The sequence below is a fragment of the Vanellus vanellus genome, assembly GCF_965231255.1.
Source record: "Vanellus vanellus genome assembly, chromosome: 4".
Lineage (NCBI taxonomy): Eukaryota > Metazoa > Chordata > Aves > Charadriiformes > Charadriidae > Vanellus > Vanellus vanellus.
This window is the reverse complement of record NC_138909.1, coordinates 53,926,819-53,984,201: the sequence shown is the minus strand read 5'-3', so window position 1 is coordinate 53,984,201 and position 57,383 is coordinate 53,926,819. Positions and strand designations below refer to the sequence as shown.

The following is a 57,383-nucleotide window of genomic DNA, read 5'->3' as shown; positions in this document are numbered from 1 at the left end:
AAGGATGACTGACTGAAATAACTGGAGGACTACAGCTACATAAAATTTCAATAAATTTGGTCACAGCAAGTGAGAACTAATCTGAAAATAATTACTCCTCTGAGCTGATCCACAGGCTTATTCATAACTCAGTCACATTGTAACATACTTAAAGCATACAAGGTTCTTGAAAGCAAGTATCATGTATATGTGGGCAAAACGTGGGCAACATTTTAGATAAATTAGTGGACTCCAACTCACTACTGGCATGGGAGAAAAATGACCAAGAAGTCCTTCTGACATTGCTCTCAGCTACAGAAATAACAAAAAACCCACACTCAAAATGTGATGCAACGCACAGCACACTACTTTCACAGTATTTCTGCCTGGGCCATGACTTCAAAAGTTCCACCAAAGAAAACACCAAACCAAGCCAAGCCAAACTAAACCAACCAAACAAAAAAGCCTAAAATACAATTTAAGATCAAAGTCTTAACTACTTAACTACATATGAGTTGTTTGATTACCCAATTTAAAACAACACCACTGTTCCTTGAAGATTCTGCTAAATACTCAGCTACAGGATGTGATGCCCTTAGGACCCTTCCAAATCCTAAATAGGACAGCCTTCAAGATACTACAGAAGACATTCACTTGTCACTTGACTTCACTTTGGGGTCTTAGCTTGGGTTTTGGTTTGTTTTTTTTTTTTGAACAAAGGGACATCAGGTTTTTATGTCTTCATGGTGCAGCTGTAACTGTTCAATATAGTATGGTTTTTGCAAATTGTTTTAATATAGCAATTATCTAGCTTCAATAACAACAGTTCCCCTATAATTTGAGAAAATAACTTAGCTTTAAGAAGTAATGAAACTTCACACTTAACCTCTGAATGGAAATCATAACATAAGAAATGTTTTGCAAACATTTAACCAAACAGACACATTGCTGTAAAAGACCCCTGTCAACCTGCATCCAGTCTTGTGCCTTAAACATATATTGACCTTTTCATGATGAGGCTAAAATTGTGAACCAAGAGATCACTGTGCATTCAGCTATCTCTAATTAGGTCTGGTACTTTCTGAGAATAATCATTAAACATTTCAAAATATAGGTCTTCAACTAAAAAAAAAAAAGAACCAACAAATGCCCAACAGTAAATAAAAACTTGGTATCTAGGAGCGTGAATAGATGCATGTTTCAATTTGCCTTACAGTGAATTCTGGAGAATAGCCTGATGTGTCCCTTGGGTACCCTCCAAAAGTGTGCTGCTAACCTGGTCAATGCAAAGCACTGTAGTATCTGGCACCTAAAAGCGTGTTACTGGCTTGCAAGAGGAAAGGAAACAATTAACAGAGTATTAGATTATAAATGATCTGATCAAAAAAATATAATAAAAAGCAGTAGTTACAAAAAAAAAAGATTTAATATTTTAATGGTAAAGTGGCTGATAAGAAAAAAACAGATTTTTCCAACTATCTAATTTATAAAAAAATACCTATATGCAACTATAAAAATCACACAATGAAAGTGGTTTAGCTGCTCTCGGAAAGAAGCAAACCCCAGTACTGTCTTACCTCATGATTCCACATTTGTTACAAAAAGATTCCTTTTAACTCTATTCACAAGTCAATTTATCTATCCGCCTTCCTAACCTACGCCCCTTACACACCAAACAGTTATTCCAGATGATAACCACTGATAAGGGAACGTCATTCCAAAACCTGACCATTATAAAAATAAAACAGTAGGCTGCTAATAACATTACTTTTCTCTAATGATGAAGTTCCAGAGGTGTGAAGACTTCCAGCTATTAATTTATTTGTATAATTTTGTGAGTGTAAAGTTAGCAAGTAATTCAATGTTAAAGGGCTTTTTGCTGTTAATGTATATATACACTAAAAAAAAAAAAAAAAAGAAAAAGAAAAAACTGTTACATCACTGGAAAAGCCATCTCATCTCCCCCTCAGCGGCTGAATATTATTGTGCATTTTTTGTGCCAATTACACCCATGACAAATAACAGCTCACTAAATTTATTGAGGAAACTTCAAGACAAAGGACAAACGTAGCTCTTCTGCAAGAACCATCACCATTCAATATGTTTTACTGCGGCAACACGACAGGCAAATGGAAAAATTACAAAAACAGTGTTTCTCATAACCAGTGAGATTACAACAGAGATTAGTTGAGTTACAAACTGTTAACAAACTAGTTCAAAACTAAATTATCAAATTATCTAATTGCCTAAGTTTTCTTTTAATTTCTTGCAAATTTGAAATCTGGAGCTAAAGAGATATGGCACAAAAGTGGCACAAATGTCCACAGTTTCAAAGTAATCATATGTCCGAATATCCTTTCCTTGTAATGCATTACAAAATGTGTAGTGTATCCAGTGAAACAAAGACATCATTTTAGTTGTACTGATACAAAGCTTCGCAGGTGTCTGCATGTTTACTAAAACATGAAATTGTTAGTGAACTATATAACCTGTGGTAATTGTCATGAGTAACCAAAGATAAAATTATTTGAGCTGTTGATTTTCAATACAAATTAAATACTGAATCTTACTGAGCCTACCAGTAATATGCTACTGTAATTACTTCTAATAATTATAGCACTGAATTTGATAGCATAGCAACATTCAGTCATATACAGTAGGTCAGAAAAAGTTACACCACAATACTACACATGGACAAGCTTACTTTGACTTTCTGCTATCACTAAGTATGATGAAGTCAGTCTTAAAGAAAAAAGTCTGTACAATAAAAAAAAAATTAGAGAGTATTAGTTAAATGATCTATGCATTTTATAGGAGAAAACAGGCTTATAAAAGCAGAATAATTTGTAATACATGGCAACTAAATCTTAAGCAAATAATTCAGTTTTGTGAAGTTTCAATATATTTATTAAAAACACTGAAAATATAGAATTCCTACTACCATGAGAAAAACACTGCAAATATAAAATTACTACTGTGATTTCAGTAAGTTCATCAAAATTTTTACCAATACAGCTTAGTAATATGACACAAAACAAATACAGTTTAATAACTACAAAATGTTTCAAAGGACATTTCAGACAGAAACACTAACATACACAAATTAAGAGTTGTCCAACTATGCCAAACAACATAATTTGCCCATATACATCAGCTTTGTCACAGAACTGAAAAACAAAAAGAAATATTTGAGTTTTCTTACAGCATACATTCTGGTCTACCATTTCAATCAATTATTTTGGGGGTATAAAACACCAAAAATACCAGTTATGGTTGAATTGTACTTTATCCCACAAATACTGCATTTCTTTACGCAATGTTTTTACATATCCATGTGAGCTTTACATGTCATTTCCAAACACTCTACTACAGAGAAAATAATACTTATTTGCTTACTTTCAAGGGAGAGAGGTGGTTTGTTTCCTGCTTCTGCTTTTGTTAACTCATAGCAACAAAAAGAGCAAACAGAAACAGGAGGTGTACTCCTGTTATAGGCTATGCTAGACTACAACCTCAACAGTTACACAGGGCAGTGAGTGAGCATGTGAAGTTTAAGACTACATTGCTGACCTCCAGTTCATTTTGAAAAGCCTTTAGCAATAAGCTGAAACTCAGCACTACAGTATCCATGTTGGTGTGCTGCTTTTTTTTTTTTTTTTGTAAAGCAGAGAACTGTTTGGCTTAATTTGGTTTTTCAATAGTGAGACTGTAAGAGGATAAAGCATGCAAAGTAGAAGCACATAGAGGAGACAGACTGTTCACTCATCCCTCACACACATCTCTGCAAAATGCTCTTCAGCATGGGTGCCGTTCATTAAGGCAGAACTAACTTTCACAAATGATGCCACTACAAAGATCAAATGAAGTTATAAAATTTGAATTCCACTCACTATTCAAATGTGGTACATGCTTATAGACAAGTTACACAAGAAATATAACAGCACAACTTGTAGAAGACAGCTACCAGCTGTTTGAGAACTTGGGCGGGACAATATTTTAATAAAAAAAATCTTATCAGCATTTCACAATTGGCAAAACATACCATTATGTTTCCTGTATAAGCAGCAACTGCTTTGCCAGAAAACAATTAGGTGTACCTAGTGTGATTGTTCAAAAAAACACTGACTTTAATTAGTAACAGCAGGCTAAAAAACTGTTGCTAATACAAACCCTTCTCACACTGGAGCCAGTGCATAAAGTGCAAAGAACACAATTAGGACGTTTGCCGTTTTGTCTGACAAGACTCATGCAACTAAAGACAAAGTTTTCTAAAGCTATTGTATAAACAGTCATGTGTTTACAATTCGGATTGTTTGCTGCATTTAAGAACGTGAAGAGGTTTGGCTGGTAGTTAGGCAATCCCCCCCCCCCCCCCCTTTACTTGCAAATACCTTACAAAACTGTCGGGACGCCTCGAATAAAGGGGCAGCGTTTCAGACCGCAGCAGTGACACGGAAGATCCGCTCGGGAATAAAAGCGGCGGGGAAAAGGCTTTGGGACGGTTCGAGCTCACGGCGCTTCCAGCCACGGGCGGCTGCCGGGGTGGGGGGTGGGGGGAGTCCGCCTCCCCCCGCAGCGCTGCCCGCCGCCGCTCCCAAAGTTACGCTGCCGCCTCCTCCGGCTGCACAAGGGACACAGCTGCAGCCCACCTCCCCGGCGGGGCTCCGGCACCCGGGGGCTGCCTTCGGCGGGGTCGGGGAGCATCCCGCGGGCGCTGGGCGCGGAGGGGGAGCCGGCAGGCCGCGGAAAGGAGCGGAGCGAGGGAGGGAGAGAGAGAGGGGCGGACGGCGGGTCCGCGCCGCCGCTCCCCGCCTCCGGCAACGGTCCGCGGGATTACACATTAACCGCCCCGCGGGGCAGCAGCTGCCCGGGAGGGTGGAGCTGCGGGGAGGAGAGAAGCGGCACCTGAGCCCGCAGGGACGGTTTGAAAAATCAAGCGGTAAAACGAACGGGAGGGCAAAGAGCGCCCGCGACCCCCCGCCATGGGCGGGCGGGCGGGCGGACGGACGGATCCCCTCCCCTCCCCTCCCCTCCCCTCCCCTCAGCGCTGCCCGCCGGGGGTCACCGGCAGCGCCGCGGCCCGAGGGGCTTGCGAGGGGGGGGGCGGGGTGGGGGCGTCGCGGGCGCTGCCCTCCGCCGCGCTCCCCTCCCCCCGCCCCGGCTCCCCTCACGCCGCCCATCTGCTGCTGCCCCGGTCCGGGCGGCGGGGGTGGGCGCTGCCCTGCTCAGACCGACTCACCTCCGTTCCCCCCGGATTCCGGCTACTCCACTGAGGCACCAACTCCCCCGGTCACCGAGGAGACGGGCGCCGGGCTCTGCCACTACGGCGCTGCGGCCACTGGCTGCAAGGAGCTGTCAGTCACCGCACTCACCCGGCAGGGGTGGCGGTCGGGTTCCCGGACAGAGAAAGGGGAGAGACAATACCCAGCCCCGAAGAACTACAACTCCCGGCGTGCCCTGCGAGCGGCCCGCTGACTGCGGCCGTGGGCAGCGGGCGGCGCGGGGCATGCCGGACCGCGTAGTTCGTTCGTTTTTCCCCCAGCCGCCTCGCCGGGGCGCGGTGGGCAGCGGGCGCCCCGCCCCTCGCCGCCAGCGGGGCGGGGAGTGCGCAGGCGCGGGCGGCCGGCGCTCTTTCCAACGGGGCTTCGCCGGCGTCCGCTGAGGGGGCGCGAGGCTGAGGTGGGAGGGGGAAACGGCCAGTGTCGCACGGTAGCGGCAACTTCTTCGGTCCTCTGGGAGTCGGGAAGAAGAAAGTGGAGCCGGTGCTCGTCTAAACAGCCCGGCGACGTTAGCTGGCGGGGGAGAAGACTCGTTAGAATGACCTGCGGCTCTGAAGTGGCGCTGAGGAGAAGGGGCAGGTTGGTCAGGGAGGACAGGCCGGGAGGCGTTCGGAGATGCATCAAACAGGTATGCTGTGCCTTTGAAGGCCAGGAAGAAAGCGAGACAGACCTTACAAGGTAAAGGTAAAAGTGGGAGGGAGCGGGGTGGCACTAGGATCAACCATTAAGGCATCTGATGAGGGCGAGGAGGTAGGTGAGGCATTTTGTAGTAATTAAGCATCCAGAGGACAAGAGTAGAGTACATGCAAAGGGGATGTTTTGCCACCAGATGGAGCAGGGCATCAGGAACAAGTTCTCAAGATACACTGGGGACAGTTCTTTACTTCAAAAGGGCAATACTAGAAAACCTTATTTTAAGTAGGAGAAATAGGAAGAGGGGAAGATGGTACAGTTTTGTTATCTCTCTCACCAGGTTTTATGGAAAAAGTTTCTGAAGGGGAAAATAACTGAAAAAAATACACGTTATTTATTTTCCACATCTTCACAGAAGATGCCTTGGCAGATCAGTGTAAAATTACAAGATGATAGACCTCCTAACTTCTCCAGACATGCTGTGTCCTATAAAAGTAATTATCGATCCTTTAGGGAGGCTAAAAATTCAAAGTGTAAAGAAGAAGATCGACTGATTGATTTTAAACCTCACATGATTGATTCTTCCAGGTGTGGTACAATAATAAAAAAAAAAAAAAAAAACAACCTTACAGATCTAAATTTGCCCAAAGAAGAGAGAGTTCTTTATCCCTTTGACTGGGGAAATGTCACAGGGACGAGAATTGCGCTCCTCAAACAAAAGGTGTTGGTTTGGGTTGCCATTCCTTGATAGCCCAATTATTTCCAGCTTCCATATGAGGTTGTCAATACTATATGTCTTTTGCCACTATTTCTGTAGCTCGTGCTACACCTCAACAGAGCTAGCATTGACTTGTTCTACTTTCTTGCCTACAGAAGGAAAGATTGATCAACTATGTATTTCAAACAGTCTGACCTTGTAAACAGCTGTAACAGAAGAAAATCTCTTTGAAAGTGACAAGTGAAAGGGAATTGTAACTGTTCCACAGAGGTATCTGCAGGTCTCCCTTTATGAAGTTAATACAAAGAAATTATAATTTATTTTGTTTCAAAGAGGAGTGATGCTGGGAAGTGGCATCATCATCTGCTAACTATAAAATAATTACAGTGGCAGTGTCAGATTACCTTTTCCACAGATACTGAACCTGTCCTATTTGTGACAGCCAACAGAATTGATTGGACTTTAGTAATAGCACAGGAGTATGTAATTAGTCTGACTTCACAGAAGGTTCATCTGTAGTAGAACAGAATTTCCTACGTGAGTATTGCTCAGCAAGGAAGGAGTGAACACCCAGATTGACGGAAACAGGTGTGCTCACACAGCCTACTTGCATTCAGAAACATCCCAACTCATTGTGAATGAATTTAGGGCTTTTCTTCAGCATTTTTGGAAATGGTGATTAAGACTTTATGTTAGAATCTGGAACAAGGTGATTAATGGCCCCTCAAAAACCCACACAAGATCTCAGCTGTAGCTTTTCTTACTGTTTTCACCACTGTTGGAGACAATAAAGGAAGAAAGGGTGTGAAACAAAGTGATAAGGATTTGTGGCTTTGGGGCTGTAAAAGCGTTGGCTTCTAAGCCTAAGTAGCTTAATGTTGGGTGTACAGACATCTCAATCACACCGAGGGTGGCTGTCACAAAATAGCATGTCGGGTTTGATCTGGAGAGGTTTACAATGCATCCTGTAATGAAGTGTGATTATTGCTGTCACAAACACCAGATGAGAAGTCTGAAAATAAAATTTAGTCCAGCATCTGATGCAAAGTCTATGGTTTTAATTACCATTGTTTAATTACCTTGGTTAAAGGAATGAAAGTGTTGGTTGCTCCAAAAAGCTTTTATTTTAGACATACAGAAATATCCTCGCATAAATGACAATTTTCTCGTTTAGTGTTTTCAACATGTTCAAAATAATAAAATTGTATATACTTGTCAGCATTAAATGCTTCTTCAGTATACAAAGCTCATTTGAAGTTTCCTGAGTAAATTTTCTTCTGACCATCAAGAAAGATTATTTATCATATACATTATACTTAGCTTGTGTTGGCCAGTTAATGTGTAGTTGGGAGCAAAATCTTCATCAGAGAACCTATTTCTTAAATTCCAAAAGCTTGTCCTCCTTCAGTTAGCCATCGGAATCCAATGCAAAAGATCAGTGAAGATTGTTTTCCACACTGAGGACTGCAAGATGAACACATAGCCATCAATATCTGCCTTGGTTTACTGGTTAATCTAATCTTTAGAAATATCTTTTCCTTTATTTTAAACGTAGTCTTCTCTCTAGTGGGAGACACTCTTGGCAGTGGGAAAAAGAAAAAAATATTTTTATATAAACACATTTTGGTTTGGATGATGGTGTTTCCCACCCTAGCATACGTATGCAAAAAAAAAAAAAAATCTTTACAAGGAGCTGTGAAGCAGTAGAACTAAACAGGGATCCTGATCTTGTTAAATCTTGACAAGCCAATAGAGGACATATCCTCTCCAATCCTATTTAGACATAAAAGGATTGAACTATATACCTTGTGCACCTACTTGGCTTTGTAATTGTGTCCTTACCTTCTATGTTATTTAATTAAACATTAAAATATAGTTACATAGGTTTTGTGTTGAAAGATTTTTGTGTGCACCCACTCTTAAATATGTGCATGGTACCATTATTTGCAAAATTGAAGGTTTGCAAGGTAAACAGTCTGGAACATCTTCCTCTGTATGAAAACAGACACAGCTAGGCCATGGTCCTGACTGCTTCTTTGGATAGCAGTGCAGTATAAATAAAATTATTCATTATCTTAAGAAAATTTATTTCCCTACAATATTTATGTATTTATTTTCCCAAATTCACTAACATAAATCAAAATAAGCATTTTGTTGTATACAAAAATTGAAAACACAAATTATTGCTCATTGATCTCCATTTTTCTTCTGTTACCCATGACTACATGTGATTAAAGTTGTTGTCATGTTAAACCTCCAATCCTGATAAGTGGCCCTAATATTTATAACCAAAACATCTACTTCAAGTAGACAAGCATACCTAATATACTTCTGCCAAGAACTGGAAACCCAAGAATTCAGTTTGGCCTTCCTGGTGTCAGTAGAAGTACAGAACCGTCTATCCCACCATTTCTTGTGGGCAAATAGTGTATACCTTAAATTGCTTGAGTTCCTGAGGAATGCCTTGCTGACCCAGAACAATTTTAAACTCTTAATTTCATATTGTTTCATGGACACCTTCTAATATTATTAAAACACATACACAAAAATGGAAAAAAAATCATTTTCTGGTATATTTAATTCTATTTTTTGCTCTGAAGGAATATCTCTGAGACAGTGCTGAGGGGTTTGTTTGTGGGTTGGGTTGGGTTTTTTTTTTAAGCCCTGGAGCTTTAATAATTCAAAATTGCCTGACTAATTAACCTGCCATGGCCTTGATGTTCCATTTAAGCTGTGTCTTCTGTCCCATTGGGCTCATTAAGGCAGCATGTGTTCAGTCCCATTGGGCTTAAAAATATGTATTGTGTAGCAGGGAATTTACATGTTCTGAAGAAGCACTGTGTATGTTTGGTGCTGTAAGGAAAATGGGTATCTCGGGGAGGTATTCCTTGTGGCTCTAAGTGCCTTGCCAAAGAAGTCATTGTCATAGGATTCTGTGATAGCTTCTCACTGTGAGCAAGCTCTAGCCTTGCATCTAAAGAGCAATGACATCTCCCAGTGCTCAACTCCTGTCTCCCTTGTTTTCCCTCTCTGAAGCTGTTTTCAGTGCAGTTCTTGGGTTCATACATCATACAATGGTGAGATAGCAGGACTCTGCTGGCTAAGTTTATTGCTAAGCACATTTCCTAAGTGATGAGGCACAAACATCAGTACAAACGTGTCATTACTATCCCTAAACCTCAGGAAAAACATGCTAAGAGTTCTCCAAGTTCATACATGATACCATGGAAAGAAACTGAGTGAAAATGAGAGCCTGAGGCACTGAAGAGGTGACATCAGTAATAGACAGAGAAAGTGACTTTGCATATTCCTGTTTAACATAATTCCCCTCATAAAAGACCCTGGCTCCAGGACAAACCATGCAGCATCAAAGTGGGAGGGATCCTCTACTCCCAGTTGTTAAGCCTGGAATCAGAGAACACATTTTACCTCCTCTCTACTTGGGATGTGACAAAGTCAAGTCCAAGCATTTTCCCATTTCCTCATCCAGAGAAGGAAAGCTCTTCAATGTATATTGTACTTTCCTTAACCACCTTCCTACTCTGTTTTCCTGAGAGTCTGTAGAAATTCCTGGGATTCCAAGAGTTAAGAAGCATAAATTAGAGTAGGCACAAATTTTCTATGTAAATCAACACATGAAGGGCGCTGCATGCTTTTTTTATAGGCATTACTGAGAGAAATAATTTCCTGATCTCTAGAGCATATGTAGTGTGACCATATGTACACATCTTTAAAGATTCCAGCAATCTTCCTGCTATATCATTTTTAATGACGGCATCTGAATTAAGGTCATGGCTTATTCACATGAGAAAGCATAAACCAATTCACAAGAAGATCTTGCCAGCAAGAAGATGTGAAACAAGTGCATTATTTCTGATGTAATCTGTTTTATGCCATTTCAACTGTGGTGAAATTCATAGTTTCCTAGTTTGAGATAAAACAGAACCAATTTTCTGTTCAGTAATTTTAGTTTGCAGCTAAGCCTCTTCTAACTACTGAAATTAACAGTATATTGTGAAGAAACTGTTTGCTGTCAGAGTGCTAAGACCTATGCTTATAGTTGATGCCAAGTTGATGCCAAGGTATGCAGAGAGGCTCTTGTTTGTACTTATTGCTACAACAACAAAGGCCAGCTAACTTTGTTATGCACCACCCTGGAGGATTGGCAGCGGAAAAGTATACAGGGGTCCCACCTGCGGGGAGGTGCAGACAGTACAGGTGACCCAAAACTGACCAACAGAGTATTCCATCCCATCTGCATCATGCTCAGTCAAAGAGGTCAGCCCTCTTTCTTCAATGGTTGGCATCTGAGGAGGAGCCTGTCTGTTTGTCTGCCTTTGATCCCAATCCATGTGTTCCTGAATCCAGATCTGGAATCCAGTTCCTGTCCATCACTGAGTCCAGTCTGTGCCTGCCAGTGACATGGTTGTCATCCTGGGAGCTTGATCTGGTTTTGTATTTATTTCATTATTTCCTTTTTATTATTTTATTATTAATATTTTCATTAAAGTAGTTTTGTTCCTTCTAAACTCGTAAGTCTCTTTCTTTCTCTCCCTCCTCTCCTTGAAGAGACAGGTTGGGGGAGAGCATCTGTTGTTCACCTCAAAGGCCAGTCTGGCCCAAACCACAACATACGTTTTTACTGAATGTTAACCAATGTGAACAGCTCTAAATAGGCTTAAATCCTTGAATGCAGTTGAGATGTAGATTTAAACCCTATGTGGACAATTTTATTTTTGTGAAGATTTAACATTGGTGTATTTCCTCTTCATCTAGTGAAGTTCAAAGTTATGCTAACTGAAAAAGAAGTATATAAAATCTTAGTCATATCAGTTTAAAGAAAGTATACCGTTATAGTTAATACTGCACAAGTTCACGTGGGCAAGGTTTTATGCATCCATAAAGGAGACCGCATTTGATCTAATTGTATTTAATTAAATATAAATTATAGTTAAACCTGTGGGGGGAAGAATGAGGATCATGGAGAGTTTTTAAAGTAGTTTTAATTAATTTTCTAAATGTGTTTACTTTGCAGTTCGTAGAAAATTGATATTCCTATAGCTTCTCTCAGTGAAAGAAGCCTTCCTCAAGCTGTGATAAGTACTTCTCAACATTTAAGTATGCAGCAAATTTTATACCTTTAATAGTATGCACCAATTCACTTTTTTTCTTGCAGTGCATAGCAATACAGAACTTACCCCTAAAACAACAACATACAGTCAGGAACTCAGACTTTCATTTAAAATATTACACATTTAAAAATCCAAATTCAGATACATATTTTTTAAAATCTTAAATGTTTTGTTATTTGCCAAATTTTTAGAACCTGATGGAAGAAGCACAGTTTTAAGAAAATTATAAAAGGATTCATTTTCAGATGACTGAAGGCAGCTACTTTGAAAGATATTTTTGATATGAGCTACTTTCTTTAAAAAAATATTTTAGTACTGAATAATAGATTTGGAATACAAGCAACACTCTTCACTGCATTGCAAATATTTTACAAAGATGTAACTTTCAACCAGAATCAAACTGAGATCTTATCTGTAGTAATTAGTTAGCTCTAGATAACTGGATGTCATTCAGTACAGATGACTGATTTGTTTTTCAAAGACCATACCTGAAATTATTCATCCTTATTAGAAATGTGTTTCAATAAAACACCTTAAAATAAGCTGTAGGAGAATGAAAAATTTCCAACCAGAAAAATTATGCATGGAAGCAAAATTGCACTCCAAAAATAGTGAAGTAATTTAAATGTTTCTGTTAAAACACTAAAAAAAGATCAATACAAAAGTTTAATGATGTAGTCTCAAGCTTGCATACACAGGAAGTATGCTACCCATAAAATCAGGGGAAATAGATTAGCAATCTAGAGACCAGATGGTTGGTATTTACTTGCTGACATAACACCACCAAATGTTCCTAAATTTCTTTTTCAAATTTGCCTTTCACATTACATTATCAGCGTAGGAACTGATCCTGCAAACATACATACAGAGTTCAATAAATGTACTAAAGTCAATGGGACTACTCAGATGAATACAAGAGAGTATTCACAGAACCAGGCTGTCAACTCAGTTTAAGTCTACAGACTTGTAAACTCTTTTTGCCTACAGTGAATTGGGCAGACTAAGTCTGGAAAAATAATAAATAAATTCTGTATGTGTCTTTTTTTTCTGGTTTTGTACTTTGCAAAAGAGATACCTATTTATGGAGAAAATGATAAAAGACATTCCACGACCATAAATATATTGCCTGTTTTTGTGAATCACTGTTAAACATGGCAAGGCCTGAAACAAACTGAAATCTTAAAATGCTTTTGCAATTTGAAGTCAATGAGAAAAAAAAAAATAGTTACAAATTATTTTAACCAGCAAATTGTTACTACCAACATGGGAAAAAGCTGTTTAATTATAATGGGATCTTCTTACAAATTACTCAACCTCTGTAGTCTGTGAAAAATATTTTTGCTTACAAATAGTTGCCCAGAGACTTATTTTACTCTGGTGGGAAAAAAATGTCACTACTTGCTGTACTTTATTTATAACTTGTCTAAGTTATCTGTAGGAGCTGTCTGTTCAAAATACACAGAATTTCACTAGTGCTAGCTTTTCATTCCATAACTTTTCTCCTTCGACATTGTGTTTTTTCTTCCATTTTCACTTTCCTGTCTTTTAAAATGTTGTGTTCCTTCTCATCCCTGTCATTACTAGCTTTGTTTGGAGGCATGTACTTTGCCCAACATATTTTTTTCCTATCTTTCTTTTTATCACAATCTACTTCTCAACTGCTTGCGTGTTTCTCAGTGTCTTGTTTTCTCATCTGCCACCTACGGTTCCTTTTCATTCTATTTTTACATTACTTTCAAAGTCACCTGCCTCCAAGCAATGTATTTCTTCCCCTATTTATTTTTTTTCCATTTGCACCATCTGTGTGTGTATGTAATACAGGCACTTCATTTAGTGAAAGTGATATCATACTGTGTTGACCCCGTTACTGCCCTGAAAATAAGAAATTTGTTTTCCTGTGCTACAGTTTATTTGTTGATCACACTTCTAGAAGCCATGAGGGAGTTCCTTAAATGTCATCCTTACAATGATAAACTTGAGTAACCTGTGATGTGCTCTCCTTGAATACTTATTACACTCTAAACTCCCTACTCATATAGACACAGCAGCAGTGTCTCAGCAAAACCAGGAATTCTACCAAGCATTTTAATTCTAGGCAGGTCTTTCAAGTTCTAATTAGTCTGAGTATCTCAAACATTCAAATATCTTTACCTGCAGCTAACTGTCCCATATAGTTGAGAAATCTGGGCCTACCAAAAAAAAAAAAAAAAAAAACCAAACAAAAAAAACCAACAAAACCCACAACCAGAAAAATCACTCAACCTATTTTTTTCAAGTAAATGTTCAGTCTTTACTAAAACAAATGAAACAGCAGCAAAAAGAAACTATCAATAGGTAGGAATTTTTCAACCTGTTGTCAAAAAGAGCATTAGAAAAAATCTGTCCTACATTAAACTAGTTATATTTGTCTACAGCAGTGCTGTGTTCACTCTAGACAACAACAGGGCTAGAATACATATAATCTGGAAGGATGAGAATAAAGCCTTTTGCTAAAATTGAACTTCTAAATTTAACTACTTTTAAAAAAAAAGTCATGTTTTATATAGAAATAAAATCTCACAACCTCAAGAAAACACCACTTCCTTTAATGCAGTTATGTAAGACAATGTTCAGAGTCTCATCCAGAATGCTATATATCATTCTGGTCATTCATTTTAAAAAAGATGAACTCAAAGAGCAAAATGAGCAAAACAGTCATCAGAATAATCTCTACCTTATAAAAAAGTGTTATTCTTCTGAAGAAGGGCTGCGTGGGACATGACCTGGCTCTCAAGAGCAAATGCTACAGAAAGCGACAAAATCACAGTGTTGATACAAGATGAAATTGGTGTAAATTGATGAGGGATATTCATAGAATAGAATCATAGAATGGTTTAGGTTGGAAGGGACACTCAAGTTCATCTACTTCCAACCCCCCTGCTCTGGGCTGGGACACCTACCACTAGACCAGGTTGATCAAAGCCCCATTCAACCTGGTCTTGAACACTTCCAAGGATGGGGCTTCTCTGTTCCAGTGTCTCACCACCCTACTCATAAAGAATGTCTTCCTAATATCTAATCTAAATATACCTTCTTTCAGTTTAAAACCATTACCCCTTGTCCTACCACTACACTCCCTGCTAAAGAGCCCCTCCCCATCTTTCCTGTAGGTCCCCTTTAGGCACTAGAAGGCTGCTAGAAGGTCTACCCAAAGCCTTCTCTTCTACAGGGTGAACCACCCCCACTCTCTCAGCCTGTCTTCATAGAAGTGCTCCAGCCCTCTGATCATCTTCATGGCCCTCCTCTGGACTTGCTCAAGGAGGTCCATGTCCTTCTTATGTTAGGGGCCCCAGAACTGAAGCAATCCTAGAAGCAATCCCATCTGTAATGCAGCTTTTCATATAATTCTGTGGACAGAACACCTAAAGCATTTTAAGATACAGGTCCACATGTATACAAAAGAGATTATGTGACATGGTTGCTTGTGGCAGCAGGCAAGGACTCAGTGGATAACCTCCATTCCTGTGTTCCTACAAGTCTGGAGTTGTAATTCTCATAGCATGCAAAGAGAGGAGCTACTTACTCTACAGTACGAAGTTCAAATATGCTGCCATTGTTATTGCTCATTAATTGGATTTAATTGCTATAAGGTTCAAGTAGATAATATCAGTAAATATTATTAATTCTCATGGCATCAGGGGAGAGTTTCTTTCCATCATACTGTAAACAAGTTAAAGTGTCAGGAAGCACTACAACATGGATACATCAGCCTACCTGAATCTGTGACAGACCTACATTTGCAATATGCAAAATCATGACAAAGCACACAACATATATTCCTTCTCTTTTATATGCCTGTATGACAATGCTCTTGCAAGTATTCTGACCACCAATATGACATTAGGAACAGTCCTGCTTTTAACAGTAGTTCTGCAGGCAGAGATATAGTAAGGTTTCATGATCCTCTTTCAGACATGACTAATTCAATTTGCATACATAGAAGTATTTGGAATTTCACTTTTGCTAAATGTCAGCTATCACCCTATCTTTGCAGAATCAGACCAGAAACTTGCCCTTTTTCCACTCATCCAATCACTGTAGTAAGGGTAGAGTGAAGGAAATTTATTTCATTTCTACTTCAGCAGCCACCATTTTCTGCAGGTTCAGTCTTCTACTATATTTGCATTATCCTGTTATCATGAATTAAACTCTGTAGGAATGACCCACATTTACATACTTAATCATTCTTAATCTTCATACCTGAAGGATCTTCTAAGAAATATTTCCATATATTAATTTGCTTGGTGAGTATAACCTTTATCCTGTTCACCAAGCATAATTACAGATTAATGGTTGGGTCTGGGTTTTAAAATAGTTTAGCTAACATTAGCTTAGGCAACAATATGTTAAATTATATAGGAAAATGCAAACACCTTCAAAAACAAAGTTTCAAGAGAGGACATTATTTAACAGTGGGAATGGAAAATGACCTGAGTTCCTGGTGCTAACATTAATTATATACTTTCTATACTTCTACATCTGAACCTACCTTCAGTCTTGCAAATACAGTGAAAGCAGCAGAAATATGTTTTTCAAGAAGAACACAAAGAGAATGATATATAGAAAATTCAGCTAACGAATTTTTGAATTTATGTTAAAGGTTATTTCAATGTCATACTTCACTGAAGAACCAGACACTTGCTGGTACTTCATCTTAACGGACTTAAATACAATCCTTTATGCCTCCAGCTCCCTCTTGTGGTGCATCAATGTTGATCTGCCTTAGAGACCACACCTTCAAACATCTAATTGCGTACCGAAGTTGTGCAACGAACAAATACTCCTGTAGAGGCGTTGAACGTTCTTCATGACTTCCATCTCTACCTTTTGGGCGTCACTATAGGGGATCTTTACACTGCAATTAAGAATTTAAAAAGTTTGACCATAGTTATCTCTCCCGGTGTTTTTCACTGTCCCAAAGGATACTATCTGCCCAGCAATAATAAATAAGTTTCTTCTTTTTCTTTATTTCATTTGATAGATTATATATATATGTATATACACACAGTACAATATTCTTCTTTTGTGATAGAGAATAAATGAGAGATTTCATTGCTGGTTGTTCATAAAGTCAACAGATTCCAGTTAATAATGAAAAAAATTAAACATTTAATATCAAAAGCAACTTCAAGTATCTTCTGTACGTTTTAGTATTCAGTATATAGTAAGGTGGTTTGGGGTGGTTCTCTTTATATCAAAAGTGTATTTGAATAGACTATTTTTACCCTAATACTTTAGAGTACTATTCATATCAGGCATGGAGTTTAAAATTATGTATCTCATAGTCCCAACTAGCTCTTCACAAGAACCATAGGTCACTTGTACAATCACAGCGTATGTTTCAAAACAGGGTTTAATAATCAGCAACATCAGGATGCAATTATCACGTTTAGAAATGCACTATTTTGTTATCCTACAACAGGTCAGTCTGTAGTCCTTCATGTGAGGCAACATACAACACCACTGTTTGTAAAACAATACCTGACCTAGGCATAAATAGTATTGAAGTTCCCAGAGCCATTCATCCCTTAACCTTTCCATATAAAAATAATTCAACTTAGGCATATATTGCACTAATTTTATCATACTGGATAGCTCTCACCCTGCATTATCTCTTCTCTTTGCTTAACTAATACTACACTAAGGTTTTAATTTCCATGGAAAACCTGGGAATAGGGTAACAGACACACATACAGTGTGCAATAAAGGGTTATCTATAATATCAAGAGTAATCTCAGAGGCATTCACAAAGGAAACTACACATTAGATTTGGAGATCATTTTCTCCAGTAGATTCATCATTCTCTCCTGTAACTGTAAGCTTTGAACTTGAATGATGTTTTGCTGATCCAGAATCCTGCGCACTTCTCTACAGGTTTCTTCCATAGCTCTACTCAACTTCTTTTGTTCTTCCAACATGGCCTCCATTAATTTTAGCTTCTTCTTTTGGAAGCTGCAGCTTTGCATTTTTCTTTTCTTAACCGGTCTTTCTTCAGCTCTGAAATGTGAATATTTGTTAACAATTAAACTCGTATTTATAAAAAAAAACAGTTTAGAACCTAAAATTCTATACTACATTCTTGGCCAAGCTACAACTTAGTCTTATTTTTAAACCCCTCTGTGTTCTCCAATAAATTCCCTCTCAAGTTCATTGCAAAACTTAAGTATTTGCTGTATTATTGCATAATATTACAGACTGTAAAAAAAAAATAAATTTAAACTAATTGGTTTTAATAAGAATTTTCCCTGCAGAATACTAGGCTTTTTTTTTTTTAATCTTGACATTTCTTACACGTTGAATTTATAAACACTATTGGGAGATACATTTTGCTTATCTGGCCATTATTAAAGCTGCAATAACCATCCCATCCAGAGAAAGCACTGCACTGTTATGTGTGGTGATGAGTTACAGCTTGTTTTTTAATGCATTGCATCAGGAAGGCTGGTACCTCTACAGCGTAGTAGTCTCAGAATTTGCCCTTGCGCTGAGACACAACAGTTGCACTGACCACTCATTTATATGTTCCATCACAAAACATTAAAAACAACATAAAAGTTTAGCAGGGTACAGCTTACAAGATTCCCTCTTTTCTTATAGGTCACAGATTGATACCATTTCATATTTGCTTTCAGAGGCATTTGCCAGTTGCACTTTAAGATATTTTTTTTAATTAGATGTATTTTTCACAAACAGGATACTATGGCTACCTTCTCATGTTTACATTAATGACAAGTTTTACAAGTAGGACAGCTAACGAAATAAACCATACTTTCCTTCAAAGTCCTAACATTTTAACGGGCCTTTCAAGTACGCTATAAACCTTTGGCCTATAGTTTTGTTTTCACCATAATATAAAGGCAAGACTCTGTATAGAATAAAGTAATTAATTGCTATTTGGATTAAAAAAATGTTCTTCTGAAATTCAAAAAGAGTATTTGTAGCCCTTGAAGAACACCAGATTGCCAAATCCAAGGGTAAGTATCCAGTCATGTTGATGTTCCCCTAGCAGAACGTCTCCAAGTTCTCTCAGGGTATAAAAATTAGGCAAACATGTATCAAACTGTAAATCTTCATCTGAATCTGTAGAACTGCCATGTGCAATTTGGGTAATATTTGAAGAATTTTCTCTATGCTGCATCATGCTTAGTTTCTGTTTTGGAAGAAAGTGATAAACCTAGCAATAAAGACAGTGCTCTCAAGATGTATAATTCACATGGCCATCCTAATGGCGTGACAGTGCAACACATGAATTCAAAACCAGCCTACAAGGCATACAGGTCAGAACACACACACATAGATCTGTTTCTCTTAACCTGTAATCTAAGAAAGAAGCATGCTGAATTGTGAAGGTAGAAGAAAGGCAAGGAGTGAATGTGCAAGTGAATTACACATCGTAAAAACCTTCAGTTACAGCTGGATAACTTATTTTCTAACTTGAAGTGACAGTCCACGTGTTCATTCACACTTTTTGTAACTCCAGACTGGAGTCCCCAACATCAAAGTTATCTGATGATAGGTCCTGAAGTCCTTCCACACAAACAGCAATCTCAGTTTGTTCAGCCAAACACAAGTAAGGACCAGAATGATTTGAAATGTGGTTCTCAAAGAGGTCAAGCAAGTGGTAAAGGTCTACAGCAGTCCAAGGACAACACTGAATCTGTTATTCCAAGGTTCCCATCTTTGCATTCACATTCACAAAGAATGCATGCTTTCTGGTAGGCAGAGCAAGAAACTTTCTGAAAATATGCTATTATTTTAGCCAAATTCACCTTTTGAATTGAAACTTGTCTTCACAGAGGATGTAAATATTGAAAACTCGATGGACCTCTATCCTTTTCCCTATACAGTGCTAGAAAATAGCTATGGTAAGACCTCTTGTCTGAAACAGGTGGGAACTGGCTCCGATAACCACAAGAGGGCTTGCGTCTTGTCAAAGTAAATCCTGGTGAGAATGGTCCTTAACAAGCAATGAGAGATAAAATCTGGGGCACGTCAGTGGTACTGAGTTGCACTGAGTATTGCATTACTTTCTTGGCAATTGTGGCTGCCATTTGGTTTTTAATTTCAATTGAGGCCAAAAAAAAAAAAAAAACCAAAAAAAACATGAAAAAAGGAGATGGAATGGCTTGGACTGAAAGATCTAAATATGCCTTATTTTTAAAAGAAGAAGAAAAAAAACAAACCACATTTGAAGTGTTGTCCTAGAGTCTGTACAGGATTTTATCTGTTTTTCAGTTAAACAAATGTGGTCCATCAAAAACCTGTAAGACATATAACCATACATCCAAGACAATAACTGCTGCACAGCTCCAGAGAGGAAAGAGAGGCAAAACATCTGGTGGTGATGGCAGCTACCTAGGGAACTATATCAGCAGTATCTGCGGTCTGCTAATGACTGAGAAGGTACTCGCTGACAAGTGCTTGCTCAAAATTGTGTTTCAGTACAGAGAAGTCCCCCCAAAAGCCAGGGCACAAGGATTCTTCAAGGTCTCCTAAGTACTCTCTATGTTTCTTTACAATTAACAAACAAGACTTGGTAATTAGACAGCTTTAATTGAAAATAAATACTTATTTCAGACAACCCTAGCTTTGATGGTGTTCCCAATCTCCTTTTCTCTCCAGCCAGAGTGACTATCAATGAGAGGGTTTTATGATCACTCACAAGTCCATAGTAAAGACTTGGAATTTAAAATCCTCTCTTCTTGCAGAATAGCTCTCGAAAGAGAGCTCTTGAGAAGGGGTCTACAAAAGAAGGATCTAAAGAATCTAATTTACAAGTAAAGAACCCTCAGTAACATGAAACAATGTAAAATGTCCAGCAATGCCTGAAGGAGTTATTTGAATACTGAAGTGTTTCCTCAGATACTAAGCCATCTTTCTTGAGAAGTTCTAGGTCTCCTAGGTAGCGTGCCAGAGAGACCTCTCCAGTGTCAATAACTTTTTATAACAGAAAGCCAAGAGGGATGCAGGGATAGGAATATGGGTTCAGCAGTGAGTAACACACCAGCATCAGTATCCTCAGGTAGTTTCAGCTAGGAGTACGTCCAGTCTGGCAATCTATAGGCATGAGCATAAGAAATGATCAATGTTTGCTGTAGCAAACACCAATTGGTTCCTGTTGCTGATTCTCCACATTGCTTTCCTGTGCAGCCAATACCTCTGTGACAATAGGGTGCAATAGATCCTGACAGCCTCCACAGAAGGTAGATGCCAAAGAAGCATCTCCACTCTTTGCCAAGCCTAGTCTCTGAAGGTAGATTTTGAGATCTGAAGGAAAGAGGGATCTAGGAAATTCAGATCCTCAAACACAATCTGCTCATACTCTTGGGCCTCCAGTGCCTAGGGCAAGGAGCCTCTAAAAGATTTGGCACTGGTATTTGCCTGCTCACACAAAGTGTGGAAGAGCTCTGGCGCTGGGACCAAGTTCCAAGCAGGAGCTCACAAAGCTATTTCCACATTATGCTCCAAAACAGACAGGTAGGGTTCAAATGAAGCAAACCAAGGGAAAGAAAATGTTCCTTCTCATCTAGGATTCTGAGCAGAAATGACAGTGTGCATTGGGCACCAGGAGGAAACAAAGCAAAACCTCCAAATATAATTAGGCAAGATATTAGGCAAGTCTCAAATGTATTTGCTGTCTACCTATCTAAGATCAATTTCTCAATCACTGTTCAATTAAAACTTCCTCAATTGATTGCCTGCACAAAGTAAGGCTCAGTTCAGGGATGCGTGTGGATAATTAATGAAACAGGCATTGAATAGAAAGAGGAATCTGTCTGCCAAAATTTGTTACCTACAGAAAACCTTAAAAACAACTCTCCCTTCCTGACTACTTCATAAGAAATGGGTCTTGAGTACCATTGGTTTCTGGAATTTATGGCTTTCAACTACTAACCATTGTTTCTGGCTTGGTTGTGCTTTTTTAGCTATGTACATATCTGAGTAGATCTCCATAGCATATATCTTTATGGAAAATAATGAACAATGATCTGAAAATAAATAATGTTAATACTAGAGATGGCACAAAGATCTTTAGAATTTGAGGACTGAGAATTGGGCAACCTGGATCTTCTGGTAAACCAGGCTCATTCAAATACAGCCAAATGCATTCAGGAATTAATGAGGCTCATCCTTGACGTAAAGTGTAGAAAAGAACCACAAAAATGGCTTGGAGCCTGGGCAAAGCATCTTGCTCTGATAACAAGTCTGCGTAATGAGTTAAGATGCACTACATAATGTGCATAGCCTAAAGCTCAAGCTTCTTTGTAGATGCTGCCCATTCAGATTTTAAATAGCCATGGCATAATTTCAGAAAGATTAAAGGCTTTGCCAAAACTCTTATTTCCTGAATTAGCATCCTCAACAAGTTTTAATCCACTTCTATTAGACAATTCATATCTTGGTTAATTCATGTTACCAATTCTTACTCTTTCTCCGTGTATAAACCTTCTGTACCAAATTATTTAATCTATACTTAAAAATTAAAGAATACCAAAGATGGTATGATCATGGTACAAAACTACCTTGAGGCAAAAAGCAAAAAAATACTGAAAGGGTCTCCAATATAGTGAAAAGAAAGATAAATAGAAGTAACAACTGGAAGTTTAATTCACTATATTCACATTAGAAACAAGACACTGGTTTAAGCAAGGTATTAATCACTGGAACAAATCCCTGCAGGGAAGAATGAATTCTCCATCTTCTGAATATATCAGATCTAGACTGGATATCCAGTAAAAAATTTCCAAGAGTCAAACAAATTATAGAAACAAAGAAGTGGAGGACAACAGATACACAGGGCGCCTGAGTGCAGTAGTCCTCTGCTGAAGGGAAGCATGTCACAGAACCTTCTCCATAATGTTCCTGGACTCCACACCAGAATAACTGAATTCAAATACATGAATGATATTTCAGAAGAAGTCAGACTAGATGATGTGGTGGTTTTATTATGGTCTATTAATCTATGAAAGTAACTCTTTCACCCCTATTTTCAGTACAATAGAAATGGCAGAACAGATGAAGTCTGAACCACATTCACAGTCTGGATAATTATGTTCTGTCATTACTTTAACAATGAAAATAAAGACTATAAATTAGTCCACAGGGTGAAAAAACACTGTTTTCAATTAGATAAAGAGTCATTTATAGTGGTGTCAGGAATTTTTATTTTAAAAGTTTAAGCTGCAGAACAAGACTCCACCATGTTGCATTATATTATCTGGCCATAATAGAACAATTCTATTACTGTCAGATGTTTTATGGACATTGCAGTGTAATACAAGCTTTGTTGAAGCCCAAAAGCAGTGTTAGAACAATGCTAAATAAATAGCAGGCACCCCATTAAAGGGAAATAGGGATTCCAAATGTTTTTCTCATCTGCAAATTGCAATAAAAATAAAAATTAATTTCATCCCACGTTAATTGTATTATCACTAACTAGCAAAATGTGGGGTTTGTAAGAAGGTCCCACACTCAAAGAATTTAAAATAAAATTCAAAGAAATCCAGTTACAACTATTTTTAGCTTGAGAGTATATATATATTGATTGACATATAAATCTTGACATTTTTCTCTATCCTGAAAGCTAAACATGACATTCAATGGGGTTTTTTAAGTTTTAATTTATATAGCCAAGTAGCCTCCTGCTGTGTTCAAGCACACTGTGGAAAATACAAAGCTGATACTCAAAAGCTGTGTTTGAGAGTTTAAGGGAATAACTATAAAGTTTTCACAAGTTTAAAAGTTGACTTAAAAAAAAGTACTGTTTGACGTTTTTTTCCCACTATGCATTGTTGCCATAACATTATAATTTTGATTACCGAAGAAAAAAATCCTATAGCATAAGCTTACTTTGCAGTATTGTCTTTAGTTGCTTTTTTGAATCTATCAATCAGATCAACTGTGTACTGTTTAGAGGCAAGGGCATTTACAAAAAAGCCAAGATGGACCCAAATTTTGTATTCTAATTCTTTTCTCTCTTGTTGGCTATTTCAAAGTGTTTTTCAAATACAGGATGAGACTCTAATTGCTTAAGCTGAAAATTGCTTCTCAGTTGATCATTTTCCATTAGTAACTCTAAAACAATCATCTTCCTTGTCTTACTATGGCAGCTCTAAGTGATTTTAACCCATCTGATATCATTAGCAAGCACTGTATTTCCATCTGGACAAGAAAGGGCTCCTTACTCTTCTCTTATTCATCAGACTAAACAGGTCAAAGCTGTAAAAGCTTTTCAAACCCCTCTGTGAATATTGGAGTACCACTTTTCCTCTTTCCAGATACATGCCCCATTAATATCACAGGTGCCTTCTAATTTTCAATCCGATCACAACGCTCACCTGAAAAGTTATACTAATCTCTCAAGTGGTATCTACTGCTCAACGTTTTCTTTTTTTAAACACATTAGAACTGTATTTTAAGTTGTGAATATATACATGTCTTGCTGTTAAATGATGTGCACAATATTATATTGCACAAAATTCTTTTATAGTGGAGACTGTGAGAGCAATGTTAGGGAGCAATGTATTATGGAGGTCCTACCACACTGACAGCTGACCTACCCTTTCCTCCAGCTCCCAAACCCTGTTGCACAGCCACCCTTAGCAGGCAACAGCAGCACTGCAGCCTGACCTACCTGCAAGGACAAAGCATCATTACCTGCCATACAGACTTGCAGCCAGTTGAAATCTAGCCGTTAAAGGCTAGATTTAAATCATAGAACCATAGAATGGTTTATGTTGGAAGGGACATTCATGATGATCTAGTTCCACCTCCCCTGCCATGGGCAGGGACACCTCCCACTAGACCAGGTTGCTCAAAGCCCCGTCCAACTTGGCCTTGAACACTTCCAGGGATGGAGCACCCACAACTTCCCTGCGCAATTTGTTCCAGTATCTCACCACCCTCATAGTGAATTTTTTTTTCCTAATATCTATTCTAAATCTCCTCTCTTCCAGTCTGAAGCCATTACCCTTCGTCCTATCACTACATGCCCTTGCACAAAGTCCCTCTCTAGCTTTCTTGTAGGTGCCCTTCAGATACTTGCGTCCTTGATCTGCAGTTTCTAAATTGGTCAAGTAAAGTTAAAATATTTTTTACTAGAACAGGTTAGGTAATTACCTTGAACAAAGTAAAAAAACCACTGAGCCTGAAGCTGGCTAAAATGCATTATAGCCTAAATTGTCCAGCTGTTATTGCTAGGGAAATAATTCAGTTAGAGGGGCTTAAGTCCACCTTAGCTGTAAATGAAAGCATCTACATGAGAGTGGGAGTCCACATGCGAACTGTAAGCACAACAGATACGCATTTGTGGCTGATTAGCTTGACTTCTGTGATGGCTTGTCTACAGTCTACACTCTGCAATGAAACCTGGTGTGGTGACCTCTGTCCTCCCCTACCAGTCACCTACGGTACAAAATCTGTGTTGTCCTGGAGTCATCCCTCAGCTGGAGACACGTAACATCCAGCATTTTTAAAAAGTCTGATGTTTTCAAATAGTCTAGCGAATAAACTATACCTCATGTTTGTAGAAAAATGACCTTCTAATTAAATATTAAATAATATTATTTGAAATCAAATGACTGATTAGGAAAAAAGTTATTGCATCAGAAACATGATCTTGGAGTCTGCAGATCCTAAAAATCAAGAGAGACTGTGTATCAGGGATATCAACTACTTACAATGAACTACGATGAAAAAAATTGTTGCTTGTGAACAAAAAGTTTGCTACAGTGTGAGAATTATACACCATAATATATATTCAATTGCAAAAAAAAAAAAGTTTTAAAAAATAATCAGCTATTCAAGGACTATTTGCTTGAATGGTTGAATAATTTACCCTAGTTTTATTCATCCAAGAGCAGGCTTGGAAACAATAACCCAAACTTGTTAGGTTGGTTCTTCTTGCAGCTCAACACCTTCTCAGTTGCATGACTGACAGATAATTTTACTGTAATAGTTGCAGCTTCACAGATTCATGATAAGGATCTCTGGGATCAACTTTTTTTCCTGCCAGGAAACTGCAATCAACTCTTATTTCACATCACTCTGGATGAAAAATGAGACCAGTAAAGACTAAAATTTTCATCACGTGTACAACCCTGCCTTTTGTTAAAATGCTGCTTTCCAGAGAACTCCAATCTTATCAAAAAAAAAAAAAAAAAAAAGGAAACACATGTTTGTATTCTCAAACTAGCCTTTACTTTGAAAAAGTGATATTCTCAATTGTATTTGAAATGTTGCAATGTACTTTCAAACTGCACGAATAGCATATCAGTGTCCACAGAAATATTTTGTTTGTGTCTTTTCAGCATTTTAATAATAGCTGAAGCCAGAGAAATCTCAAACTCATACCAAAAGCAAAACTAGAGCAGGCCAAAAATCTCATCTAAGCAGTATGTTATACCTCTGATTGCACTGCAAAACTCTCTTGAACATGCCTATACTCCTATTACAAACACTCTACCTCATGTGAGCAGTGACACGCATGCTGAGTTTTGGCAACATTATGCACTTTTTGGCCCAGTCCTCCTCCTCTCTTCCAGTCACTCATAAAGGAATAAAGAAAATGCCCTAATTCAGCAAAGTGGCTGAGAATGGGGAACAGATCTCATTTGTGATTTACAGAAAAGATACAACAGCTGTTAGAGAAAAATGTGCTAGGGTGTCCCCTTTACATAGCAGATCTGGTTCATTCTGTGAAATACAAGAAAGGGGGAAAAACAGGTACTACCTCAGCTTGTAAGAGAGTAAGCTTGACGAGCTCTCTGAATGTTCATCTTCAAAGCACTCTTCCCTTCCTTCATATGTAAACTGGTTATATGGCAAATACAGAGGTGTAGACTTGGCTGATGGAGACTGCGAGGCCTCCGTCTGTGATGTAGAAGGACCTGGTTGCTGATTTTCATGCATTTTCACATCGCTGTGGTCTGTCACTTTGGATAAGATCCTATCAATGGTTTTGTAGTAAGGCCAGTCAGGTGCAACAGTTTCACTGTCAGTCATGCATTTTAGTTTCCTGTAAGAAAAGGCATATAACATTAAAGCTTGTTTTCCTATAAAAGTATTTTTAATACAGATCTATCTCAAAACATTTGCTCTGGTCACATTTAGGAGTCAAACTGAATGCTTTTGATAAGAATAAAATTAGACACTTCTTTCTTTTAATCTCCAGTGAAGCCTTTCAGTTTCTTTTCCTAGTTTTGACCTGTGATTACAAGTTGCATGTAAACCCCAACGGAATTTCAATACACATAAAGAACATTACAACCTCTAATGAAAACAGTACCGTGTTGGTTGTAGAGTAATTTTTCTTCCCTTTACAGAGTGCCAGACTAACCAATCTGACAGCAACCCCTGACAACTAGAGTAGGCAACACACCACAGCCTTTACCAAACTATGGGCAACCCTGTCCTTCCATGCTTTAAAGAATGAATATTTGTTTTCCATCATGGATACATGCCACTTTAAATATAATTCATATGTTTTTCCTAATATTAGAATCATAGAATCATAGAATTGCTGAGGTTGGAAGGGACCTTTAAGATCATCAAGTCCAACCATTAACCTACCCTGACAAAACCACTTCTAAACCATGTCCCTAAGTACCACATCTGCCCTTTTTTCAAACACCTCCAGGGATAGCGAATGAACCACCTCCCTGGCCACCACCACCTTTTAGGCTTTTTTGCCTAAAAGCTCTGAAATGCCTACGTAAACATCCTGGTAACAACCATGAAATGTAGATGCCTGCTCATCTGTTACAGAAAAAAAGATTAGTGTAGGAAGAAGTATAGAATTTCATTAATTTACAAAAAAAAAAAACAAAAAAAAAAAAAAACCCACCAAACTAAAACCAACAACATAAAAATGAAAACCGTTAATAATCATTATAAACAGCATGCACAAAACCTTACAGTGAAAGGACTATCAACTGTGACCATGACTTTCACATGCATCTTTTTATGAGATCTATTATTCAGTCCTAACACAAAGTTCACTGCTATCCCACTTGGTACCCATTGTTATTTCATTTACTTTTACTGAGAATATAAAACTGAGGTGTATAGATGAATTACACATCTCAAAGAAACTCCAGTGTTCACCTCGAGTCCCCAACTCATTCATTTGCCTTTCCCAGTTGGGATCTTGTTACTCTAAATCAAAATGCAGCAAGGGAACACAACAGGAAAGGCAAAACCAATGACAAATGCTCTATTTTCATAAACCAGATTTCATTCAAATTAACAAAAAGCTGAACCAAATCTGATTCTCACAGCTAGCAAGAGGTTTCCATTTGCGGAAAAAAAGGATAAAAATTACTCCTGGACACCCAGCCCACCCCCTTTTCTTGAAGCCTTTCTGTTTTTTCCTCCTTAGAATCCATCCTGCCCACACTGGTTCTGCAAAGGATAGAATTAAATAGCATGTAAACTTGACAGAAATGGTGCCAAACTTAAAAGCCAGAACTTGAAGTTCTTCCTTTTAAAAAGCTTTCAGCCAAGGCTAAGGGGAAATCCACCAGTGAGGAAAGAAGGCAGAAAGATTTGCTTAGATTTTAAAGCCATTTAAGGATTCTTCTTTTTCTTTCTTTTTTCTCATCCTTGCAAGGTCTGATGAGCTTTTCCAGCTACTTAGAAATGCACATCGTAGTCCTGCATAGCAAAACCTCCACAGTAATCTGTATTTTTATGCACTCTATGCATTCAAAATTTTGATTTCATACATGTTTTACAACCTACTGCTGCTATTTCATAGTCAGAGAATATCTAGCACAACCTACAAATACATGCATATCCATCCAGCACAGACAGAAAATAGCTAAGTACAAGACTGACAGCAACCATCACTTGATACTGATTATTTTTAGTTCAATTGTTTAGGCTATTTGCATGAAAAACATATCAATTTAACCACTATATGCTACTAGCCAAGTCAACATTCCACATGCATTTGCCCATGTTGAAACCCTCAATATATTCAAGCAATGGGGTTAAAATATTACCATCCTCAGCTGCTCATTGCAACACATTCACCATGGTTGGTCATCCCCATGGGCAAGACAGCAAAAAGCCATGCATGAGGATATCTCAGCCATGCCAGTGCAAAGCCCAGCAGCTGCGGTAAGACTTCAGGGACACAGTTTGAGCCTGGAGGACTGCAAAACATTGTGCCCAAAAGAATGGGGAAAACTCAGAGCTGGTATTCTGCTGACTCTGCTCTGGGGCCAAACTTGTGGTTAGCCTAGTATTAGCCAGGACCCCCAAATCCCCATCAGCTGCTGCCCAGCCAGTCCATCCCCAATCTGTATCAGTGCACGGGGTTCAACCACCCCAGGGGTAGGACTTCACATTTGTCCTTGCTGAATTTCATGAGGTCCCTTGTCAGCCCATTCCTCAAGCCTGTCTATGTCCCTCTGAATGGCTGCTCTGCCCTCATACGTGCAGACTGCAGCCCTCCCCAGTTTGGCGTCATCTGCAAAATAGTGAGCATGCCCTCCACTGTCTCCTCCTTTGGGTTTTTTATATTAAACAAGGCATGTCACAGTATAAACTCCTGCAGTCCTCAACTTGGAATGAGCCTCTAGGTAGAGTACAAGCTGTTAACTACTACCCTTCGAGACCAGAGATTCAGCCAGTTTTTCACCTAGCTCATAGTCCATCCATTTGGAGTATAACATCCCGGCTTGGATAGAAGGCTGCTCTTGAAGACCGTGTCAAAAGGGTTTCTACTGTCAAACTGGACAACATACATTGCTCTACTCTCATCCACAGATCTAGTCATACAATCACAGAAAGGAAGCAGGTTAGTCAGATATGATTCCCTCTTAGTAAATCCATTCTGCTTATTTCCAGTCACCACCTTCTCCTTTATGTAACTGGAAATTGCTTCCAAGGCGGCTCGCTCTGTGATCTTCCCAGGAGCTTGAAGGGAAGTTGATCAACTTTTAATTCCTGTTCATGCCTTTTCTGAAGATGGCTTAAACAGTGGGCTTTCTTCAGTCCCCAGGGACCTCCCTCAGTCTTCACAAACTTTCAGAGATGATTCCTGAATCAGTCCTTTTCTACTCCTGGTATTTCCTCTAACCCTGCTCCAGGCACACCAGACCTGAGCAGTGAAGACTGAGATCAAGAAGGTATCTAGTATCCTCAGCCTTATTACTTGCATCTGCTTTCACTAAATCACACACCCCTGGTTGTGATTTTCAGGGCAACCCCTGGTATCAATACAGGTTGGGGAATAAAGGGACTAAGAGCAGCCCTGTGGAAAAGGACTTGTGGGTACTGGTGGATGAAAAGCTGGATGTGAGCTGGCAATGTGCACTTGCAGAGGGCCAACCGTATCCTGGGTTGCATCAAAAGAAGCGTGGCCAGCAGGTCAAGGGAGGCGATTCTGCCCCTCTACTCTGCTCTGGTGAGGCCCCACCTGCAGTACTCATCCAGCTCTGGAGCCCTCAGCACAGGAAAGACACGGATCTGTTGGAGCGGGTCCAAAGGAGGGCCACAAAAATGATCAGAGGGCTGGAGCACCTCTCCTGTAAGAACAGTCTGAGAGAGTTGGGGTTGTTCAGCCTAGAGAAGAGAAGGGTCCCAGGAGACCTTATTACGGCTATTCAGTACTTAAAGGGGGCTTATAAGAAAGATGGGGATAAACTTTTTAGCAGGGTCTGTAGCAATACGACAAGGGGTAATGGTTTTAAATTAAAAAAGGGTAGATTCAGACTAGATATAAGGAAGAAGTTTTTTACAATAAGGGTGGTGAAACACTGGACCAGGTTGCTCAGAGAGGTGGTAGATGCCCCATCCCTGGAAACATTCAAGGTCAACTTGGTCGGGGCTCTGAGCAACCTGATCTACTGGAGATGTCCCTGTTCATGGCAGGGGGGTTGGTCTAGATGATCTTTAAAGGTCCCTGCCAACCCAAATCATTCTATGAAAAGTTTTCAGGCGTAGGTATTTTGCCCAAGTAGGTCAGTACCCTGGTTTTTATGTTTTAGCTCTGCTGTGTACCCAGACCCCATTTTTTTTACAAAACTATCATGATTTTGAAGGAAGAGCTGTTGTTTATTATCTGCCCACGCAGCTGTAGAGTTGCAGCTATATAAAACCAGGTATTCCTCTGGCTCTGAATGCATCAAATAGATACTAATTCTTCCACTTCTGACTTCTTACCATAGCTCTGGGCTAAAAAAAAAAAAAAAAAAAAACACAAACAAATAGGATCACTACCAAGAGGTAGGCAAGAGAATTTCGTTAGCTTAAAAGCAGCACCAGGAGCAACCTTCTACCTGTATGGAGTCTGGCTCATACATAAAGAAAAAAGGATGAAATAAATGGAGAGATGAGAAGATAACAGGGAAGGGAGTGTCAGTCCTTTGGAAAAGAAGTAGGAATACTGCAGGTGGAGGTAAACAGGGAGAACATTGACTGGAAGAGTGGTTTAGCTTTCTGGTAAAAACAAATCAAATAGCTAACTTGTTAATATTAATATCAAGTTTCAGGACTCACTGATTTTTAAGTATGTTTTTCTACAACTGCTAGAAGTCCAGAGAACCCAGCGGGACAGCTGACAGTTTTTGCCTGCATGAAGGTAAGCATAACCCCGGCAGAACTGAAGTCTAAAGCAAAGATGAATTTACTGCTCTAAGTTAGTCATTACTGTAACTCATCAGAGCAGGTCTTAGATGCATCCAAAACGTAAAGTTGGATTTTTTGTTTGTTTTTTTTCTCCATGGTTTTGATTGGTTTCTTTGTTTGTTTCAATGAAAAAAGAAACAGGACAATAGCAAGGCTGGGATGCAATAGTCCAGAAATGAGAGAGGAAGATGAGCCAAACATTCAACATGTTGAAATTGGGCAAATCACTGCCTGAGTGAGCAAGCCAAGCAGAAAAATTAGGTAAGAAACAGGAGTGAGAAAACCAGCAGAGCTTGCAAAATAAATTCCCACTGAGTTTATCTAGACCTGTTGCTGTTTCTTGAGGGTCTATTAAAATCCAGCTGAAAGCAGAGGCAACTGAGAATGCTGTCCAAAAACTCAGGGATCCAAGTCAATTTTCCAGTGGACAAATATCTGAAAAACACCATCAACTCAGGTAATCTGAAAGGCAGTTGCTTGTCTTATTGCAAAGAAGTGAATAAATTAATGGGCTTTGAGATCCTAATGTCAAAACGCTCCACTGAATGGACTGAGACACCAGTTGAGTAATTTGTGCGGCAGTTGACCTTTCTTCAGACTTTATTCTCTATGCCTATGAATCCACCTTCTAAAATAAAATTATTACAGTATTATGTTCTAGACAGTTTTTTAAAATCATCATTATTTAGTCAGTAAAAAGCAAGCAATCTAACTTGCCTTTTTTTTTTTACTTTTTGCTCAAAACACTATAGCTTTTTTATTATTATTACAGTATTTGATATTACCACTTGCCTTAAGGAATGGATACAAGATCCATCTCCTGGGGTTTCTGAGAAAAGCTTTCAAAATAAATAATAAATAGCAACTGTTCATGAACCAATCAATGGTGAGGAAAAGAAAAATGTATGAAAGTACAGCACTAAGTTGTGCATTTGCTATAAATTATTGAAATTAAAGAGAAAGCTGGTAAAATATTAAAATTTAACTTTCTGTAGTAATTTGCCTGCACTTATATTTTATCATTTGCTGTAGCAGCAGTCAAATATTTAAGTTGCTTAATGTCATAGAGCATAGCACCAGATTACACAAGCAACAATGTTTAATTGCTATCATGTACACATGAAAATAAAAAATTAGAGTAATCTTCTATTCAAATCATGAGATTGATTCAAATTTACCAATCATTAACATTAATTGACTGTGATTCAAATAAAAAAGAAACAGCTGCATCCCGTTTCCTAGGCTTTGAGGAGGGTGATGTTTTTGAAAATAATAAACTTGCATTCACACGGTTCTTATTTTTAAACATCAGAAACTGTGGACCACTGTGCTAGCTTTACAAGCCCTGCTTCCTTTTTAATAAGCCAGTGTGTATTAGTCAGTGGAAATACTATAACAACAGATACAGTGCACTGTTACACATTAAGATCAGTATCTTAGCGGGGACAGGACAGTGCTTTCTTTTAGAAGGACTAATTATAGGTGAATATGTGCTGAATGCCCCAAGTAACCCACATAACAGAAAGAATTCAGCACATATTCCAAGTGATGCTAAACTGCGAGAGCTGGCAGGCTAATATCAGCAAAACTTTTGATGACCAGCACATCGGAAAGCTTAACTTTGAATTCCAGCAGGCTTGACTCAGCCCTTCCTCCTTCCAAGACAGATAAATAGGGAGGTTCACACAGCTCACTGCACAGGTGTCTTTAAAACTGAACATTAAAAACCTGGTGGCTGATCTATCCACAGCAGATATTTCAGATTCTACTGCAATTCCTAAAAGCAGAATTTTACTCAAATGCACCTGCAAAAAAATTTTTCTTCCACCTGTGGTGCTGTGCAGCATTTTCCACCCAGCCAATTTCCACAGTGGATGAAATGGTCCTTTAATATACTGAGACTCCAGTAAGAATTACTTCAGGTCATGGTACGTTTTTCCCTGAATAGTTTCCTCCAAATGCACTTGGACTACAATAACGCAGAGGAACACAGGAACTGCTCCCAGATCAACCCATCATCCCGCTGCCTCACTTCTGACAAAGGTCAGTGCTAAATACTTCAAGATTCATTTTGATGGACATATTTTGAGGGGACATTCACCCATAAAGAGACTTGCTTACTTTTCCATCGACAGCAAGTAATATTCTTAAACCCATTGCCTTTCATAACTCTATCTAATTTGAAGCCAATGTCTGTATTTTTATTTAATAAATCTAATCTTTAGTAAAAATAATAATAATAATAATAAAACAACCTACTGCTCTCTTGGTGTCAATGATTTTCAGTGGTAATGAGTTCCACATGCTTATTATGCAATGTAATACAAATTTATACGACTTTAACTAGTTTTAAATTTCTTGCCTTGCAATTCCAATAAATAACTTCTTGTATTATGGGAAAAGAAATATCTGCTTTATATTCTGCAAAACAGTACTGTATATTTTTATGCACCTCTAGAACTCCTTTATATTTCTTTGCCTTCTTTCCAAGCAAGTCACAAACTTTTCCATTTCTCTTAATAAAGAAAGCTTTCCACATCTCAGCCTAATTGTGTTTTCTGAGCATCTTCTCATTCTCTTGTCACCTCATTGAAATATAGGGCAGTCAGAAATAAACACAAGAATTCAAGGAGGAAATAATGACATAAAATAGATTTATATCATGTCATTTTAACATCTGAATAATGTTTTTACCCCAGATGTGGAGGGATGGGATACAATCGCCCTAAAATCGCTTTTGTGACGGATGCTCACATGCGCTGAACTACACCTGAACTAACTTTATCTGGCAGCAGAAAATTTCAGGTAGGATCCAAGCGCACCCAGGACCAGGGTGAGTATGTGGGCTGTGAGCCCATACTGCGCTCCATGCCACCGTAAGCATTCACGCAGTTGCATTAACTGTAATAACTGCAATAATTACTGGCTAAGAAACGCTCGTCCCCTACCTACTTATACGTTTGTCTGACTTTGACTCCACATCTGCACAACGAGTAATGATTTTCACTGAGCAAAATACACGAAACAATATTTACAGGACTGCATCTTAAAATGCTATGGCATCCTCAGGCTGGAAATCACCATTATAAATGCTGTCTATTTTAGATCCTTTAATGTTTCAGATCTTTAATATCTGTTTCAAGAGTTGTCCCAAGATAAGACGTGCCACTTTTAACACTGAACTTGGTTAAAAGGACTAGTAGAAATAGTCAAGTACTGCTTTTTCTTTTATAGAAAAAATATACGCTTACATGCATGTACATATGTATAGCAATTTGTAGGACAAAGTTTATTTTCCTTAATGAAATTGTGGCGTACAGCTAAATAATACTATTATCTGATTAAATATTCCAATCCAGTTAATTTCTGACTATCAAAGTAAGGCTACAGACCATAGCATCTTTGCAACACTGCAAACAGTTGCCTAAAAAAGTAGAGTCCTGAAGTGGTGGGAAGAAATAACTGCTCTGGTGCAGAACACCCCCCTTATTCCTGCTGCTGGTGCTGCATTGTCCCATGTCACACTTACTAACCCTATGTAATCATTACAAAATCTTATCTCAAAAATAAGAGCATTTTCCTACTCTCCGGATCTTCTTTTTCAGTTTATGCCACAGTGCAGTGATGATGCCCAGAAACACAGCGAGGCAAAACATCTTCCTCAAGTATTCTCCAGGCACCAAAACGTGGATTAAAACTCAGCTGCCTCACAGCAAAGCCAGCTGTCGGTGGCAACTCACATAATTTTCAGTTTCATCACAACGTTCCTATCCTCACACACCAACAAAAAGTACCCAGAAAACTAAAGACTGTAAGTAAGTCACAGCTTTTTTTTGTCCCTGTTCTCTCTACCACCTCTCCTTGACAGCAAAGCACCTGGGCGTGCTTTGGGTATGAACAAATAAGAAGAAAGATGCATTTCATATTCAAGAGTAAAAAAATGAAACAGCACCATGATGGTGCAAGGCGGTTTTCTGACTCTCCTAAATTAGCATCTTAATCAATAAAGCAGGGAGCTGCAATGCACTGCAAAATAGAAAAGCAGCACGACTACACACAACAGAAGCAATCTTAGAAGTTCACAGAAACATAGGAATTTTTTTAAGAAGCGCTGCATTTCCTCCACACACACACAGCGCCTATGTACACGAGTGATTTTATTTCTTCCCTTCCCCCAGTGCAACTTTAAAGCAAAAACACTAATTAGAAAAACTGAGACGGTCTGATTGATGACAACACTGAAAATTTGGAACAAAGGCTGACAGAAATAACCTATTCCACTTGGCAATTACGGCACTTAAATATCATGCAGTTTTGCTAGACACCTGTAAAATCTCGGTGCCACAAGATGTATGTCTCAGCAGGGAGGACTGCAGATTTAGCAGACTAAGCAAAGGCCTGGTAGCGAACAACTCCCGACTTCTAAATCTGCATCCGAGTGTGAATTGCTGGGTGATGCTGGGCAAAAATTTATCATACTTCCAGCTTTCTCATTTACAGTCTGGGTGAAGAAAATCGTAAGGATCACAGCAGGGTTAGTACAGCATTTTGGAGACATTAGCATTTGCTACAAAACATCAAGTTTAACATTATGGGAAATGATGTTGAAGATGATGCTTGTAGATCATACAAATGTAGAAGAAGGACATTCAAAGTTAAGGGGTTTACAGGATTTTCCCTAGTTTTCTATTTGATAAGTAGTCTCTGCATTAAATACAGTAAGGGTGCCTTACAGAAAAGCAAGCAGTTTTAACATGGTTGCCTGCTGTAATAACCTTTTTTATTATTAATACGAGCTTTGAGGAGAGATTAAATAAAAGAGTCACATATTTGATTTTCTTGCATTACAAGCACATAGCTAAAATCACCACTCAGGATTTCCAGTATGAGGCAGTTTGTGCCTCACAGAGATAAGAATTTTATAAAAAAAAAAAAAAAAAAAAAAGAGAGAGAGAGAGAAAAGAAAAAAAAAAAAGATATGCAAATATTTCTGTTAAGTTCTAATTATTTTTTCCCCTGCAAACAACAACTGCACAAATGCCTCGCATTTTCTAAAGCCAACTTCCCCTCCTGACTGACACTGCCTGTTCTTTATCATCCCCTTGTAGACACCTCCACCCTCCCCCCCACTCCTTTGGAGCAGTATTGACAGTGCACATTGATTCTCTCTCTGCAGATATAATAGTTCTTTCGCTGCTGCTGCTTATAATTATAGCAATGTGTGTCACTCAGTAATAAGACATTCAATTATTCTTGGCCCCGTGAAGTGTAACCCTTCAACTCACAAGAACAAAATCTAGGGGCTTCAGCCCCCCAAAACATTACGCTGTTTTGGTTTGGGGTTTTTTTTTTAAACTTTGCCTCGCAATACCGATTCTCACTGGCCACTTCAAACTGCAGGAGTTTCACTGCAAGGAGCTGCTGCCAAGCTAACACAATCAGTCCCCTCAGCAAAGAGAGAGAAAAAAAATAAATCTGTTTTCCCACTAAATACATTTCCATCCCTCTGCATCATAACAACACTAGCTAATTATAAAGAAACAAAGTTGTCCCAGAGTTTGACATGAAATGGGGGAAAAAATTAACAATGACGTAACAGCACTGGCAAGAGAGAATTTTAAAAGCGATATGAACAATCTTTAATCTTTTATCGACAGATTTCCTCTAGGAGACTTCTTTCTGAAAGGCAAAAATCACTGCGTTGTCCCTGCTAAAATCTCTTAAAAGAAAAAGAATTAACTGAAGCTTACCTGTACTGGAATGTCATATTTGTAATTTTTATCTTTATTTCCTCTCCGTGGCGAATTTCTCCAGTCATTTCAAAGAGTTTGTTAGCCATTTTCTCATAAACTTTGGCATTCCTTTTAGTTTGTTTCAGCTCATCAAAAAATTCTTCCCAAACCAGCATTAAACCTCTCATTTCTGCATCAGTCCAGTTTCTGGCCCTCCTGTGTTTCTCAGTCTGAGAAGAGACAATGTAACTGGGAATTTCTGCTGCAGCCATTGCTGACTGACCTAAAAGGGTTTTAAAAGAGGACACTTAATATAGATTGAGTTTTTAGTTTAGGTTTTTTGTAGTGCAAGACATGCATATGTGGATAAAGAATTTGAATGACAACAGAACATATGAAACCTTTTTGCAACAGCTTGAAGCTTGAGTGCACAAAATGGGGCCTACATCTGACAGGCAGGAATTTAGTTAAAAGCTTTTAAACAGAGAAACGTCATTTTGATGTCACGTTTCCATAGCAACAGAGCAACTGCATAAGCTACAACAACAAAAACCTTTTAACTGAAAGCCAAAGAATCAGGACAAAGTTGACAGGCCATCAATATTAAAGCTTTTAAACACTTTAGGTTTAACAAAAAAAAAAGATCTATGCAGCCTTTGAGAAGCTACTTTTAAGTTTCTACTTCTTTTTTAGCTTTCCCTTACCTTTTAGGCAGACAATCTGCTAGCAGGGGGTCATGGTCGCCTGAACGAGCTTTTAAGTTGCGCCTTGACAGACTCTCTAGGAGGTTGCAAGGACTGAGGCCATGTACACAAAAAAAAAAAAAAAAAGCTTTTTTTGCAAAGATATTCTGCAAAAAAAAGCTTCAGCCAGCTTTATGAAAACTATACATCTCTAAGCTAATAAATGTTTAAGCAGGCAGGCTCATTAAAAAGGAGCCTGCATCTGGGTTTAAGGACACGCACAAAATAGTATTTAAGTGTTTAAAAATAGAGAGAAATGTATATACAGTTTCAATATAAAGCCACTTTTTTTTTTCCCCGAGATGTTTTGCTGCTGATAAGCACACACTGCAGTCCTGTCAGTACGAATTTGCCTTTGTAGGTATGTATTACTGTATGTGTATTTTGTATTCCTAGTAATTTAGATGCTATTTATGCAGCCTGTGTTCTGCCTTAGGACTGCAGCAGAAGCATTTCACCTGCTTTATGGGGAACCTAAAAGGATTATTCAATGAGTTAAAAAAAGGCTGCGAGATGCTTAGAACTGTGAATAAATTGCTTTGCTGTAAAACAAGCATTTTGAGCTGGTTTCTGGATAGGGCTAAATTCTGCCAGCAGTTATGCCAGAGAAGCACCACTTATTCATCACATTAAATACTGTGCAACACAAGCAGTGGGCCAAATTCTGCCCCCGCTTACACATGTGCGATCTGACAATAACCTTCCACAAAATAGTGAGATGCAGGAACTGCATTAATTCAAGCAGTACAACCAGCGAAAGAGAAAGATGTTCATTTCCTACGGTCCAGATATAACCATGTTATGTAAAAATATAAATAAATAAAGCACGGACGTTTCTTATTATTATTTTCTGTTTCAGCATATAACAGGAATAATGACCTCACTGCAGGGCATTTCCTGAAGATTAATGACAGGCAGGGGTTAATGGCCTGAGGCTCACCCAGTCAGTCCTTAATCCCCAGGAAATGTTCTTCGCCTCAATCCTTAATGCTTAAGTATCCTATAAATTGTAAGTCTTCTCATAACCACATCCTTGATCTTAACAATAGTTTAAAAATGCACAGCTTGGTTTGCATCCTGGCGATGGCAAAGAGAGCACATAATGTTCCTAAAAGGTACACTAGTAAAATTTGTAGTATTGTTGCCTTCTTATTTTATTTATTTTATTCTTTATTACAAAAGGCACAACAGCATACCATAGAATAAGGGGGGTGGAGTGGGGGGGGGGGGGGGGGGTGGATCACATAGAACTTCCACTGATCCAACTCTGAACATGTCTCTGTTAGAAATATACCTGCTGAGTCACTGGTGTCCTCAAAAAAAAAAAAAAAAGAAAGAAAAAAATCCCCTAGCTTCCAAATAACTACTTTTAACTACTAATAGGACAGCCTAGCAACTATTACCTTTAAAAATGTGTAAATAGCAGCATATGTTGCAATGATGATCTTGCACGGTTTGTCTCTTGGGTGGCCAGCTGGGAGACATCACATGATCAGGGGACAGATGGTGGTCAGAAGAGGATCAGCTGGTGACACGTTCATTTTATTAATTTATTGGTTTGTTTTGTTTTGAAATTCCCATCACTTAACCTTGGGCTCCATACAGCTATGTTAATAAAACCGTACCAAACTCTGCTGGCTGCGGTGGCTGGGGATCACCGGGGCAAGTTTAAGGAAGCAATACAGTGTCCGAGAGAAAAACCACCACTGCTTTCTCGTTCCAGTGCTGGGTCTGACTCGGCACCAGTGCACACTGCTGCAAAGCCAAGCTTGCTTTTCAACCTTTAACAATCCATTAGAGGTTTGGGTTTCCCCTCCAGACTTTAATCCATCCAGGTTCTGAAAACGCTGATTAACACTACTGAAACTTACAGCGTGATACATATACATTGTAAAAACCCTAAAGAAACACATGGTCTTTGCTTTTTCAATCCAGTTTCAAGCATGACAACCAGGACAGGGTGGGAGAGAACCTGTCCAGCTGCAACAAGATCTTTTCGTGATGGTCTGTAACTGTTCCTTCCCCCTTCTGTCCCCATGTGCCTGGCACGGCCAGCACGGCCGCTCCTTGTGCTCTGCACCGTCTGCTGGGGCTGTGCTCGGCCCCGGGCCCCAAACCCAGGATCCTGCAGAAGTGGGGCACGGAGAAGCGGTTGTTTCCCTGTACAACTCACATCTCTTAACTTTTCTGTATGCTGTTTCCTATTAGTGTAATTGACAGATTGATATAGTGGTATAGTGTTATTTAACATCTGTTAAATAAAAGAAATGCTTTCTAATAATGCCTCCTTTATTCCCCTCCCCTCAGCACCAGAAGGGAACCTAAGTTTCCAGGACTCAGGTTTTATCCCCTCTTCTGAGAAAGTTGTTGATGTTAATTATGGAGACTCCACGTGCCTCCTCTGCCTCACTGAAGCACACGTGCTAAGTGGTTGATAAAATGACTGTTTTCCTATGTGGAGCCGAAAGCAAGGAAAGTTGTTTTATCCCCTAAACATCCCTGCAGTCCTCACCAGAGCCAGGGGAGGAAAAAAAACACCTCTCCAGGCTGTGCCTCTCTCTGCTGATGTTCTGCAGATCTGCGCAGTTCCTGGCAGTCGCTAACCACTTGTCCTGTCCCTGGAGTCAGGAGGAACAGCTGAGACAGGACCAGCAAGCCTTTGGGGGGAGAGCAGCCCTGCAGCGGCGAGAGACCTGGACCTCCCCAGGACAGGGGCATTAAGAGGAAAAGCTCCATTAGCACTCAGATCTTTCTCGCCCCTCTCAAGCTAGAGGCCAGACAAGATTCATCATCTGCCTCAAGACTGGCTGGTCACCAAACCCAGAATAACTGCTGGCATGATGAGCTATGCGCCTCTTCCAGACCTTATGCACCAATGCACCTGGCACCGACATCCCGCACACGCTCTGCTCTGATATCTCCGCTGAAGGCAGAGTCCTCCAGCATCAGCCTCTTCCAGACTGAGGACCAGCCTGGCACCAAGTACCCCACAAGCAACTGAAGCTATAACTGTTCTCAATAAAATAAGGATGTTACTTCTCTTGGAAACCACGGAAATACATAATGGAGCTTCTGAGGACACCCTTTGTAGATGACTTCCCTCTGTAGGAGAAAGCTGTTCTCCTCCACTCTCCTGCTCACCCCAGTCCCTCCTCTGATGGGCACTACAATGACAAGTCTAGAAGATGTGAACACTGAATGCAGTGGGCTTTAGGATCTCGCTCATGCCCTTGCTTTTAATGCACGCCTGCTCCTAAGAGCTCATTGGAACGTGAATTTAGGGATCCTCTTGCAAATGTCTCTAAACACCCTACCTTTTTTTGCAATCATTATATATCAGCTTGAATAATAGCTCTCACAGCTGTTCCACCTTTCATGGTCATCTCTAAAGATAACAAAACCCAAACAGGGTAGAAGGGTTTCTAATTTGCAAATGTGGATCTAATGAAGTTTGCCTGTAGATGTTTCTAACAAAGTTCAGATAACTCCATTAATCCTAACATATCTGTTGACAATACTTCAAGTGATCTGTGCTAACCAACTGCATATACAGCCTTCGGCTTTGCAAGTGCAGGCTAGCGCATGACAAATAAAACTTCCTTTAGCCAAGTTTTAGGGCAAGGGGTTTTCCCTTGCATTTGCAGGGAGATAACGGCTCTAGTCAATTACCAGAGCTCAACCCACAAACTGTAAGCCATTAAACTGTGATTACAGACAAGCATGTCCGATCCTGCTGATGGGGATTGTGGTAGGAGAAGTCAGGCAGCACCTTCTTGGCAAATCAGAATTTATTCCATTAAGACACAAGAAATTTCTGGAACTTCTCCTAAATGTAATTCTGTGCCTGAAATCCATATGGGCAGCTGCTTGTGGAGGTGCTGACACAGAGGTCGCTGCCTATTTGGATTTCAGAAATGTAAGTACATTAGTACATTAGTCTTGAGACCAATTGGTCCGGTCCCAGTTTAGCACTACTGGCAGCAAACACCCTTGTAGGCAGCAACTCTGAGCAGTGACACTGGGAGGAGGAGGTCCATGCTGGAGGGCCATTGGAAGTATGCACCACCCCACAAAGACACAGGTCCAACTCTCTAAAACACAAGTATTTCAGCAGAGCATCCTGTAACGTCTTGATTAGATATAACTCAAAAAACAAAGCTATTTGCACCCTTTTGTGCATGGTCATCCAAAGCACAGGGTTGTCACTGCTCCTCGCAATCCTCCTGTCCCCAGGAGTGTAACACACGTGTGGGCAATGATAAACCTTGAAATTGGATAGTGGCTGCAGAGCATGTGTTTATCCTCTAGTTATTTCCGTGCAGGCACACCTTGATTTAACCCTCCATTTACATGGGTGTAAAAGCATGTATGTCTCTGTTCAAAACCAAAGCAGTTGGGGTTTTCATTGCAGTGGGATACTGCGTTTTAAGTTCAAAAAAGCTGTCTGCACATGTTGGGAGGCTGTCTCCTGCCCCATATTTTGCTATGCACCTGGCTAAAATGCCCACTGTCTTAAGTTTTAGTAAAAATGATGGATTTAGTGTCTCTGGTCACTGCACACTGCAACTTGCAAAGAGGGATAAATATAACAAGAGAAGAAATACTCTTCCACTGCTTCTGAAAAGTCTCGGCCAGAGGAGACAGGCAGGGACAGGCGATCACAGAGGAGAAGCTGCTTTCTTTGCACCTCCTTTAAACCAACAGGTCCATGGCAGTGAAGCCGTTGTGCTCAGGAAAGTGATGGAAACCACAAGCTCACCCAAAGTTAGGGAAGCCCCTTGCATACACCAGAGCTGGGCTTGGGAGCTCTCTTAAGGTCCACACACCTTTCAGACTGCTGGCCTCCCTGGGTGATGGAATCACATGGGTTTGTCAAGACTCAGAAGGTTTAGAAAACCTGTGAGGGAAGTTTAACAGAGGAAGAGTACAGCACTGTTTGTAAGGGAAGCAAAAAGCTATGTAAACTGCATGAGGTCCTATTACAAAGACGAAAAGAAAAAGTTACTCAGGCTGAGTAAGTACAGTAGGTGTCTCACCGTGCATAAAAAAAAAGGACAGTCCCTTTTGTCAGAAGGTCTGCAACCTAACTGGGACATGCCACAAGGGAAACAGAATAAACCAGGAGGGACAAGCGACAGCGATACATTACTGAGCAAAGGCCATCACATGGTTGAATAGCTTTTATGTACGTCTAAAGTAAGTAATACCTGCAAAGAAGTCTGACAACAGAAATGGGTGCTCTGGAAGAAGCTAGCTGAGGGAAAGGCATCCTGGCTGACATGGAGCAGAGAAGATTTTGATATGTCAACACTTGGAACAAAAAGATCATGAAAAATTAGCATTTCCACACAAACGCCCTGCCACAGGGCTGTCTGTGTGGCAGGTTTCCCTGATGGCAGAGGACGACACCGGGCAGCCCAGGAGGACGGTGGTCTGAGAAGGTGCAGGTGAGCTGGAGGCAACTGGAGAGGTTTTCGATTTCATTTTGCTAGACCACATCCTGCTTGAATTTCACTGTAATCAGAACATTTCCCAAAAGCATGCTGAATTTGCTGAACAGGCGGATTCTGACCAAAAATATCTCCTTTGCCTATTTTAGTAGTAACCATGGAAGCCAGCTTTGCACAGACATCCAGTCGCAGAGAGAAGGGTGGTGAGAGACAGCAAGGTGAATGCAGACAAGCTGGGAAATGGGACTTCAGCAGTTTTTGTGGTCAGAGCAGGAAGAATTAGCACAGGCAAGGGGGAGAACTGGAATTATGTGGGGCTTTAGAAGAAGGAGCTCATGGACTGCAGAGAACCCAAGGAATTCACTGCTTGGGGAAACCAGGTATAGACTGGAATGTTGGTAGTAATTAAAAAAATACAAAGTAACTAAAAACATTCTTAGTAACGTTATTTATAATTTAAGTTTAGCAGAGACAAAAACATTCATGCTACAGACACAAGTTTAGCATATTAGGAGGGGAAAAAAAAAATCACTTATGTCCAGTAGTTACAAATAACCACTCCCAAAACATCTGGCATTTACAGTATATGGAGGCAGGATGCCAGACTGGATGGACATTCAGTCACACATGTTCCTAAATTTTCAGGCATACAGAGAGAGATGGGTAATATTCTTAAAAAATTAGTTATATAGTATAGAGAGCAAAGACATCAGTTCTACGTGTCATACATGCGTCATAGCAAACAAAGCATTTCTGAGATTTGCTTACTCTTAAAGAAATCATTTGGAGGTCCTCCAGCATATGGAACAACCCCACAGTACATAGTATCAGACATACTCCTTTTCTGGTAAGCAAGCAACAAATCAGATTACAATGAGAATTGCGCAGTTCCCAATGAATGGTTTCCCGAATCCCACTTGAAAGAAATTATTTTGGCCCTGCCTACTTACAGGGGTTAGTCAATAAATCCTCCTGCCCATGTTTGGTTTTTAGCACATTTTAGCAAGCTACGTGCTGGGAAGTGCATAGTTCATTAAAAACTGCTCCTAAAATGCCATGCAAATATTTCTTTCAGAAGTAAATTCTTCTGAGAACCTTTTCTAAACAGTTCACACTTTAGACATAGACCGTGATTTAATCCAGTTTGGATTTGAGATGTACCACAAAAGAAGAAAAATAATCCCTGTTGCACAGAAGTTTGCCCTGCGCCTGAGAGACATTCCCACGACTCAGCAGGGCAGGAGAAAAACGCCATGTCACGAAAAACCAGATGACAGCAGCTGTTTTGACCGTGGTGCTGTTGCGGCTGCACACAGCATTGTTTCTGCCCCAGCAAGACTTAATGCTGCTGCTGGTGTCAACCCTTGCTAACAGCAGCATAAAACACAGCAATATTTAAGTAAATGCTGGAAGGAGGTTATCGATTCATTGATCCATTAGCAAGAAGCCATCCCCTGGATTCAAACAGACAGGAGCGAGCCAAACCCAGGGAGCTTGGCAGTGGCGCAGGACTCCAGCTAAGCAAGTTTTTTTGCATGGTTGTGGTAGCGAGCATTAGAGCTGCGTGGAATCAATGGGTTCTAGCTTGCTGTTCTTCCAGAAAGGAGAGCAGTTTGGGCCCTTTTCCAGCAACCTCAGAGATACTGCCGTGCGAGTCGCTGGCAATTCCCTGCCAGAAGCCCAGCCTCACTGCTCGGAGCTTGCTACTAGCTTGGCAGCCTGCTGCATCCACCTAACAGCTGTCTGCATCCCCACGCTGTCTCTCCCTGACTCCCCACCAAGGCCCGTGGTGGACGTGGGGAGGCTCTGGTCCCTCTCTGTACCCTGTCCTCCGCCTGCAGCCACGCTCCAGGAGAGCCCAGCAATTAGCCCAAGGTGGCCAGGGAGCACCTCGCATGGGCTCCCCTCGGTGGGATTAGGTCCTGCTGTTCTACAGTTTAGTCAGCCACAGGTTTTGAAAATTAAAAGCATTAAAGATCAAAGATGTCTGCCAAGTCGAGAAAGGCAAGAGCTTCTCCATCTCTCCTTCTGCGCTTCTGCTCGGAGACCCCAGACTACCCCCAGCTGCGGGCTTTTCCCCTCACAAAGGTTCACTCGGCTCTCCAGCCCCGCAGAGGAAAATTTGCAAGATTAAAAAAAAAAAAATCAGATAAAATATTTAGGGCACAGGAGATTTTCGTATCAGTTCATAAAAGATTTAAATACTAAAACGTAAATGGTGTTTTGGGTATTATTGCGAGGCAGCCTCAGGAATGGAAATTCAAGAAAAGTGTTGCAACCTATAAAGTTCAGACGATACTCATAAAAGACTGCCTGATCTGAGAGCTGCCAAAAAGATAAGTAAAACCAAGTTCACCAGCACTGCTGTGATAGCCAAAGAGCTTATCTACTTAAGTGGTCACTAATGGAAGTTGAGACCATACAAGAGGGAGCTGCCATTTCTGGGGCAGAGTGCCAGCCACGTCAGCCGTCCCACAGCAGCTGTGTCCTTCCATGGGAAACACGTACGGCTTCCAAGGGACTGAACTGGAAGTATCGCACAGCAGGTCACAGTTGGCCTTGACTTTATTCCCAATGTTGTTCTCAAAGTGTTTCAGGGAAGTTTAGTACCCCTTCAGAGAGCTACATGGAAAAGCTGCTATCCCCAGTGAAAACACACAGGGTTTCCAGTTGAAGCACGTGTTTCCATGTCGTTCCACAGAGACTGTGCAGCCATATGGCCTGTGAAGTCCTGCATGGTCTGTATTTCCAAATGCTTCCCCTGAAAGGATGACTTCTGCCTTTGTCCAGATGTGCAAGCTATCGGGACACTGAGCTGCAGCTCCAAGACAAACATAGTATTGGGAACTTAAGCATTAGCTCTCACGTCTCGTGAGAGGCAGGGGGATGACCCATCTCAGCATAGAAAGGTTTATTGCGATATGCCCTTTTTAACACAAAGTGGTTTGCCAGTATTTGGGGTCTTGTGATTCCCCTTGGTTTACAGCATGCAGTCTTGATCCCTAGACATTCTAGAGACAGCCAGGAGGAGTCATCTCCCCCTCTCACATCCAAGCATGCCCCTCCAGCCAGCCTTCTGCACTGGGACAGCATGTCTCCTCTTGCTGCCTTCACTATAAGCCTGTACTGCAATTACTTTTATGTTCCTCATTGACTCCTGGCTTTTTATGGCTGTTTTTTCCCCTCTCCGTGGCTCTCTGCCATTTATCAGACGCAGCTCTGCTTCAGCCACTCTCCAGCCACCAGGCTTCAGTTTATATTCCAGCCTGAACATGCTCCTCTGATCTGGGCATTAGCTTCCATTGTTTCAGCTAACACTAAACCAAGGAGCGTGTATTTCCTTCCTCTCTTGGCCTCAGGGAAACACTGCCATCAAACCCATGGGCCCACGGAGCAAAGAAGCATTTTCTAGCTGTCACACACAGGAGCATTCTGGCCAGCCTGAGGATGTCCATCTGCCTCCTTTCATAAATTCTCCTGAAACAATGAACACCCACAAACCCCTTCTGGATACAAACTTTTCCATGTCCAACACCACCAGTGATTTTAAAATCCTCCCCTGTGCTTTTCATTCAACGTGGCATTCCGTGTTGTAAACCAGAGGATCTGCCCCAAATAAGTGCGTGTCTACGCAGGAAAAAGCAGCATGATTGGCTTGCCTGTAAATACCCACCACAATGTGGGCATTCATAGAATCACAGAGTATCTCAAGTTGGAAGGGACCCATAAGGATCAAGTCCAACTCCCTGCTCCTCGCAGGACTACCTAAAACTAAACCATACAACTAAGAGCATCATCCAGATGCTCCTTGAACTCTGACGGGCTTAGTGCCGTGACCACTTCCCTGGGGACCCTGCTTCAGTGACTGACCACCCTCTCAATGAAGAACCTTTTCCTAATGTCCAATCTGAACTTCCCCCGACATGGATTTGGAGGCAAGCAAAGCGGATGCTACCAAAAGGAGTGGGAGCGTACCTGCCACCATCCATTCCTCTGCTGAGTAAATCACGCAAGTGCAATCAACAAGATTAATTTATGGATTAACTGGATTTAGTTAGCCTGTAGCAGATTAGCGAGCGCTCAAACAACTCTCTTTTGGCAGCAAAGCTGCCTCCAGTAGGTGAGCAAAGATTATTCTGAATAGTAACAAGGCTGAAGAGCTACAGACCTGATTTTCAGTACTGCAGAGCCTACCTACTTCCAGCCAAACTCCGTGGGCCACTGGGCATAACCAGCATAAATAAGAAATCTAACCCAGATGTTTGAGGGGAGATTTGGACCGAAAACGTATGGAACCTAAACCCACACAGATGCGGGAGACAGGCAGCATGAAGATGCGAGTACAGACAAGCTGACCGAAGGGAGTCTGTGGCCAATGTGGCACTAGGGAATTCTTACTTTGTTTCATCCCTAAACATTCGATTGACAGATTTCTGCATAGCCAGAAGGAGCACATTCGGATCCCCGTATTCTAAGCAAACTTTCAATTGCTCAGAAGGTTGGGATATTTTGGTTACATAAAACAACTTTAATGACTGTAGGACCAGAGACCTTCTAAACAAAGCAACAAGGAACCACCATCTGATTGCAGAGATACGAGACTAAACAATTTACAAAAATCCAAGCCAGTTCACAACACAGCATCTCATTCTCTTTAATAAAAGCGGGCAGTGTTTTTCATTTGCTGTGCAAACACAAAGCAACAGTGCATTTCCCAAGGGAGGCACTCTCCTGCAACTGTTTACTAGAGGCAATCGGCCAATTCCAAAGGACTTAGGAAGTCAGTCCTTCTCCCCTCACCTCACTCACCTTACTGTAAAAGGGTATTGTAAAAACTGCTTGGACTGGCTTTAGCTCCTGTTTGCTGGGGATTTAGAAAGAGCTCAACAGTCTGATCCAGAAACCTTCCCGAGCAAGGGCATGCCAAGGATGGCTGCTTCTTGTCTGCATCTCACCAGCCATATAAAGGAAAATATTCTTCTCTGCCAATACACTGCAACTTTAACCCAACAGTGATGGTTTACATGCTTGAACACACATGCAGTTTGCACTGACTCTTCCCTCACACTGTCTTTAATACCCTGTAGCAATATCCCAGTGGCTGAAGCCACTCAACCAGACCAAAAACCCACCACAGACAGTCTAAAATATTTGATCCTAATGCCATGGTTTTCTCCATTTGCAACATCTTTCCTCTCTGCACACTATGCTTCATGACAACTGGACAGGCAGATTATATTAAAGTTCATGCATACCTTTTCAAATGATTTCTCATCAAGTCTCAGCGGGAACTAATTGAAGATTAAACTAATCATTCCTTGAGGCCTCTTACGGAGTGTTTTATCACTTTTTGCGAATACATTATTGAGAACTTCAGTGAAGTGCTGATCTGGCAGGACCACTGAACACACAATCTGGAGCGGCTGGACAACCCAACATACATTTGGGAAATGAGAACTTGGAACATCCTCTATAAGTGGGACAAGACAAACCCTTATCTGTTTCTTTTGGCTGTAAAAACCAGTCTAGCCAAACCACAATAGTAACCATTTTCCAAAATATCTTCCTGCCTTTCTGAAAGCAAAGGAGCGAGTCTGATAAGAGCTGTTTGACTTTACATGAAGTATTCCGGACAAACTCTCTGATCTTCTCTGCCACCTGAAATCTGGAGAGTACCATGACACCCAGCCAAAACCCAGCTACCGTAACTTACGTTGATCCCTGCTTTAAGCTGCTTCCACAATAACCAAATTCTTTCATCGACGGCTCTGCAGCCCCATCCCTGACCCCTGAGCTGTACAGCGCCTCTCTGGGTATTGTACATGGCTATCAGATAACAACAACTGACATCCAGACTTCCACCAGCCTCTGGGTAAAAGCCATAATACGCTGGGTCGTGGCAGACCCCCAGACGAAAAAATTAACATGCTTTCTCTGCAGCGCCTTGCAGGGTTAAGGAGTCATTTAACAGAGATGAAAGCTGAAAGAAAGGTCCAAAAAGGTTTTGAAGCAATAGAAAACACCCCCGGGAATGTCAGAACCAGACACTTCACTCAGTAATAAAATGCATGGTCCCAAAAGCAGGATCAGAGATATCCTTACTAGTGTTTGCTTCAACAGAAATACGCATTTTCAGGCTGCTTCTGCTGTAAAGGCAGAAGAGAATCCTGAACACTGGTCACCATAACTATTGGGAATATTTGGGGAATATTTTATATGTCTCATTAGTGTAAATGTTTTAGAAACATTATTATGCTCTATTCTATTCTGCCTCCCTATGTGATCTGTATCTTACAAACAGTAACTCCTTCAGGCAGGCATCACATGCAAGTTCGTCTAAGTATATAAGATATTACAGGTGGTGTGAGTTACCAGCCAAAGTTTCCGGAATCACTCTCACTTTTAAGATAATTTAGATGCTTCCTACTACTTTCGACATGCTACATTATGGAAAAGCAAGATCAGCTTTGGTTTAGCTTATTAACATGATATGATTGTAGTGCACTCAGAAACGGTCAAAAATCTACTCTCTCTTTTGTTCCCAAATGCTCAATTCTGTATGAAACCACAGTAAAATTGTAAGTAAATCCTGTGAATAAGGTTTTCGTTTACCTTTGACTGCATTAATTATTGTCAGAGAGCCAATATCTTTGCTGCTGCCTATTTTATTTACACAGACTAACATTTATACACAAACACACATGGGCTTTTTATATCTTTGTGTATATACACACACACACACACACACACGCATTGTTTTACCTGGCTGATTTCTAATAACAACTATTCCAACATAGGTCTTGGAAGAGGATAGGGACAGCTTAATGAAGACCAGGCCATTGCCTCACAGCAGAGCCCAGGGAAAGCTCTCTACATGCAGATTAACCTTCAGGAAGTGGAAGAGCATTGTATTTTCCCTCCAAAAATTTGGATGTCCCTACAGACTCCGTACTATCTCTCTGAGACTGCTAAAAATCAAAAACATGCTTGGCTGCCACAAGCTGTTTTTCTGTGTTCTGTAGTTTTACATAACAATCACCAAAGAGAGACACAATTTTGCCTTTCTCCAAGTAATATTCTCATCAGAAAATTCTCTATGTAAAAACTTGAGGAGACAATGAGACCGACTGTCAGTCCAATACGGGACTTTAAGAAGGCACGTCCACCATGAGACACATGAAGTTGTTGGACTCTCAAACACAGGAAGAAATGTTATAAGTCAACAAATTTTAAAATACACTCCTTCCAGTCTACTAGCTAACATCTCGGAAATGGTCCAGTCATACAGCAACCTTGGAGCCAGTACATTAGGAGAAAGAAAGTGGGTTCAAGGACAAAGTACTGATCAGTTGAACGCTATAAAAACCCAGCTCAGCAATCCCCACAGAAAGCAGGTATTATAACACGGACTCCTCTATCCACAAAGTACAAACCTGTGAAGTGACTCCTTAAAAGGGACTGAAACAGTGACCAACTTGACCTCCTCTTGCTGAAGGGAAGACAACGCAGCAACTCCTCCACACTCAGAAATTCCAGCCCTGAAACACTCGGCCCCGTTCCCTTGCCCTGCTTTTCAGAGGTGGAGCAGAAGGGAGGCACAGGCTCAACACACAAACACGCACTTTTAGAGCTTTGGGGATTTTATGGCGTGGAAGAAAACCTTCAGTACCTGCTGTCCTTGGAACAGAAGATCCTCCATGAGCCTTGAAGTCAATGCAGGAGTCCTCGCAGCAGATCACCGACCCGGAGCAGAACTTCGTGTCTGGGGGAGAGAGAGTTTGGCAGAACAAGGCACTGTGCAGGGAGAGAAGCGAGGAAAAATTTCCTAGCAATTGAAGAGGAAGGTCAGCCACACTTAGCCAAGGTTATCTTGTAAAGGTCCAGTGAGGTGGGTTTGGTTTAGTTTAGTTTGCAAACTCTAGTCTTTCAAACAGCACAAATATATTTCCCCATGCTATATACTCCCATCATAAATGACTTGAATCAGCCCATAAGCCTTCAACAACCTCATTCCTGTGTGCTGAAAGATACTTACTTTAAGCCAAAAGAATCTGACAAACATTCTTATCTACACATCTTACCACTGCCAGCAAAAGGCGTCTCTTTAAAAGACATCCCAGCCTTACCTAGGCCACCAGCGGACACAGTTTTTCCCGACTTTCCTCTCATCTGCCAAACTCTTCCATTAGTGAGTTAATGCTCAACGTGCTGTCCTTCAGAGAATCACAAGTCTTTTTTAAAACATGGTGGGTCCTGAAAGTATTGTTATCTCTATTTTACACAAGGAGAAGCCAGAGATAGCAAGACGAAAAAATTCAAAAGCTTCTAAACAACTGTGAAACTGAAGTAATTTTCAAAAGAGAATTGGACACTCCAGAGCTTAAGTCAACCTTTCACGTCCTTCAGTCACATCCCAAAATGAAACATGCGCTCAATTCAATTAAGGCAAGGTCCTCAAAACCACAGAGGTACCTAAAGGGTATCACAATGGGAAATGATTTCCAAATCTCAGAGCTAAATTAGCCATGACTTCTCCCCTTCTCCAAGAAAATAACTGATTAGGTGCCTAACAGTCCACAGGAACGCATTTTTTTCACCAAAAGAAGGTCTTTGGGTACCTCAAGGTTTTCTTCCTCCATGCTGAAATCCCACCATTTTGGCCAAGCTGAACCTCTTAGCACTTAAGCCCGTGAAAGCCCACTTGGGACTGGGAAATCGCAAGCACAGCCAACGCTCCTCCACGCAGCTCTGGCGTCGGTACAAGGGAGCAGCTGCTCCGACTTTCATTTAAAGACGTGGCTGGAGGAAGAGGGTGTGGTTGGGGTGGCACAAAAATAGCACCCGCTGCCAGGGCAAGGTGGTTGCAACCGCTCCCTGTGGAGAGAGGTGCTGGGTTTGGACTCTGCCTCCAGGGCCGGTTTTGATTTTTATCCACTGATGTTTTCATGCAAAGCGCGTAGTAAGCAGCCTTGGGAATGCCGCCAGATACCTGCTCCCCACCTCCCTTCAGGGGAGGTCCCAACCGGCAGGCCACAGTCAGGCTCCCACTTGCTTCTCTCTGGCTCTGCGAATCCTTCTCCGCACCGTGGCACAACTTCAATAGGAAGGGCTGAGAGGTTGCCTACAGCCTGGGAAGGGACAAGTGAATTTGAATATCCCTTGGGAGAAGGAGGACCCAAACCCAAGTTCGACCACTTCTGAGACGAGTATTATAACCATTAAGTTATTATACGAAAACCACCACACCAGTCATTTGTATCTTAAGCAGCATTTTACATTTTAATTGTAGGTGACTCGCAGCAAGGCTGCCAGCAGAGGCCTCAGCAACAGGGGCAGGTTTGACTCCCCTGGCCGGGTTTGGAGCTTGCAGAGTGTGGGAGCCGCTCTCGGGATGCAGCGTGAGAGCTGGCACGGGAACGCAGGTGGGAAAAGGTACCCAGGAGCTGAAGCAGACATTGGTGCAGAGAACTCAAGGGACAAGCATCGGGGAGGGAACAAGGTCCTGGAAACAAGCCCTCTTGAAACCACCAGAGATACATCGGTTCCCACCAGTCAAAGTCCTAACCTATTACTTTAAGGTTAAAATGTCAAACTAAATTCTCTTATCACCACCAAAGGGCTTTTACCTGGATTTTTTAAGTGTTTGTTTAAGCCAAGGTTAAAAGTAGTCTGGGCTCCTTGACTGTTAAGCAGATCATAAAACTCTGTAGTCCAATAGGCTTCTATAGACAGTTTCTATAGTTTCACTAACTATTGTGTGCCTACCTTCTTCATCCTCAAACTAAAAGAGTTTAGCTGCAGAAATTTAACTAAAGGGGTTTCTGAAAGGAATTTTTAAAGCACTTCTTAGCCAATGTGTTTTTATCACAAACACAATAAAGTAACAGCTAGCTCTACGTTTAATTGTTAGAAAAGAGTATGTTTCTAATTAAAGAGCAAGTCTATACATGTGGTTTTAAATACCGTGAGCCTGATTTTCTTCAAATTTGTTGTTTCTTCCAATTCTTTAAAGACGTATCTGAATGAAGTGGAAGTACAAGTAGCGCTATTTGGAAGTGGCAAATAAGTCTTCTGAGAAAATAAGTATTTTAACATTTTAATCTCACTGAAATATTCTAACCATAAAATTAGGAGCTATGTGGTAGAAAAGTGGCACTTTTTGACAAAACAGGAGGTATTTAGAGGTCGTATCCCTCTAAATTGTGGTAGATGAGTAGGCTGAGTAAATGGAAATATTTGCAATTCATTTTAGACATTTGTCAAGATAGTTTTGTAGCTAGATGTGTGCAAAAGCTGCGGAATTTGTTTCAGGCCCATTCAGAAATAAGGTCTGACACAAGATTTTGATTTAGATTTCAGACTCATCTCAGTGACACAGTCATTAGTTTATCCAACATCATTAAAAGTGAGCTGCAAGTACCCCTAAACCTCCTCCCACAAAATAAGAAAATGACAGCTAAAATTCGACATCATTCCAGGATGATGATTTTCAGACAGAATTTCCCGCTCACTTTAACAAGGTGATAGCTTAAAGACCTCTGCCAAGGAATACAACCTCCTCTCTGGATCCCCCCGCCTCTGAAGACACATGCTGGTGGAATTCGCTATCCTGTACCTAGAGCATCAGAAAGTGCTTGGGGCACTTGTGTTAGGAAGAAGCACACAGCTGTACAGAGGCTAAATTCCTTGGAGTTCTTTTTCATTCTAAGAAAAAATAAGAGAGGATCCTACATTTTTATAAGCCTGAGCATAAGGGCACAGACACTGCTTTTGGTCCTTTCAACCAAGCTCCTGTTGGCTACAGAAGAAATACTGTGCAGTTGTATCTCCATTTTTTCAACATTTGCCACAGTGTGGGAGCATTACAATGAGCATTACAACTATTAACCTTCCTTCTGTCATTTGGAGAACAATGCTGTCCAATCCTGCTTGCACTGTCACATTATTTAAATATCCAAAAATTAATCCACCTGCTATTACACAGTGCAGTCTTACCAGTTTTAGTTTTAGAATTTAGTTTTCAGCACGAATGACACTGCTAAGCAGGGCGGGGGGAAGGTGGAATGAACAGGAGTAGGACAGCTATCTACCGCAACGTAAGCAGAGCTGAACAATCTTAATGCATTCAAATCAGAGACCAGACAATTCTCTGGCAGCATTTGAGAAATCCATGAAAACGTTGTAGGCCACGGTGCCAGCAGTAGTAGAGGACTGAAGATGGTGATCCCAGGGGTCCTGTCCAAGCGTATCTGTCAGTTCTCTTGGCACTGAAACCATTCTGTATGTATTATCATTATGGCAGCTTTTCTGTGTACCATTTCTACTGCTACTGTAGTCAAGACACAGATATCACACTGGGCAACACTAGGGCATATTGCGGACTTACACACAAATCTAAACTAGTGTTTTAAATTTTGTCTGTAAAGTTTTTAACATCCTATTTACCTCCTTGAGCACTACTAAGGATTGAGCGGATATTTTCCAAAACTATTCAAAATTACACCAAGGTATTTTTCCTGAATGGTTACATCTCTGTGGATGCATAGGTACAGGTCTTTTCCCTTACGCATTACTTTGCGGTTGTCTGGACTGGGGGAGAAAATGGAGAAGAATATTCACAACCAGTTTTAATTTTGACTACCATGAATATTTCTTTTTGTAAAGTCTGCCATCTCTCATTTTTTCCTAAAACATTAGTAGATAATTTAACAGTAGAGATACCAACAGAGATTCCTGTAGCCTGCTGCCTTTCCTGCCACAGCAAAACTGATGATTCAGTTCCTACCCTCTTGTGTTATTACCTTTAACTAATTAGAGTCATAACCAGTTCAAAATTACAGGAGCACTTTCCCTTTTATTTATTGAGAATTTAGGGGGGTTAATGATAATTAGTAAGGGACCTTGGAAGTCCAGTTATACCTTATCAACTGAATCATCTCTACCCACAGGCTGCCAGGCTTCAAAGCACAGAGATTTTTGACAGCTTCTTTCTACACAGTCCATTTTGACATTTTCCCCCATATATCGTATTTACTCTACAAATTCAAGTCTTCATTTTAGTTTGCATAAATTTGACCATAGCCCTTTAAACATCAATTACATTTGCCACCTTCACTTGCCACATATCAAACAAAACCATTTATTCGACAACTCCACATTTGGGACTCTTGAGTGGCTATGATGGCTACGACCTATCTTTATACATAGTATTATGCATTTTACCCAATTGTTCTAAACCTGTTCTGCTGACACTTCAATTTAAAACAGCTCTTTACACTCTTTCAGATACCAAAATGCTCCAGAAGACAAAGCTCACGCAGATCCTTTATAATGAACAGCAAAGCAAAGATTTATTTAGCCTTTCTGTAACAGCCCTATGTACTTTGGGTGTTCTTATTAGGCTGCAACTGCCTCTCAAGCCTGCTGATGGACAGGCTTCCTACTCTTCATATGTTTGAAGGGGTTTTCTCATTGTTTCTGTGAGTTTAGCAGGTTGTTCCTCAAAATTGATTTTACCTGCCTTGTTTAACTTGCCTTATTTAACTTGAATGTATGCTCCTTTCTATTTTCTCTGTTCAAACATGACCTCCGCTTTCTGAAAGATGTCTTTTTACTTCTAACGTCTCTCTGCTCTTCCACTGAACAATACCAGCTTTCCAGAGAGTGCTGCTCAAACCTTTTGATAGAAGAGAGATACACGCTTTCTTGAGCTCGTATTATAACGTCTTCTCACCAGCTGCATGTTCTCTGCAAGTATCTTACTCTTTTAGCTGTTCCTCTGAACCACAAAATTTTAAGAATCATTCTTATATTTATGTATTCTACCTCACTGAGATTTTTTTTCTTTGCACAAGGACAAGAAAATTGAGTTTGTCCTGGTCACTGCGCATTGCTCTGGGTTAAACACAGTGTTTTCTTTTTCTTAATTCAGTAAGTTGCTTCACACTCATCCATCGCTTTCCCTGTTGTCTCTCACATCAGGTTCTTTCTCCTCTTTTTTCTGATGCTGTGTTTTGTGTCATTGGTATTTCTCCATTTCTTCTACAGAGAAAGGGCCTTTCTTCCCTTGTACTCCACTGAATACTCTCCTGAAAACAGGCGCCTCAGACAAATACAAGTCTCTCTTCCAAATGAAATTGCTCCATTTGCCAAGACAAGAAGAGCCCATATATCCCAAACAGGGATTTTCTCAGCCAGCGTTTTGGGAAGGAAAATTTTCCAGACAGTTTCAGGACCATGTTACAGTCATCACTGTGCAATAATACTAATTACAAACACAGTCAACACCAGTATCAACACTGCCACCTCCACATGTCTCTGAGATAAGCAGTGTATTCCCCTCACCTTATTCTTTCTTTGTTTCCCACAAGAGCACGAAAGTTCCCTGGAAGGGCAGTTTCTTCACCCCTCCAGGATAGTTTGGCTGACAAGTCTAAGAAGATTAGCTTCTGTAATGTTTTCTAAAAACCACTGTAAGGAGGATCACTGGCACAGGTGACTGATTTTCATCCAGGAGATTCTAGCATTGTTCCACTATCTCATGCATTTATTAGGATTTCATTTCTTTCTGGAGCCTCAAGGGAAATTTCATAATCAGCACACCTGGTATGTGTAGTATAAATAATTAAGGAGATGCCCTCTCTAACAATCTATGCAGAAAGGCTGTTCTGCTGTAAGAAATGGCCTGGATCGTAGTCTTATTAGAAGAAAGAATTAGGATTATGAGATCCTCTCCATTTTCAGACTCAAAAAACCTCATGAACGTTTATTGAACCAGATGAAGTCAAGGCTCTACCTGATCTGTAAAGGAACCTACTCAACCAGTACGTTGAGCAGTTATGTCAACATTATTCTTTCTACAGCATAGGTGGTACTTTATCACCATTTTTCTATCCCAGAATATAATTTATTGCTTGCCCTAACAAAAAGATCGTGACACCAATTTAGCTTACAATCACATCAAGAAAATACTTAATGTAACAAATTTGGCAATAAGACAACACAATATGAACTGGTTTGACGACAAAAATACTTAGGGCAAAC

At 40.4% G+C, this 57,383-nt stretch overlaps 1 protein-coding gene across 1 annotated transcript; it reads right to left on the bottom strand.

Moving 5' to 3' along the window:
• Window positions 1-17,536: 17,536 nt before the first annotated feature.
• On the bottom strand, window positions 17,537-51,100 carry MSANTD1 (Myb/SANT DNA binding domain containing 1; the record flags this gene model as incomplete). The annotated part of the gene is made up of 4 exons (XM_082482322.1): window positions 51,010-51,100; window positions 37,166-37,430; window positions 26,512-26,796; window positions 17,537-17,777 (listed from the first exon to the last, which is right to left on the bottom strand). Exons 2-4 carry the CDS (start codon window positions 37,417-37,419, stop codon window positions 17,537-17,539), a joined length of 780 nt encoding a protein of 259 aa, XP_082338448.1. The 5' UTR covers window positions 37,420-37,430; window positions 51,010-51,100.
• Between the last annotated feature and the right edge of the window lie 6,283 nt (window positions 51,101-57,383).